This window comes from Primulina tabacum, chromosome 8 (genome assembly GCF_025594145.1).
Source record: "Primulina tabacum isolate GXHZ01 chromosome 8, ASM2559414v2, whole genome shotgun sequence".
Lineage (NCBI taxonomy): Eukaryota > Viridiplantae > Streptophyta > Magnoliopsida > Lamiales > Gesneriaceae > Primulina > Primulina tabacum.
This window is the reverse complement of record NC_134557.1, coordinates 33,502,894-33,574,982: the sequence shown is the minus strand read 5'-3', so window position 1 is coordinate 33,574,982 and position 72,089 is coordinate 33,502,894. Positions and strand designations below refer to the sequence as shown.

Below are 72,089 nucleotides of genomic sequence, written 5' to 3'. Positions count from 1 at the left end.
TCTCTACATAAGCTATGGGAACTAGGTTGTCATTTAGTACAACATTTCATTCTCAAGAGCAAGTCATTCAGATAATGGAGGATATGTCGAGGGCATGTACTATTGATTACCAGGGTAGCTGGGATATTAAGTTACCCTAGCTGAGTTCACCTACAACAGTTATCAAGAAACTATTGAAATGGCACCAGTATGAAGCATTATATGGTCGGAAATGTAGCTCTCCGGTACATTGGGACGAATTTGAGGAAAGAAAAAATTTTGGGCGCGGACTTGGTGCAACAAACAACAGAGATTGTTGATAACATAAGATCCCAAATGCAAAAGAGTAAATAGGAAAAAGAGTTTTGCCGATATATGACGTAGAAGATTAGAGTTTTCATTAGGTGATCATGTGTTTATACGAATATTACCTATTAAAGGCCTTCTATTTTTGGCGAGAAAGGAAAGTTAATTCCTAGATTTATCGGTCCATTTGAGATTCTGGAACGAATTGGGGAACAAGCTTATAGGGTTTGTTTACCACATGAATTGTCAAATATTTACAATGTATTCCATGTTTCTATGTTAAGAAAATATTTGGCAAATCCTTATCATGTACTTCATTATGAACCACTTGAGCTCGCTCCTAAGCTGCCGATACACATACTTGATCACAAGACCAAAACACTATGAAAAAAGGAAATTCAATCGGTGAAGGCTTTATGCAGAGTCACAACGTAGAGGAGGCAACATGGGACATGAAAAATAAATACGACATAAATATCCTACCTTGTGAAGTAATTTCAATTTCAAAGGCGAAATTTCTTAAAGGAGGTAGGAATTGTAATGCCTGGTTATCCACACAATTATTCATATGTATAGTCTTAATTATGATTTGCATGATTATTTTAGGCGAGTTAGGATATCATGTTAAACTATGCAATTATGTCATAATTCCTTGTGTATTGTTAATGAATGCCCTTATGACCTAGTTCAACTATGCATTGTGATATTGGTAAGTAATAATATAAAAAAATATGTTGAACTATGATTAATATTTCCTTGATGGGGAATTAGATATTAAGTAAATTGAGGAATTGAATTGTTGGTTTTATTGTCATTCATAAAGAAAATTGTTGGAGACGAGTATATTAGTGAATATATAGTGTTAAATCAATGGAGATTGATATAAGAGCATAATGATATGATTAAATGCGAAGAAAAATATTTTTTAGGCCCAAAATACATAGTCAGTGCGCTCAAGCCCTTGAAGAGTGGCACGTAAGAAATGTTAAAATGTGTAGCATCGGTGCTTAACTGCCTAACATTTCACATGGACGGTTCTTAAGAACCTACCCCCTAGCACTACAGCGCCCCTTAGGAAACAAAGAAGTGCTTGAGCGCCTCACTGCAGTGCCTATCACACAGAGTTTTATTTTTAAAAATGCGATTTTTACCATTTAAATTAAATGAACTCGATTTTGAGCTCATTTTTTACATCAAAATCACCACAACATAGGAATCATGAAAACAAGCTAGGTTTCTTCCCTCCCAATCATTTATCCTTCTCAATTCAACCAAGGAAGTACGAATTGAAGCTAGATTCAAGATCTACACATAAAATCCTTCTCTAGGGTTGTAAGTGTTCATATAATTCATGTTCTATTAATGTAGATGACAACCTAGGTCGAATATTAATATTTTGAGCTAAAGACAAGGATATTGATTGAAATTGTTTTCACAGCTTGAAATCAAGCAATTGTCTTTCCACATTGTGCTTAAGTAAGTTGATGATTATTATCGCTACTCATATGGGATTATGTATATGTTTTGAAAGAATTTTGACATAAAATTAAGGCTTATGATATAATATGTAAATATGTACAAGGTTGATGATGATGCCCCGGGATGTCCCGGATCATGGATAGGCCCTGGGACTTCCCGGGCCATGGAGCATATCCATGGTTGGTGCCGGGGCCAGGATGAGATGCTCTCAGGCCGGTAGCATGACAAAATGGATTAATGGCCCTGAGCCATTGGACCACCCGCGACAGGATTTTCCCGAGACGTGGAATACCCGAGCTCTTCTGTAATTACCCGAGAGGCATTCTGCTCGGCCTACCTCGATATGAGTGAAGCATTTAATGGCACCAACTTGGTAGAGCATGCACAGCCGACCTATCTCTGACAATGACATTAATTGTTGATAAAATCAAGTGGGCTGAACGTGATTAATGTAAGATTTGACATGTCAGAATAATAGGGTATAATCAGCCATCCTACTATCATTAATGCTCAAACACAAAAAACGAGGTCATCATTGCATCATCTACTATAAATATCAGGTTCCTTAGTTGTATTTACTCTCGATTCAGATATTAACTCGCATATTTAATACTCTCATTTACTCTCCACACCAATCACACAGCCATCCCTTGGCTACATTGGTTTTATTGCTTGAGTACCCTGCTGACTTAAGCATCGGAGTGGTCACGCCGGACACCCCTCCGGCGCCCATTTACGTGGTTACTTTCCTGTTCGCAGATCTCTCCAATCGGATCGAGGAGTCACGAGATTCAATTCAAGCGTCCAACTCATATTTCTAACATTTTGATAACAAACCCGGCAGAGTACCCGACCCGACTCGTTAGTTTCGCTAGGGTTGCATCATTGGCGCCGTCTGTGGGAAATCTGAGTTCTAAGGCGTTATATGGCTCCTACTAGAAGAGCAAACCAAGACACTTCTCGAGTCCAGGAGGAGAACAATACTCGTCTTTCTGGTGCAGGTGGCCCTCCCCCTAATGGTCCTCAGCCCACCATTCATTTAACTCCCGAGGAGTTAAACAAGATTATAACTGATGTTGTTAAGATGGCCACGACAAAGAAGGCCACCACTCATCATTCCAGTCATCCCGAGCAGCAACATGAGCAGTCGCAAGAGGAAGAGAGAAGGGAAGAGGAGAGGGAATCAAGCTCGGGTTCTAAGTCCCCCACTGTTGCGGAAGAATTGGAAGAGTTGAGGAAGAAAGTAAAAGTATTAGAAGGGCAGGTTGGTTCTAAGGGCAATGCTCCAGTTGTAAAGAGTTGCCCATTTTCTGATATCATTGTCCGGGAACCATTACCCGGGCATTTCAAGTCAGCCAAAATCAAGGACTATGATGGGAGTTCTGATCCCGATGAGCACCTCGCTCTTTTCGAAAACATGGCCATGTTGCATTGTTATGGAGACCAAATTAAATGTAAAGTGTTCCTCACCACCCTAGTCGACTCCGCACAAAGATGGTTTGAAGGGTTGGCGCCACAAAGCATCAATTGCTTTGAAGACTTCCAAAAGGTATTCTTGCATCAATTTAGCAGCAGCAAGAAGTACAAGAAGACTGCTTTCAGTTTATTTGAGGTAAATCAGAGGCAAGATGAAACCCTAAGGGCGTATCTCAAAAGATTCAACCGAGTGGCCCTGGATGTGTCGGCCTGTGCACCCGAGACGAAAACTACGGCGTTCATGCAAGGGCTGTGGGAAGGGGATTTTTTCCGATCCTTGACTAAGAAACTGCCCGGGAACTTTGAAGATCTCTTATCCCGAGCAAGAGAAATACATTAATATGGAAGAAGCACAAAATCAGAAAAGAGAGGCCTTGAAGAGATCAAGAGGAGACCGGGCTGTCAAACCCGAAGAAAGAGCTCCCAAGAAAAATGGCCCGGGACATTTCTCTCATGTACCTTTAAGAATTTCCCGGGACCGAGAGATTCAAGAATGCAGCTCGGATGTAGCCCCGCTTCCCAGTCCTGTGGCGAGGGCATCAAGGCCAGAGCAGAGAGGGTACTGCACCCTCCATAAAGAATGTTCTCACAACACTAATGAATGCCGGACCCTAAGGAAGGAATACAGTAAGCATCATGTGCCAGCATCCCATCCCCCTCGAGATAAGTCTAGACAGCCACCTTGATTGTCTCGACGTCCCGAACCAAATGTCTCTCCAAAGTCAACAAATATCCCGAGCAGAAGCAGAAGGGGAGAAGCAAGTTCTCGGGAAGAAAGGGGCAGACCAGTAGAGAGGAAGGAGCCTTCCCCAAGCCGAGGAGTAATCAAAATGATTTCAGGGGGGTCCACCGATGGCGATTCCAACCGGGCCCGGAAAGCCAGAAGCAGGAGGGAATGCTTAGAGGTCGATGGGAGGAGGAGAGACGAGCCAGTCATAAGCTTTGGACCAGAGGACCTCAGAGGAGTTAGTCTACCCACAATGACGCTCTTGTCATTCAGGCCCCTAACTACGATGTGTTGAGGGTATTTGTTGACAATGGCAGCTCTGTCAATGTCATATTTAAGGAAGCCTTGGTCCAAATGGATTTACACGAGTATCAGTTAGAGGCGGTTGAGACTGCCTTGTTTGGTTTTGCTGGACATGCTGTGTACCCTGAGGGAGAAATCACTCTACCCCTGACCCTAGGCACTGGAGACCTGAGGAAGACTGTGATGACCGTTTTTACAGTGGTGGATGCCCCATCCTCGTACAATATCATATTGGGAAGGTCGGCCATGAATGAGATGAGAGCCGTGGCCTCCACTTATCACCAGAAAATCAAATTCCCAGTGCGAGGACAGGTTGGGGAAGTTAAGGGAGATCAGCCCTCTTCTCGGAGGTGTTATGGGGAGACAGTCCAGGTAGATCAAAAGAAGGCAAGGAGGGAAGAGAAGGAGAAAGAGTGTCAAGAGGGGGCCAAGGAGAGAGAAGTGCACTTTGTCGCTGAGGAAGAACAAAAAGTGGTGGAATTTGAGCCAGGAAAGCACGTCCGGGTGGCCCGAGACATCAGCACGTCCACCCGGATAAATCTCTTACAATGATTAAAAACTAACATTAGTGTTTTTGCCTGGTCTCAACAGGAGTTGGCCGGGATCTTGCCCCAAGTGGCCGAACATAAATTGAATATCCTCCCGGGATACCGGCCCGTGTAGCAAAAGAAGAGGCGTTTTGGCCCTGAAAAAGATAAAGTAATTGAAGAGCAAGTGGGAGAGTTGCTAAGGGCCGGGCATATCAGGGAATTCCAATTCCCTACCTGGCTATCAAATGTGGTTCTCGTCCCGAAATCCACTGGGAAATGGAGAATGTGTGTTGATTTCAGGGACTTGAATAAAGCATGCCCAAAAGATTGTTATCCACTCCCCCGGATTGACCAGCTGGTAGATTCCACTTCTGGATGCGAGTTATTAAGCTTTCTGGATGCATATCAGGGGTATCACCAAATCCCCTTAGCTCTGGAAGATCAGGATAAAGCCAGTTTTATCACCTCCGGGGGCACCTTTTGCTATGTCGTTATGCCTTTTGGATTGAAAAATGCGGGAGCTATGTACCAACGCTTGATGAATCTTGTCTTCCAAAAGCAAATAGGTCGGAATATTGAGGTGTATGTGGACGACATTCTAATCAAAACCCGAGAAGTCTCCCACTTCATTGATGATTTAGCTGAAACTTTCACCACTTTAAAATAATATGGAATAAAGCTCAACCCGGGCAAGTGTGTGTTCGGGGTCAGGAGCGGTAAATTTTTGGGTTTCTTGGTAACTGACAGGGGAATCGAAGTTAACCCTGAGAAAATCAGAGCAATAATGGACATGCCTTCTCTTCAATCTGTCCGAGATGTGCAGAAATTAACCGGGAGGATTGCTGCCCTGTCGCGCTTTATTTCCTGATCTGCCCATCAGAGTTATCCATTCTTCCAAGTCCTAAGGAAAGCGCAGAAATTTGGCTGGGACGACAAATGTGAATAAGCTTTTCAGGACTTGAAGAAGCACCTGGCCGATTTGCCTATTTTGGCCAAGCCCGAGCCCGAGAAAAAATTATGGGTCTATCTCTCCGCCACTAAATTTGCTGTTAGTTCTGTGCTTATTAAGGAAGAAGGAGCCGATCATAAACCAATATATTATGTCAGTCATGCCCTTCGAGGGGCAGAATTAAAATACAATGAATTGGAGAAGGTAACTTTAGCCCTGGTAATGACCGCTCGAAAGTTGAGGCCATATTTTCTCTCACATCCCATTGTGGTCCTCCCCAATTCTCCCCTTGGAAGGATCATGACTCACGCCGAAGTCTCCGGGATAATGGTCAAATGGACTGTGGAGCTCGGGGAGTATGACATTGAATACAAACCCCGAGCTGCTATAAAAGTCCAGGCATTAACGGACTTCTTAACAGAAATGACCCAACCAGTCGAAGAAGAAGTATGGAGGGTGTTTGTTGATGGCGCGTCAAACTTATCAGGGTGTGGAGTGGGGGTGGTCCTAATCGCCCCATCAGAAGAGAAGATCAAGTTGGCTTTGAGGATTGATTCTAGGGTCACAAATAACGAAGCAGAGTACGAAGCTGTTTTGGCAGGGTTACAGGCTGCCCGGGAAGTTGGTGCTTCCCGAGTCATTATTTATTCTGACTCCCAGTTGGTTACACAGCAGATTAAAGGGACGTATGAGGCCAAGAAAGAAAAGATGCTAACAAATTCCCCGGGAGGAAAATGCAGAGGCCGATACCTTAGCCAAATTGGCTGCTTCCATGACAGATATAAATACCCGGGAGGTTCTCTGCTTTACCCGGCTGGTGCTCTCTATTGATGAAGAAGTACCCGCGGTCCAGAAAAGCTCATGGATGACTCCTATCGTTGCATACATAGTACATGAAAAGCTCCCAGAAGATTGAGCCCAGGCTGCAAAAATCAAAAATCAAGCGCCCAGGTTCGTCTTCTTGAATAATGTTTTGTACAGGCGATCTTATTAGGGCCCATTACTCAAATGTTTATCAGAAGACGAGATAGAGTACGTTCTCCAGGAAATACATGAGGGATGCTGTGGTGAACACCTCGGTGGAACAGCTCTGTCTCGGAAAACTATATTGACCGGGTTCTGGTGGCCTCGGATGAATCAAGATGCTGCCCTACTTGTTCAAAAATGTCAAGGTTGTCAACACCTTCTAATTTTCACCATCGCCCAGCTGCAAGTATGCAACCGATCTCCGCATCATGCCCTTTTGACCAATGGGGTTTGGATATTGTGGGCCCTTTCCCCATAGACCGAGCACAGAAAAAATTCCTTCTTGTGGCTGTGGATTATTTCTCCAAGTGGGTAGAGGCCGAGCCATTAGCCAAGATTACCGAGGATGAAGTCATGAAATTTCTTTGGAAGAACATTGTTTGCAGATATGGCATCCCGAGTAAATTAATTTCAGATAATGGAAGGCAATTCCAGGGAAAGAAGATCACCTCCTGGTGTCAAGAAATGAAGATTATTCAATCCTTCACCTCAGTAGCTTACCCTCAGGCTAATGGCCAGACTGAAGTGACTAACAGGATCATTGTGCAAGCATTGAAAGCCCGACTCCATGGGAAAGGAAAAGATTGGGTGGAAGAATTACCAAGTGTCTTATGGGCATACCGAACTGTGCCTCGCCTCGATCATCTACTCGGGAAACACCCTACAGCCTTGTCTATGGTTCAGAAGCAGTCCTGCCGGTGGAGATTGGGCAATCTTCTACTCGGATAGAATCTTATCCGAGCAACAATGATCAGTCCCGCGCTTTTGAACTTGATTTAGTGGAAGAAAGAAGAGATCGAGCAGTCATTCGAATGGAAGCTTATCGCAGCCGGGTGATGAAGTCCTACAACAAGCATGTTTGGCCACGAAATTTTCAGGTTGGGGACTTGGTTATGAAGAAGATCAAGCCCGTAGGTGATGTGGGAAAATTAGAAGCCCGTTGGGAAGGACCCTTCAAAATAATTCGAAGAGTCAGCTCAGGTGCAGCTTACTATCTCGAAGATTCTCAGGGACACACTCTCAAGAGGCCATGGAATGCTTTTCATTTAAATAAATATTATGTTTAAAAACACGTGTATCTATTGTTTCTTCATCAAATAAAGAAATGGTTCAGGGAAATGTCTACAAAGTCCAGGGACCCATACCCTGGCTTAGGGACCCGCACCCTGGTTATCTATTAAGCCCAGAGACCCGTACCTTGGCCCAGGGACCCGCATCCTGGTTATCTATTAAGCCCAGAGACCCGTACCCTCGCCCAGGGACCTGCATCTTGGTTATCTATTAAGCCCAGGGACCCGTACCCTGGCCTGGAGGACCCGTACCCCGGTTATATCCTAAGTCCAAGGACCCGTACCCTGGCCCGGAGGACCCGTACCCCGGTTATATCCTAAGTCTAGGGACCCGTACCCTGGCTCAGGGATCCGCACCCTGGTTATCTATTAAGCCCAGGGACCCGTACCCTGGCCCGGAGGACCCGTATCCCGGTTATATACCAAGTCCAGGGACCCGTACCCTGGCCCAGGGACTCGCACCCTGGTTATCTACAAAGCCCAAGGAACTGTACCTTGGCCCAAGGATCCGTACCCTGATCGTCTATCAATCCCAGGAAACCAGTCCAGTAACTTACACCCTGATTGCTTATCAAGATTAATTTCGTATTGGGCCCTCAGGTCTTTGCTTTGAGAAAATAAATTGGTTAATGATTGATAAAATTCAGAGTTAATACAGAATTCAAGTTAATTTACAATTCTGGAAATATTGGGAAGCAATTATCAAATGCGAGAAAAGGAGATTTCATTTGAAGGGAAGATATTTACAAGGTGCTTGGAAACCCGGGAATAATACAAAAAAAAGAGAGAGAGAAGTAGATAGAAATCCTAATCAGCTAAGGATTTTGCTCGCCCGGCTCCTTGATTATTTCTTCATCATCCTGGGAGGGATGCGGCTGCCTTCTCCAGGTCTGGAATGTCTTCCCAGTCGGCTAGAACTAAGCTTGCCTCCTCAGCCACCACCTTCTTAAAATCAGGAGACTTCAAAAAGTTGGCCATTTGCTCCTCCTAAGCAGTCTTAAGGAGGGTTACAGCAGCCTGGAGGTCCTCGGCTCGGACTCGGGAGGACTCTGCTTCTTCCTTTGCCGCCTGTGTCTCTGCTCGGGCCTCGGCAAGTTCCGCCCGGACCAGATTCATTTGCTGCTCCCAAACAGCCCTCTCCCGAGCCAACACATGCTCATGAAGCTCATTCAAACGACCCACCTCCTCTTGGAGTTTAGCATGCATCTCCCGGGCCGAGGTAGCCTGAGCATTGGCCCCCTTTGCTACTTGAGCCCACTCGCTAGTAGGAATGTATGAGCATCTGCAAGCCTTGAAAACATAAAAAGGTCAGAGAAGGTAATGTAGAAGAGTGCAATTTTATGGACTTACAGAGAAGGTCCGGGACACTCCTTCGCAGAGCAGCATATTGGGATGAACTCCCTGGAGGTGTGCCACCTCGTCAGGGCGCAGAAGGCCCCAGATCATTTTGACAAGATCCGAGCTGATATCATCCCCAAAGATGTTGGGGAGGATCCAGGGCCTTCCCCCGAAGGGACCGGCAGAAGAACCAGTCATAGGAGGAGATCGGGCGATCTCCTCAACCTCATCCTCTACCACCACCACCGCTTCCGCGATCGGCTCCTGGGTAGCCTTCCTCTTTCGCTGAAGTAGAGGAGTCGGGTCCTCCTCGGCAGCCGGGAAGGTGGATTCTTCCCGGGGAGGGGTGGTTTCCTCCTGGGCCTTAGCCTCCGCCTCGACTTGGCAGTTCTTCAATTTCCCGGGCCTCAGCCGCCGCCCGGGCTCGGCGTTCTTCCTCCTCTTGAATTTCCCGGGCCCTCTTATCAGCCCGGATCTTTTTCTGCTCGGCCTTTCTTTTGGCAGCAGCCTCTTGAAGACTTGCCCTGATCATACCTTCTTCAGCTGCATCGTAAATCGACATATTAGAATTAAAGCATACAAGAGATGAGTAGACCAAGGAAAGTAATTACCAGCATGCGACCCGGGTTGATCAAATTCATCAATAATCCGATCCACAGGGTCCTGGGGCCGGGACCCGATCCCATAATGAACCAGATTGCCCCCTCCCCGGATCAGCACCGAGGACAGGTAAGATTGTTTCCCCAAAGTATCCCAGGCGTGGATGAAGGGGGGAGAAGTTTGAAGTCCCAGGGAAGTTCAGGCTTTGTGGGCATAGAAGACGGGAAGCCCAAAGCACAGGTTGGCGGAATCGGGAACTGAAGAAAGAAAAATTTTGTTTTCCACCCCTTCAAAGAGGAAGGGATGTCAGTTAAAAACCGGTAATGCATTCGGGCCATGAAAGAAAAGACCCCGTCATTAAACCGGCAAGAATAAAAATAGTGAAAGATAGGAGAGTTGATAGGAATAAGTTTCATGCGAAACAGAACAAAAGTGGCAGCCATAATGTGAAAAGCATTAGGATGGAGATGGTTAAGGGGAAGGTTAAAGAATCGGGCCACCCTTTCAAAGAAGTGATGTACCGGGAAGCGAAGACCACTCTTAAGTTGTTCTAGAAAGAAAGCGTGGTAGCCGGGAGGTGGGGTGTCTGGGTGATCGTTCGGCCCGGGAATTTTGATTTTGTAGTTGGAAGGGATAGTGCCTAAAGATCTTAGCTCCTCTATACTACCCGGGCGAAAGGTAGAAGTCACATTAGAGAACCACAAGGGCCCTGCTACCTGGTCTTTTCCCTTACCCTGGGTGTCAGAGGGTCGAGAAGAAGAAGCTTTGGATTTTTGGAGGGGTCGGGAACGAGAAATAGGAATACCTATGGGGATATGAGCAGATTGCTCAGAAGGAGTCGAGGAATGATCTTCTGACCGACCCCTGGCATTTTGGCCAGAAGTAGAGGAGGTAGAGTTTGACATGGTTAAGGAAGCAAAGAAGGGAGAAGAGACTTACTAGGAAGAAACGAAGATGATGACCGGTAGCCGATGAACGGAAGGGTCGCCGGAATAAGATCTACGCAACGGAAAAGCTCGAGAGAGGAATTTGGCAGAGCTTTGCTACACGTTTGAATTTGCAAATGATTTTTAGAAAATCGGTCATCTATTATATATAGGGGAGAAAGGTGATCTACACCGTTGATCTAAAACAAATCGAACGGACCTAGATCAGCCTCGGAAATTGAGCGGCATGATTAGGCGGGATATTTGAAAAGACAGGAGCATAAATCAAGGCGTCATGATCATTTATCTGCTCGGAATACGAACAGATACTGACAACTTGTCAGAAGGGGACGCTTCATTCTGACATCGCATTAATTGCCCAAGAAAACCAAACGACGAAATACTACAAGCTCGGGTGGTGGGAGAGCACGATATTTTATCAACAAGCCCGGTTGGTGGGAGAGCTCGGTATTTTATCTACAATCCCAGGTGGCGTGAGAGCCCGGCATCTTATCTATAAGCCCGGGAGGTACGAGGCCCCGGCACTTTATTTTAAGCTCAGGAAGCATTAAGTCTTGGCATGTCAATTTTACTTACCGATTATATATTATCCAATTTGCATTGATTCATTTGCAGAAGATTAAAGAAACAAAGTACGATAATTGAAATTTTATTAGGAAAATATTCGATGCCATGTTATGACATCCATTATCGAAGATACAGAGTCTTGCCACCTAGTTATCCAATTGGTCAATTCATGAATCCGAAGATTAGTAAAGGACTCGGCAGTCAAGATCTTGTTCTGGTGATGCCATTCCTTCCACAGCATCGCATGCAGCAGAACTTGATCAGTAGCAAGATCTGCAACTCGATCTACTTCAAACTCTCGCTTATATTTCCTCGCCCTTGCTCTTTGGGCACGATTAAGAGCCAACCATTTTGGTGCGCATTGTTGAGATCTTGAATCTTGTACCAGGTAGACATGACTTTCACCCAGATGTACTCTTCAATATTCCTCTTCAGATCCTCCAGATGAGGACGCATTTCGCTTGTTACTAGAACATGCGTGCTACTGCAAGCACTGGAATCACTTGAACTCGACATACTGAATTGATGATCACCTTTCGTCTCTACCATCTTATTTATAGGCAAGTGGCATTTAATATTGAGGAAGGCGGAAGGTCTCGAACAAATCAGAACGCTTCTCATTTACTCAGGGGGGAGCTAATCACAGCCGTTGATCTATGAACACGTGAACGTTCAAGATTAATTTTGGAAGTTGAGTCGAACAGATGAAAGGACGCACACGAATATCAATGTGCCAGACTTATCGAGTTCTCGGAATATGAAACGACTTTCGATAATATAAATGCTAAAAGCATGCGCCATAATGACACCCCGTGGACTACCTGATACGAAGCCCCGGCATCCCATTCTGAGCCCGGGATATATAAAGCCCCGGCATCTTATTCTGTGCCCGGGAGATATAAAGCCCCCGCATCTTATTCTGAGCCCGTGAGATATAAGGTCCCGGCACCATATTCTTAGCCCGGGTTGTGAGAGAGCCCAGCATTCTATTTTAAGCCCGGGAATATGAGGCCCCGACACCTTATTCTAAGACCGGGATATGTGAGGTCCCGGCATTTCGGTTTGTCGATTATCCGTTATTTATCTTCGACTGAGGTCAGTCAGTTTTGTCGGTTATTCAATTCATGATATATGCATCAACTGATGAAATTAAATCCTTGCAGCAAAGTAAAGAACAGAGATAAACTAGATAAGCATTTTATTTATTTAAGAGCATTTCTGCGGATTACATCGCAATACTCTTCCTCTACAAAGAACATCCACATGGTCATCCAATTTTTTACTTCTCCAGTGGACGTCTTGAGGAAGTTAGCGGAGTCGGTGATGTTCGTCAGAATCTTCCTCTCCTTGTGAAGCATCAGCTGGTAGACGTAGTCATCTCCAAAGAGATCCACTGTCTCGGCAACGTGCAGACGTTCCCGATATTTCTCCAGCTTCGCCACCAGTCGGGGAGTGGTAGCTTCTCCGCACTCGTAAAGAAACTGCAGTCCTTGCAGCTCCTCCCAGAATCGAAGTACTTTGTGGAAGACTTCATCCTCCAGCTCCATCTTTCGTCTTTCCAGAGCTGTTTTCATGAATTCCTCCGCCATATCAGGAGTCTTCGAGCTACTTGAACCTGCCATTAGATTTCTCGGATGATAATTTGCTAATACGGTTAAAAATAGGTGGGTTGCTATATATAGAAGGAAGGGGTTGATCACGACTGTTGATCTTTGAATGCATGAACGATCAGGATGAGTATTGGAAGTTGTACCAAGTAGCTGAAAAGACGTGCACAGATATCAGAGTATCATAATGATCATCCTCGGGAATACAAAACGTTTTGGATAAGGTTGAAGTTTAGGGCTCACGTCAGCAATATCCACGTGTCAATACACTACAACCAGCCCAAAAAATACCAAGTAAGGAGGCGATTTTCCTGACCGGGCAAACGAGACCAATCGGGATAGCGAGTGGACTCTAGCCCGACTAATTAAGGAGTGAGTGATGATGCCCCGGGATGTCCCGGGTCATGGATAGGCCCTGGGACTTCCCGGGCCATGGAGCATATCCATGGTTGGTGCCCGGGCCAGGATGAGATGCTCTCAGGCCGGTAGCATGACAAAATGGATTAATGCCCTGAGCCATTGGACCACCCGGGACATGATTTCCCCGAGACGTGGAATACCCGAGCTCTTTTGTAATTACCCGAGAGGCATTCTGCTCGGCCACCTCGATATGAGTGAAGCATTTAATGGCGCCAACTTGGTAGAGCATGCACAGCCGACCTATCTCTTACAATGACATTAATTGTTGATAAAATCAAGTGGGCTGGACGTGACTAGTGTAAGATTTGACATGTCAGAATAATAGGATATAATCAGCCACCCTACTATCATTAATGCTCAAACACAAAAAACGAGGTCATCATTGCATCCTCTACTATAAATACCAGGTTTTTTATTTGCATTTACTCTCGATTCAGATATTAACTCACATATTTAATACTCTCATTTACTCTCCACACCAAACACACAGCCATCCCTTGGCTACACTGGTTTTATTGCTTGAGTACCCTGCTGACTTAAGCATCGGAGTGGTCACGCCAGACACCCCTCCGGCGCCCATTCACGTGGTTACTTTCCTGTTCGCAGATCTCTCCAATAGGATCGAGGAGTCACGAGATTCAATTCAAGCGTCCAACTCATATTTCTAACATTTTGATAGCAAACCCGGCAGAGTACCCGACCCGACTTGTTAGTTTCTCTAGGGTTGCATCAGTTGATATTATGATTTTTGATACTTAAAACACTAGTCTTTCATAGTATGAGATTGAACAAGCTTCATTTGGATATTACGTTTATAGATATCTTATATTAGAAGATAAAAAATATATGCATGTTTAGTTTTGAATGAATAGAAATATGATCCAAATGATGTTGTTTTATGAAAGTCTATTTTCAATATGCAATTTATATGTCATAAAAAGTAAAGTGATTACGGTGACGGTTGTGTAACAGATTATTGAGCACAAAGATGATCGTGTTTCAAAGACTACAATAGCGGAGGCGCTACAATGAATATGAATATGTATTGGTCAATATGAACACGGGTATGAAATATGATTGTGTTACTTATGAATTCCATATGAGAATATATTGTACACATATTGATTTACCATGTTTTAAACTGCGTATATCACTACATTGATAAGTACGATTTTTTCTATGCATCTTGTTATCATACGCCCAACTTACTGAGTTTTTAAACTCATATAGCCCATATGTTACAGGACTACGCACAAAGAAAGAATAGGACATTGAGCTTCTAGTGGATGCTTGCAACGTGTTTGGTCTTACAAGAACCTAGATATGACTAAAATATATCTTCTGTGTATCATGAATCTAATATGTCTATGCTATGTTGATTAAATAAGTATGGTTTGGGGTTTTACAAATAAGGAGTTGTAGTTTATGAGTATGTTTAAGTGATGGTTTGAAATGTCACTCTGAAGATAGTATTATATCGTTTTGAAATGTCACTCTGAAGATAGTATTATATCGTTTTGAAGGTCATGTGAGTTTATTTACTGATTATGTAATGATATGTGTATCCTATGTTTAACTTAGTTAAGTCTACTTCTTGAATTTTAAAACTGTGTTACGAGTTGAATAAATAAATAAAGTTATGCATTGGCTAACAGCTATAGCTTTTGTCTTATGATAAACACTTGATGTTAACAAAATCGAATCTCTTGAACCAACCCTATACAATCTACTAAATTATACGGACCTAAGATCAGACCTGTTAAATTTTTCTAAGGAATCATACATGCTCTGAAACATTAAAACTTAAATATATACCCGAACCAACCCAACCCATACCCGTTTTAACATATTGGATTTATTAGAGCCATCAAAAAATTATATTTATTATATATTTTTATATATCTAATTTTTAATTAACACAATCATAACCAAAAAAAAAAAAAAAACAAAGTAATTTTAATTAAAGCTCTTATCACAAAAATAATTGTATTTCTCATCACCAAATATTATAAAATACGCTGATATAACTTTTACGTACATAAAAAATGAGATAATTTTTTTAAGATGATATAGTTTGATATATTACTATAAAATTAAATAAATGAATGCAGCCGAAACCGAAGATGTTTCAATTGCATCGTTTTGAGCTTAAATATAAAAATGGTAAATTGCTCAAAAATCTCCCAAAAAAAAATTTGATTATTTCAATTCGCGTGTCAGAATAATGTGTTTGAATTCTCTTGGTTCATTGCCTTTTCTTGGATGAAAATCAATATAAAACATTAAAATATAGTACTAAAATATGATATTTGAGTATCAATTGTTTCAAATCTGATACTAATATATGATGTTTGAGTACCCAAACATTGTTAGAGTAGATGCCCTGTAAACCAACTGTTGGCTGGGGAGTTTATTGACTCAAGTGTAATAAACAATCTTTATTTTAATATAATTTATTTTTTAATGGTTTCGTTTTACTTTATTTGTATACTCATGCAATCAGCATAGATAAAGTCCTTGATTATGCTTTAATATAAATGAATCGTAATTCGATGTTGAAACTCATTTGTAAACACTGCATATTCTAAATTCGTTCCTAGTCGATGCAGCCGCCAAAAATAAGGATAAAGGCCGCTTGAGCTCGAGACTAGCATCTGTGATGTTGTGTACTGCGTTTCTTGGTAAGGGCATAGAGATGTCTAAACATGCAGATGAGTAATCATATGATGATTATACCGAAGAACCCTCCCTCGGATTTTCCAAGTGGTTATCATTCATCGAGAGGATAAGTCCGTGGTTATGATTGTACACCATTACTCCTTACGATCCGGGACAACACTGAGGCTCTATATGCTAGGGATGTGCTTTGACTCGTTTACCGGCTCCATGAGAGTCATCAGGTAGCGAGGTTGGGTACAGTTGCGACACATATAAGAGCCAGTGCATTGTAGTCGGGGATTCATCGCTCACCTATGGGTGTGGATATCCTATGTGATCTGATGAAATAATAGTGCGTGGAATCTCTAGCCAGAGTATCAGATGTACGTTAGAGAAAGAGTTCTCCAATAGTACATGCTATGCCACTATTTATATGTATCACATAGTTATCGAATTATTATGCAACCCTCGATGAACCAATGGTTGCAGATTCGATCGGGATATATGAGATGAAGGGATCGTACTTGTGGGGACCCGGACGCTAGTCATCTTATTAATCGTCATTGGGACTAATTTAATTAATTATAATAAACAGTGTCTAAATTTTTTTTTTAAAATGCGGAACGTAATGGCATACATCTTAACAGACACGTCAGTATTAAAAGTACAAATCTTGCACTATATACAATCAGTCTCAACTAAGGTTTAACAACTATATAACAAGTGTTTAAACCCTAACTCTACTCCAAGTCCGTAGTCTCCACTCTAACTCGATCTTTCTTCACCTCTGTGACCCTGAACATGTCTCACCTGTTGCCATGCACACATACAGACAAGAGAACAGCCGGATAACTCCGGTGAGATATAAATATCCCAGTATAAACAATGTATCAATGCAATCATATAAAACATATATAAAAGCATAAACAATCATTAAAACATGTATCAATCTGACTACATGAACCAATACGAATCTGTATTTAAGTCAATGACTTATTATCTTATCTCAACTTATTTCTAATCTAGGGATCCCGATCTAATTTAGACTTTGGTATGCTGTATCGAATGTCTACAATAGACGTCGATCTACATCTAATCTTATCGATACACCGTAAGTCTAGAGTCTTCGCGGTTCTGACAAAGACTCGGCGGTTCTGCCCTAGCTAGGCTGATCTGCCCTAGACTCAAACTCTGGCTCTGCTATAATTCAATAGACTAAACATATCAATCTGATAATCTGCAAATATCAATATAATAAAATAAAGTATGTGATTTTGGGAAACTCAAGTCAAACCTAACTCGAGTTGTGCAATCCCGAATCAACATTTATTTATACCTTTCTTGCTGTCGCTCTGATACAATCGAAATCTCGACTCAGAGTCTGTCAATGTTCAATCTGGCCATGACAATAACGAGGAATACAATATCAATACCTTCCTCAATCAATACTGGATATAATTAGAACTGAATCAAACTCCGTTTCAACAGCATAACTGTACAATCTCACTATACCTAGCAGTACCAACCGATACATATCAATTCTTGCAACTCATGGGCCATAATGATACACATCTGATATCATATCTCAACCCAATTAACTCTGAAATTCATAACAATTCCATATGATATCCGTTTCTTAATCTGACTTCGATTCTACGCTGTCTAACATGTCAAGAACAACATATATGACGTGTATTCAATTCCAACAACATCATAATTTCAAAACATGTCAAAACGTAATAAAACTTACGTCTTGTAGTAGCCTACGTTGATATGAACACAGTACCGAAGTCGGATTTAAAATCTAACGGACGGATCGCAATATAAAGGTGTAAGGATTTTCAACAATTCTCTCGTCCCTTTTCTTATTTTCTGAATTCTGAACGAATTCAATGACATATATATATATCCAATTCCCATGCCAAGGAAACGTGGCAATTTTTCAATTTGCATGTCTCGCGCATATGCGCGACATTACTGGCGCATTTACGCGAGACCTACTGGTCTCGGCCTTGGCAGCTCGCGCATATGCGCGACATTACTGGCGCATATGCGCGATGTCTTCTGGACCTCACTTGCATAGGCTCGCACATATGCGCGAGGTCTTCTGCCTGTTTGGCGCATGTGCGCGCATCCGGTCGCGCATGTGCGCCAATGCTACTGTCCTCGCACATCAATTTTCACACGCGATCTCATTTCGTGTCTCGGTTAGCCCTTTCATAATTATCTCGATTAAAAATCAAAAATCGTAATTTAACACGGTATAAAATCTCGGGCATTACAGTACTGTACGCTAATCATAATCGACTGGTTCTTGTAAGCACTATCAGTGATACCTAGGGAATCATGGGGCGATGCTACTAGACGCTCTTACCATGATTCGATGGGTTTAATCAGAAATATGATTTCTGAAATTCTAATGATCAATTGTTGATACATAGAATGAGGCAAATAAGGGTAAGCCCGAATAAAGGATTATGTCCTGAATCACAAGGAGTTGTGGACTCACGGCTAGCTGTATCCCTGAACCATTGAGGGTCACACAAGCACTGGATCGTTTGTTCCCGTTGAGAGAATAAATTCAAGAAGTTGAATTTATATTATGATATAGTATATTCAAAGAGTTGAATTTATGATAATTAAATTTTGAGAGAATAAATTCAAGAGTTGAATTTATAAAGTTTGAGAATTTAATTTATTAAACTCAAAAGTTGAGTTTATTAAATATTAAATTTTGGAGGTGATAAAATTCAAGGAGTTGCATTTATAATTTAAATAATAAATTCAAATGTTAAATTTATAATCGATTTAATTTATTAAGCTCAAAAGCTGAGTCTATTAAATATTAAATTAAATATAGTGGGAAGTATGTTTTACGGGCTTGTAGGAGTACAAGTTCAATATATTAAATAATTAAAATTCTTAATAGACTTTGATTAATTAATTAAACTAGTTGGACTAGCCCAATTAATTAATCAAACCCATTAATGTTAATTATGGTAATTATGTCATGTAATTTTTTATTTAAAATTTTTGACCTAAAATCATAGCCTGCACTAATTTGGATTGTGAGATTTTCGAGAATCAACCATAATTCCTCCAAATATTTAGTTTACTTAATTAATTAGATTAATTAAGTAAATGACCATTAAAAAAATATTAGGATTTTCTTTATTCTCATTTTTCAGTACACAAGATTCATTCCTGAATGAGATTTGAAAAAAAACAAGAAAATTTCAGAATTTTCGGCTCTTCACAAGGATTATTGTTATTGCTCTCAAAAGGTTTTTAAGCAATTTTGTGTTCTATCTCTACGCAAAAAATCTTCTAATTTTCTAGTGAAAGTTAGAAAAGGAACAAATAATCCGGTCATGGACCTGATTCGAAGATTAAATAAATATATCGAAAAACGTTCGTAGGGATTTTCAACAAGAGCTACGCCCACTAATACCGGAGTAGTTGGAGCCAAGTGAAAATTTACTAAAGGTAAAATTTTTAAACATTCTATGTATGTTTAATTATTAAAATCATAAGAGTGTCCAAAATATTTTGAACGTCAAGATAAAATTTTTAAACTTCCGTTGCTTTTTAAGCACGAGAAAACCGAGATCCAACAGTGGTATCAGAGCCAAGGTTTTCCTAAATCGTATGGTTTTTGATATTGAATAATTTATTTCTAACCACTCAAGAAAATTTTTCAGAAAAATTGTGGCACAATTAAAATTTTTAATTTTATAAATTTTTTTTTTTGAATCTGCCTGGAACTGTTCCGGGCAGTCCGTGCGCGCAGGGTCGCGCACGGTGGAGCGCAGCGCGCGGCGTCCGGCATGCCAGCGCGCGGAGCGTCCGCACGCTGCGCGCGGCGCCGCGCGCACATGGCTCCTGCCACTGCCCGAAATGTTCGGGCAGCGGGCGAGCGAATGTCCGGAAGTGTCTCGGGAACCGTGCTGGATGATGGGCTTGAATTGTTTGGGCCTAAGGAGCAATTTTCTGATTTTTCAAATTTTTGGGCAAAATTGATATTTTTGAAAATTCGCTCAATTTATCTTTTGAAAAATTAATTTTTAGAAAATTATTAATTTTTTTGTAAAATAAATAATTAGAATATGATTTTAATTATTTATGATAAAAATGAGTTTTACAATAAATCAATTATTATTGAATTAATTGGAAATTAAATAAAGGTGTTTATTTAATTTATTAAATTCTTTAATAATTTTGGTGGTTAGTGATAAAATTATTAGATATATGATTTATCAGTTAATTAAATTTGTTCAATAAATTGATGTTAATATTTGATATTAAATGCATGAAGGATGATCGAGAGCATTGACCAATGTGTTAGGTGTATGTTATGATATTTTACTGTTTTATTCTTTTTGTTAATATTTGATATTATTAAAGTGGGCCTGGTTTATGGCCTGTTCTCATCCCATGAGATGTATCCCTTATGTGCAATGGCTATTTAAATGTAATTATTAGAAATAGTGGGAGATCAAGACTGGAAAATGGTGGCCCTGATGCAGAAGATGAATACATGTAAAATATTGGAAGCTTTTGTAATAAGTTGCATTTGCATCCCTGTATTCACATAGGTTTTGGACATGGATCCATGTTTGGCTCACATGGATCTAACAGTGTCTGGCTCATATTATTGGGAAGGCCTGGACGCCGGAAAGCTGTGATTTCCACCGGACATATGATGTGAATTGAGTGGAACTCCCATGACTTCAGCTCATATTATTGGGGAAACTCATGACGACCGTCTATTACAATTCAATATTGATGGGTCGGTTTGACACGCGAAAATAAACGGCGTCATATTATTGGGTCCTTATTAAACGTGAGGCAAAACACGCGGAGGTTGCATATGGATGCAATTAGATTCTAAATTTTAGAAATTATAATTGGCTGATATTATTCGTGATTATAATTGACTAATTGGACTCTACGTGCCCACTAAGGAAGATACGATTTCCCTTTTACATCAGAGGGTGGTGAAAATGTCAAAATAGTAGGAGGGAATTTATAAAATAAAAATCCATATTTTATATCTTAAAATTATTTTAAAATAATCAGCAACTATTATTCTATTTCCATATCAGTATATTTTCGATTTCATCATGTAATCCATTTTTGTTATTAATAAGCTAACCGAATCTAATTTTCAAGACTGGTTGGAAATTGTTCTGAATTCGGAAAAAATAGCATATACATTAATCTCAGTCCTGGTGAACTGAGAAAGCATGCAAGATGATAGGACTATAGTATGCAAGCTAAAGTGTAACATGCTCGCTTCTATGTCAAATGAACTGTAGGGACAGTTTGAGGAAATGTTGAATGTTGCTGACATTCGAATAAACATGCAAGAGTTGCATGGTACATGAAACTCGTACAATGATGCACAGCATTTTTAAAAGCTCATGATGAAATCAATATGTGATTCCTAACGAGTTAATTGATGACATCAATTTGTTGTCTTTCTCTTCCTCATTTGACGGGGTTATGGTGAACTTCAATTTGAATAAGATAGATGATAGCTTTGAAGAGCTAGTCAATACGCTTATAATTTATGATATCACCATAAAACAGGGAATTGTTGTTTTTCTAATGAGTATCTCATCAGACGAAAAATGGTCCACAAGGTAAGGTAAAGAAATGTTCTGCCCCTCACAAGAAAAACAAACCCAATAAGAGGCAAACTCTGAAGGACACTTAAAAGGCCTACAAAGCCCGATAAGTTAGAACGTATTTATTTCACTGCAAGAAGTCCAGACATAAGAAATTATATGTGCCAGAAATGTTATGGAAATGATAAATAAATGTCCAAGTAAACATGATTTCAACAACAAACAAAAGAAAGTTAGATGATCCAAATCTCACACAAATATGGCACGCTGTACTATGTCACATTTCCCAAACAAATATGCACAAACTAGTGGGAGAAAGCATGTTTGACTTGTCGGACATAAACTCTCTACCTGAAAGGGATCGATTTTAGGTGCCCGAAAGCACAACGGAAGTTCAAAATATTGATTTTCAAGAGGAAAAATTTCGGCCACCTATGTACTAGTGTTGTAGCATATACCAAAACACAACTATGACATTCATAGGGTGTAAAGAAATCATACATATCAACCTCTTGAGGTTGATGATGGCTCCAACTAAGGTGTAAACACCTTAGCTCTTGAATGGCAAGACAATCTGCAAGCTTCCCTTTGAGCCCACCTTGCTCAAATATTAAGCCCACCACCAACTAGCTAGAACCACTCTAATTTTGCACTAGAAAAATTAGAGCATTTTTCTTTTAGAAGTGTATTGTTTCCTCAACCATTGAAGAACAAAATTGGAGAGAAAAATGAGGAGAAATCCTCTTGAGATTTCGGCCAACTTGAGTGAGAGTGGGAGAGTGAATTACTTGTCTTGGTTGTGGGAAAAGCTAATGGAAGCATGTGCATGCCATGCCAATATTGTAATCAAAAGTAATCCACAACCCTTCACCTCCCAAGCATGCAAAATAAGTGGGCTTGTAACAATTACAAGGCCCATGGACTTTAATTTTATTGTCTCAAACATATTTGAACCCAATTAAACTTTACTTGATTTTACTCAAGTCCACTAGTTAAATAATTATTTCCAATTGGGCTCTACAATGCCCAATGTTATTTAATTAATTCAACACTTGAACTAATTTAATTATTTGGACTCTACTAGGCCCACTAGTGTTTAATTAATTCAACACTTGAATTAATTTAATTTAGTCCATAATAATGTTTATAAAAATCACAATTTCCAAATACTTTATTCACTTGGCCTACTTTTAATCTAGGAACACTTCCACAAATTAAAAGTTATATTTCTCTCATAGAAATCATACTTCTAATTTTTTTTCTTTACGTTTATAAACTCATTTATAAGCCGTTCAACACATTGAACTATTTTACTTCTCAACGGGATCTAGAAAGCTAGTACTTGTCTGGCCCTCAATGGTTCATTGATACAACTAGCCGTGGGTTCACATCTCCATGTGATTCGGACTAAACATGTCCTTATATGAGCATACCCTAATTGCTCCATTCTTACTTATCAACTCCTTGATAACAAGAACGTCAGAACTCAAATCTGATAGTACCCAACCAATCATGTTAAACGCCTAGCAGCATCGCTTACATGATTCCCTACGTATCAAATGATAGTGCCTGCAAGAGCCATTCAATTATGGTTAGCGTACAGTACGGTCCCTTTAACTCATATATCCCGATCGATTCGACAACCATTGGTTTATCGAGAGTTGTCAATGAATCGATACTATGTGTCATGTCGTATTTGCATCGATGGTGTAATCTATGAAACCCTTTCATAATTATCACCATACTCTGTTCAGAGATTTCAACCTACATACACATTAGAACACATAGGATATCCATACCCGAAGGTAAGCGGTGAATCCCCGACTACAATGCATCGACTCCTATATGTTTCGACAGAACACCCAACCTTGCCACCTGATGACCCTATGAGAGTCGGTAAACAAGTCAAAGTGTAATTCTAGCACATAGAGTCTCAATGTTGTCCCGGGTCATAAGGACTAATGGTGTACAACCATAAACTAGGACGTTTCCACTCGATAAGTGAGAACTACTTGGAAAGTTCTTTATGGAGGGTTGTTCAGTGCACTCTACCAGAAGCACCTATCTGCATGCTCGGACATCACAATGTCCCCTACCAATGAAACATGGTACTCACATCGCAGATACTAGTCTCGAACTCGAGCGGCCTATATCCTTCTTAGCGGCGGCTGAATCGACTAGGAACTGTTTAGAATATACAGTATTCCAAATATGAGTTTCATGATACTCATCATATGAGCATCTCATATTCTTTCTACTATTTGTATATTCAAGGGCTTTATCTATGCAACTAGCATGGGTATTCAGATAAAGATGTGCCAAAATAATAATTTCAAATATTATTAAAATAAAGATTGTTTTTACATAGAGTTTCATTGTGAACACTCGGCCAACACTTGGCTCGACGGGCACCTACTATAACAATCTCCCACTTGCACTAGAGCCAACTACCCATATGCTTCAAACCCATTGATTCGCGATGCTTCTCGGATAATGGTCCAGGTAAAGGCTTATTTAGTGGATCAGCAACATTATCTGCGGAGCCGACTTTGTCAATCGTGACATCTCCTCTTTCCACAATCTCTCAGAGGATGTGGTACTTTCTCAATACGTGTTTGGATTTCTGATGAGACCTCGGCTCCTTTGCTTGAGCAATGGCTCCCGTGTTGTCACACAACACCGGGACAGGAGCAACTCCATTAGGAATGACGTCCAACTCTTGGACGAAATTCCTTATCCAAACAGCCTCCTTTGCTGCATCTGATGCAGCAATGCATTCGGCCTCAGTTGTGGAATCCGCAGTACTGTCTTGCTTGGAACACTTCCAAGAGACAGCAGCACCATTGGAAGCTAGAGTCGGTATAGCCTTCCAATTTCAGTTCTCCACCCCCATAGACCAAGAACAACTTATTGGTCCTTCTCAAATACTTGAGGATGTCTTTCACAGCTTTCCAGTGTGGAAGACCAGGGTTGGATTGATATCTACTCACTACACTTAGTGCAAAAGCCACGTCAGGACGTGTAGATATCATCCCATACATGATGCTACCAATCGCAGATGCATAAGGAATGCTTGTCATCGCCGCTATCTCTGCATCAGTCTTTGGATAGGGACACGCCATGACACATTGGTAGATGTCCTCTCTTGGACTCATCCATCGAGAACTGCTTCACGGTGGTATCAATGTATGTGGACTGGGTGAGACCAAGCAATCTTTTTTATCTATCTCTATAGATCTGTATTCCCAATACAAAAGATGCTTCACCCAAGTCCTGCATCGAGAACTTACTCGCTAACCATATCTTAGTTGATTGCAACATCCCTACATCATTCTCAATGAGTAGAATGTCATCAACATAAAGCACAAGGAATGTCACAGCACTCCCACTGACCTTCTTATACACACAGGGTTCCTCAGGATTCTTAGCAAAACCAAACTCAAAGATTGTACTATCGAATCTGAGGTTCCAACTCCTAGATACCTGCTTTAGACCATAAATAGATCTTTGAAGTTTGCATACCATATGCTCACTTCCGATAGATGTAAACCCTTCAGGTTGAGACATGTAAATCTCTTCCTTAATATCCCCATTAAGAAAGGCTGTCTTGACATCCATCTGCCATATCTCATAGTCATACCATGCAGCTATGGCTAGCAATATCCTTATGGACTTGAACATTGCAACTGGAGAAAAGGTTTCCTCAAAGTCAACACCTTGTCTTTGAGTATATCCTTTTGCCACCAATCGCACCTTGAAGGTCAATACCTTCCCATCCGCCCCAAGTTTCCTCTAGTAAATCCATTTACACCCTATGGGAACAATTCCCTCGGGTGGATCCACGAGATTCCACACTTGGTTCGAATGCATGGAATTCATCTTAGATTCCATTGCTTCAAGCCACTTGGATGAATCGACATCAGATAATGCTTCCTTGAAGGTCCTTGGATCACATCCATGGATAGGCTCATCATGGCCTTCTTCAAGAAGCAGACCATACCTCATAGGTGGTCTCGAGACTCTCTCGGATCTTCTAGGAGCTTGTATCTCCTCTCTTGGCTCTTCGGGTGTGGGTTCTATAATGGTGGGTATCTCTCGAACCTCTTCGAGTTCTATCATCTCGCCTTTTGTATCCAATAGAAATTTCTTTTCCAAAAAGGTTGCATTCCTAGAAACAAACACCTTTGTTTCTTGGGGATGATAGAAGTAATATCCAACAGAATTCTTTGGATATCCCACAAAGTAACATAAAATGGATCGACTATCCAATTTATCTCCCACTACCTGCTTCACATAAGCAGGGCACCCCCATATTCTAAGATAAGAATACTTGGGAGGCTTACCCATCCATATCTCATATGGTGTCTTATCAACTGCCTTTGAATGGACATTGTTCAACAACAGTGCCGCTGTCTCAAGCGCATATCCCCAAAAGGATGGCGGCAACTCCGTGAACCCCATCATAGACCGAACCATGTCCATCAAAGTCCGGTTACGACGCTCCGAAACACCATTCAACTGCGGTGTAGCAGGCGGAGTCCACTGCGAGAGAATCCCATTCTCCCTAAGATACTCTTGGAACTCGGCACTCAAGTACTCACCACCTCGATCCGATCGAAGTGTCTTGATGCTTCGTCCCAATTGCTTCTCTACTTCACTTCTGAATTCTTTGAACCTTTCAAAGGCTTCAGACTTGTATTTCACAAAATACATATACCCATACCTCGAAAAGTCATCGGTAAAGGTGATGAAGTAGGCACGTCCATGCTTAGTGGTGATGCTAAGCGGACCGCACACATCGGTATGGATCATATCCAATAACCCTTTGGCTCGCTCCACATGGCCCTTAAAGGGAATTTTGGTCATCTTTCCTTTTAGACAGGATTCACAAGTCGTGAGAGCATTAATATCAGACATATCAAACATGCCCACTCCCACTAGCTTGTTCATCCTTCTTAGGGAAATATGTCCTAATCGGGCATCCTATAATTGTGCCGAATTTAGAGTATCTTGTTTGCGCTTGTTTGTTGTTATAGCTTGGACATTCTTAAGTGGAATATCTTTCAATTTTAAGGTGTAGAGATCGTTTTCAAGTTCTCCAATACCAATTAAACATTCATTCTTGTAAATATTGCAAACACCTTTGCTAAATAAACAAGAATATCCATCTTTATCTAGCATAGAAATGGAAACAATGTTTTTCACCAAATCAGGTACAAACAAAACATCTCTTAAAATTAACTTAAAATCATTGTCTAAAAGCAAGTAAACATCTCCTATGGCCTTGGCAGCAACTCTTGCTCCATCGCCCACCCTCAAGAAGATCTCACCTTCCCTAAGCCTTCTACTTCTTCCCATCACTTTTAACTCATTACAGGGATGTGAGTCACAACCGGTATCCAATACCCAAGAAGTAGAGTTAATTGAAATGTTTGCTTCAATATAGAACATACCGTTTCCAGAACTCTTCTGGGCAAGATATTCCCTGCAATTACGCCTCCAATGTCCAGGCTTCTTGCAGTGATGACAAACATCAACAGTCTTGTCAGCCTTTACTGGTGTGGCTGCCACAACGGGATTCGGAGCTTGCCTCTTCAAGGGCACGTTCTTCTTGGGACGTTGGAAAGAACGTTTCTTTCCCTTCCCAGGTGGACCAGTCTTCGTACCAGATGAAGACCACATAAAGAACCGACTTCTCATCATTCATGGAAGCCTGCATATAACACTCGGCTTTCAAGTTATGGTCACACCATTCCTTGTAAGTCTGCAATTCCTCAGGAGTGCAGTCAGTCGGAGCCTCAACAGGGGGCGACTCAGTCAGTGTATATGCTATTATTTCCGAATTCAAGACAATTTTTAGGTTTCTTAGCCAAGTGAGGTAATTAGGTCCGGTTAATACGTGTTTGTCGAGTATTGTAGATAGCGGATTGCGAATCGAAGACATTGTCAAAAATTGTACTGAAAAGTATAACAGATAAATGTTAACGACTATTTTAAAATATTTAGTAAGATATAAAGTATGGACTTTTACTTTATAAATGTTTACTCCCACTGTTTTGACATCTTTCACTACCCTCTAGTGAAAACGGGAAACTCCTTTCCTCAGTAGGTACGTAAGGTCCAATTAGCGAATTATGATCCCAAATAATATCAGCCAATCATAATCACTAAAAGGTAGTTTCCAATTGCATCACAATGCAACCCTCTACGTAAACTTTTGTCTCACGTTTGATTAGGACCCAATAATATGACGTCGTTTATCTTCACGTGTCAAGCCTTACCCACCGATGTTGAACCTTAATAGACGATCGCCATGAGTTCCCTCAATAATATGAGCCGAAATCATGGGAGTTCCACGTAGTTCACATCACCATGTCAATGGATGTCACAGCTTTCCGGCACCCAGGGCCCCCCAATAATATAAGCCGAGCCCCGAGCATGGGTAGCGTTCATCATGCACCCATTGTCGATGGAAGACATGGAAATTATAAACAAATTTATAATTCCCCTTTTCGGGCTTTATATTAATTTTGAATCTTATTCAAAATGAGATTTTTAATTTTGAAAGGTCTCATCATTAATTTTATTTAAAAGCTCGCCATGTTTGATCGTATGTTTGCCGGATTCATGCAACTTTGTTATTATCATTATAATAACGCACACACTCATTATTAATAACATATCAAAAACAGTAAACAAAACAAGGATGATCAATCGCTCCAATACTAATGGCCCGTGTGAGCTAAACACGGGCCTAGGTCCAATCCTAGGAAAATGCATGGGATGCAAATTAATGCAACTATTACATTAGCTTCCAATATTTACATGTCTTCGATCTTCATAATCATCATGGCCACCATCTTCCAATCTTGATCATCCACTATACTAATATTTACAAATAATATCCATGGCAAATAAGGATACATCTCATGGGGTGGGAACGGGCCATAAACCAAGCACACTTTAAATTTGATAATTATTACAATCATTCAACAAAAAATATCCTAGCATACACCTAGCAAATTGGGTTGGGCTTTTGATCATCCTTCATGCATAATATCACATATCATACACCATCAATTAATTATCACAATAATTAATTGATCCAATATTATATATCTTGATCAAATCACTAACCGCCACGATTATAAACTAAATTAACAAAGTATAGAAACTCCTTTGTCTACTTTCTAATTAATTTATTTATAATCGAATTTTTTGTAAATCACCATTTACTATAAATAATTAAAGTCCAACTTCAATTATTTATTTCATGAGAAAATATTTGCAACTTTTGTAAATTTAAACTTAAGTGCCCAAAAAATCGTTTTTCACTAAAAACATTTTGGCCCATTTAAATTTCACAAATATGTTAGTCATCCAATGACCCAACAACTCAAGGCCCATGACACTTTGATATTTCAAAGCACCTTTTGAAAACCCTAGTCGTCATCGCCGTCGCCGGAGCTCCGTCGCCGGATTCCGGCCAACATGCCAAAATTTTTTTTTAAAATTTTAAATGGGGGGGGGGGGTTCGGGCTGCCCCTCGGGCTGCCCTTGCAGCCCGAGCTGCCCGAAATATGCCCCAAAAAAGCCTTGATTTTGTTGCAAAAATTTCATCTCATGCGGTTAGAAATCGACCTCAATAAAATATTATGTATATGCTACAAAAACTAGTACCCTTAGCTCATGATACCACTTGAAAGGGATCGATTTTAGGTGCCCGAAAGCACAACAGAAGTTCAAAATATTGATTTTCAAAGGGAAAAATTTCGGCCACCTATGTACTAGTGTTGTAGCATATACAAAAACACAACTATGACATTCATAGGGTGTAAAGAAATCATACCTATCAACCTCTTGAGGTTGATGATGGCTCCAACTAAGGTGTAAACACCTTAGCTCTTGAATGGCAAAACAATCTTCAAGTTTCCCTTTGAGCCCACCTTGCTCAAATATTAAGCCCACCACCAACTAGCTAGAACCACTTTAATTTTGCACTAGAAAAATTAGAGCATTTTTCTTTTAAAAGTGTATTGTTTCCTCAACCATTGAAGAACAAAATTGGAGAGAAAAATTAGGAGAAATCCTCTTGAGATTTCGGCCAACTTGAGTGAGAGTGGGAGAGTGAATGACTTGTCTTCGTTGTGGGATAAACTAATGGAAGCATGTGCATGCCATGCCAATATTTTAATCAAAAGTAATCCACAACCCTTCACCTCCCAAGCATGCAAAATGAGTGGGCTTGTAACAATTACAAGGCCCATGGACTTTAATTTAATATTCTCAAACATATTTGAGACCAATTAAACTTTACTTGATTTTACTCAAGTCCACTAGTTAAATAATTATTTCCAATTGGGCTCTACAATGCCCAATGTTATTTAATTAATTCAACACTTGAACTAATTTAATTATTTGGACTCTACTAGGCCCACTAATGTTTAATTAATTCAAAACTTGAATTAATTTAATTTAGTCCATAATAATGTTTATGAAAATCACAATTTCCAAATACATTATTCACTTGGCCTACTTTTAATCTAGGAACACTTCCACAAATTAAAAGTTATATTTCTCTCATAGAAGTCATACTTCTAATTTTTTTTCTTTACGCTTATAAACTCATTTATAAGCCGTTCAACACATTGAACTATTTTACTTCTCAACGGGATCTAGAAAGCTAGTACTTGTGTGGCCCTCAATGGTTCATTAATACAACTAGCCGTGGGTTCACATCTCCATGTGATTCGGACTAAACATGTCCTTATATGAGCATACCCTAATTGCTCCATTCTTACTTATCAACTCCTTGATAAACAAGAACGTCAGAACTCAAGTCTGATAGTACCCAACCAATCATGTTAAACGCCTAGCAGCATCGCTTACATGATTCCCTACGTATCAAATGATAGTGCCTGCAAGAACCATTCAATTATGGTTAGCGTACAGTACGGTCCCTTCAACTCATATATCCCGACCGATTCGACAACCGTTGGTTTATCGAGATTTGTCAATGAATCGATACTATGTGTCATGTCGTAGTTGCATCGATGGTGTAATCTATGAAACCCCTTTCATAATTACCACCATACTCTGATCAGATATTTCAACCTACATACACATGAGAACACATAGGATATCCATACCCGAAGGTAAGCGGTGAATCCTCGACTACAATGCATCGACTCCTATATGTTTCGACAGAACACCCAACCTTGCCACCTGATGACCCTATGAGAGTCGGTAAACAAGTCAAAGTGTAATTCTAGCACATAGAGTCTCAACGTTGTCCCGGGTCATAAGGACTAATGGTGTACAACCATAAACTAGGACGTTTCCACTCGATAAGTGAGAACTACTTGGAAAGTCCTTCATGGAGGGTTGTTCAGTGCACTCTACCAGGAGCACCTATCTGCATGCTCGGACATCACAATTTCCCCTACCAATGAAACATGGTACTCACATCGCAGATACTAGTCTCGAACTCGAGCGGCCTATATCCTTCTTAGCGGCGGCTGAATCGACTAGGAACTGTTTAGAATATACAGTATTCCAAATATGAGTTTCATGATACTCATCATATGAGCATCTCATATTCTTTCTACTATTTGTATATTCAAGGGCTTTATCTATGCAATTAGCATGGGTATTCAGATAAAGATGTGCCAAAATAATAATTTCAAATATTATTAAAATAAAGATTATTTATACATAGAGTTTCATTGTGAACACTCGGCCAACACTTGGCTCGACGGGCACCTACTCTAACACTACCTACTTGTAAATCCTGTCTAAAAGGAAAAATGACAAAGACTCCATTCCATGGAAACGTGGAACGTGCGCATGGTCTATTGGATTTGATCCACACAGACATTTGTGGCTCGCTAAGTGTTAGTACAAAATATGAGCAATCCTACTTCATTACCTTTATTGATGACCATTCGAGGTATGGGTATGTTTATGAAACACAAATTTGAAGCATTTGAAAGGTTCAAAGAATTCAGTTATGAAGTAGGAAAACAGCTAGAAAGGAGTATTAAGACACTTCGATCTGATTGAGATGGAGAATACTTGAGTGTTGAATTTTTGGGTTATCTAAAAGAGAATGTGATTCTATGACAATGGACTCCACCAGCAACACCACAATTGAATTGTATTTCTGAACGTCGTAATCGAACCTTGATGGACATGGTTCGATCCATGATGGGATTCACTGAATTGTCTGTATCGTTTTGGGGCTTTGCGCTTGAAAATGCGGTAATGTTGTTGAATAATGTACATACTAAAGCAGTGGATAAAACACCATATGAGATATGGATGGGAAAATCTCTCAAATATTCTCACATGAGAATATGAGTATGTCCTGCTTATGTGAAGCAGCCAGTGGGAGACAAATTGGATAGTAGATCCACTTTGTGCTACTTTGTAGGATATCCAAAGTATTCTGTTGGATATTATTTCTGTCATCCCAAAGAAGCAAAGTTGTTTGTTTCAAGAAATGCCACCTTTGTGAAAAATAATTTCTACTAGATAGAAAAGGCAAGATGATAGAACTTGAAAAAATTCAAGATACTCCCTCAACTATAGAAGTTGAATCTAATCCCCAACAACTAGTAGTTGAAGTACAAGCTCCTAGAAGGTCTGATAAGGTTATTAGACCACCTGCAAGATATACGCTTCTTCATGAACAAGGTCGTGATGAGCATTGTGTTGGATGTGATCCAATGAATTTCAAAGAAGAAATATCTGATACTGATTCAACCAAATGGCTTGAAGCCATGCAGTCTGAAATGGACTCTATGTATTCAAACTAAGTCTGGACATTAGTGGATCCACCTGAGAGAATCGTTCCCATAGGATACAAATGGATCTACAAAAGAAAGCTTGGAGCGGATGGGAAGGTAGTGACCTTCAAAGTAAGACTGGTTGCAAAAGGTTATACTCAAAGGCAAGGAGTTGACTATGAGAAAACTTTTTCACTAGTTGCTATGTTTAAGTCCATTAGAATACTACTAGCCATAGCAGCATGGTATGACTATGAGATATGGCAAATAGATGTAAAGAATGCATTCCTCAATGAGACATCAAAAAGAAATTTATATGTCTCAACCTGAGGGATACACATTAGTAGGAAGTGAGCATAAGGTATGCAAATTTCAGAGATAAATATATGGTCTCGAGCAGGCATCAAGGAGTTGGAACATCAGATTTGATATCACTATCAAAGAGTTTGGTTTTGCTAAGAATCCTGAGGAACCATGCGTTCATAAGAAAGTTAGTGGGAGTGCAGTGACATTCCTAGTACTTTATGTTGATGACATCCTACTTATTGGGAATGATGTAGGATTAGTGCAATCATCTAAAGTATGGTTATCAAGTAAATTCTTCATGATAGACATGGGTGAAACATCCTATGTATTGGGAATACAAATCTATAGAGATAGATTAAAGAGGATGCTGGGGTTCACCCAAGCCACTTATATCGATACCATTTTGAAGCGATTCTCTATGGAAGAGTCCAAGAGAGGATACTTACCAACGTGTCATGGTGTTGCTCTATCTAAAGCTATGTGTCCCAAAACTGATGAAGAGATAGAGATGATGACACGTATTCCATATGCGTCAGCTATTGATAGTATCATGTATGGTATGATATCGACACGTCCTGATGTTGCTTACGCTCTGAGAGTTACAAGAAGATATCAGGCGAACCCTGGTCCAATGCATTGGAAGGCTGTGAAAGATATTCTTAAGTACTTGAGAAGGACTAAGAACTTTTTCATGGTCTATGGGGGTGGAGAATTGAAATTGGAAGGCTACACTGATTCAGGCTTCCAATGTGACGTAGATGATTCGAAATCGACCTCTGGCTTTGTATTCGTGCTTAATGGTGCGGCTGTCTCTTGGAAAAATTCCAAGCAAGACACCGTTGCGGATTCCACCACTGAAGCTGAATATATTTGTGGGGCCCTTAGCTCCTAATCGTTCTTACGATACAATCTGATTAGGGCTAAGTAATTACAGCGAAAAACAAGTTTAAATTTTCTTTACAATGAGCCCAAAATATCTTATTTGAATACTGAAAATAGTATTTCATCTCATATCATAAAACATGCCCACACATAATCAAACCCAAATACAGACAAAAAATCATATCCTCGGGACATGCCCCAGTATATAGGTACATATACATATATACTAGGATAGACCACGAAACCTCAAATCAACCATGACTCCCTCTCAGAAGTACCATCTCCGGTCTCCTGATATCCTGGAGTACCTGTCATTGTCAACATACAAAGACAACAAAAGCCCCCTCTGGGGTGAGTAAAGCTCAGTCTGAAGCAACCACAATATATACCACAGATATCTAAACAATGATATATGATATGCAATGCATGTATGTCCTGGAGGTATCAGGTCAAATGCCCATCCACTGAGCACATGTCAGAATCAATCGAATCGCTATCAAATCAATGCTCGAGCTGGCACACCGGCCTCAATCAGGGATACTCATATGATAACGTCGACAAAGCGTCATCAAATCTCAAATCTCAATCAATCATCGGGGCCACAAATGACTATGCTTTAAGGGTCATGTAATACCAAACATAGCATCGTGTTCCCAAACCCCAAAATCAAATCCAATCATATCAAGATATCCAAGGATCATAGCTCAACGTGTATGTCATATATGTCACATCAAATCAATAAATAAGGCATATAGACATATATTCTCATTCCAATCAATCAAATCAATCCAACATATATCATATGATACAGATACCTGTCGTATGTTACCCGGTCGCAACATACCTCAATTATTCGTTTCCAATTGATGTAGCTTGAAGATATCAGTATAATAATCTATCTACATCAATAACATATTCATTTCAATCAATAACATCATTTAAAATCAACAATATAAGTTTCAAATATCTTTTGAAACTTTAAAAATTCATATCAAATTGAAATCATAACATAATTCAATTTCGACTTCGAATACGAGTTTCTTGTCGGTTATTCTATCGCATATATGAATCTCGACTTCAAATACATGCTATTCCAGCACTTCAATAATTAAAGGTGCTGAAACTAGAAGAAACTTACCTCAAAAGAAAGCTCTCGACGCGAGGATTCCGGATATATAATTTGTTTCAAGTTTAGACAACGTTTCGAGGTGGAATCGTACGTTTGAATTCAAATTCCCACTTTTCCTTTAACGCCCCAGATTCGACGAATGTCCTCACTGTACCAAGACGAGTCTTTCCAGCGTGCTTATGTTCTCACTCACACGCACCCTAGGATACTTCCCAGGAGGTTACCCATCCCAAAATTGCCATAAGTCAAGTACGCTTAACTTTGGAGTTCTTATGTGATGAGCTACCGAAAAAAAGATGCACCTTCTTGATATGAGTAGTACATATCAAATCTTTTTAAGCCCTCTTCAACTGTACAGTCCATTACATTGAACAGTCTCGGAATCCCTCTCATTCCGATGTGGGATCAGTTCATTCATGTTCCCTCCATCTAGAAGCCTGTCAGGAGCCACTCATTGTCCGTGCAACCTCATTGCACCGGCGATCACCACCCGCCCTCTTCGGCCTCGGGCCTCACATGCCCACTGATAAAGATAAAAAATTGTATATTAATTAAATGTTTTATTATATAAATATATAGTTTTGTTTTATTAAATGTTTAAATATTATATGTTTTATAATAAATTGTATAAAATATAAGTTGTTGTGTAATTATAAGTTTTTACTATTTTTTATAGGTTCGATAAAACAAGAATAACCTTGGCGTTGCAAATGAGATTAAGATGATTCTTGGACCTGTAGAAAGTTGATGTTAATATCTACAATATTGGTGGCAAGTATGAGATAAAAATCTTCTCACAAGTGGGATCAAATTAAGCAACAAATAAAGTTACCAAAGAAGTGGCAGTTTTACCATGCTCTAACATTTTGACCATATCTCTCGAATTACTTGGTCAAATGGTTAAAAAAATACCACAATTCAAACAACTCAGATATCTACATGTTTTGTTTTATGTGAAGAAGCAAATTCGGATGGGAAGATTTTCAAAAGTGATGTGTATTAAAATATTAATTTCTTGGAATACCAATGAAGACTTATGTGTAAAAAACAATATTTTATTTGTGGTTGTCTCCCCAAATTTGTCAATAAATAGGGGTGCATTGTAATGTATTGAGATATCCCTCATCTTATGAACAAACCTTTGAATTCATAATATTTCTCTCTTTGTTTTTCCTTTATTTCTTCATTTAAATATAATTAGCATGTTAAATTCATATTCAAAGTTTTACACTTTGAATAATGAGTAGCTAACTTCCCAAAGTTGAGATGAAAAGGTGAAACTCTTGGCATGATAATAAGGTTATTAAAAGGTAAGAATCTATATTTTATATTATTTAATCATTATTTATTGTTTATGTTATTTTCATTTCTTTAAGTATTATTATACTCTACTTATAAGTGGGAGTTTTGATTTATTGTTGCTATATATTACACTAAAATCTTGGAACCATTTAAATGTTAGTTTGGTATTACCAACCATTTAAAGTGGATGCCTTGATTTATTATATATGATTATATCATAATATTAATTTCTTGGAACCATTTAAATGTTAGTTTGGTATTACCAACCATTTACAGTGGATGCCTTGATTTATTATATATGAATATATCATAATATTAATTTCTTGGTACCATTTAAATGTTTGTTTGGTTTTACCAACCATTTAAAGTGGATGCCTTGACTTATTATATATTAATATCATAATATTAATTTCTTGGTACCATTTAAATATTTGTTTGGTTTTAACAATCATTTAAAATGGGAACCTTGATTTAGTGTTTACAAATATATATAGCACAATAAATACTTGACAATATTTACAAGTTTTGGTATATATCATATACTTATAAGATAATAATATATAACATAATATAAATATGATTATTTAATACATATTGGAACCATTTTATTAAGTGGATTTCAATAATGTTCATTAATAATAACTTTATTAAAATACCAAGAGTTGATCCTTTAATCTCAACTACTTAAATTAAAATTTGAACAATTAAAAATTACCAATTAAAGATTCAAACCATTAAAAGAAAAAAAACAAAAGATATTGTAGTAGACTTGTAATTACCTTAGCTTCCCTGTTGATACGATATTCGGACTCACCGAATTATACTACTTGTGGACAACCTGCTCTTGGGAGTGCAACAATCAAAGTCGCAACACCCACCAGCTTCTGCTTGGTTCGTCCCCGAACCACATCGTACTAAGAGAGGTCGGCTCTGATACCAACTTTAACACCCCAGATTCGACGACTGTCCTCACTGTACCAAGACGAGTCTTTCCAGCGTGCTTATGTCCTCACTCACACGCACCCTAGGATACTTCCCAGGAGGTTACCCATCCCAAAATTGCCATAAGTCAAGTACGCTTAACTTTGGAGTTCTTATGTGATGAGCTACCGAAAACAAGATGCACCTTCTTGATATGAGTAGTACATATCAAATCTTTTTAAGCCCTCTTCAACTGTACAGTCCATTACATTGAACACTCTCAGAATCCCTCTCATTCCGATGTGGGATCAGTTCATTCATGTTCCCTCACCTAGAAGCCTGTCAGGAGCCGCTCATTGTCCGTGCAACCTCATTGCACCGGCGATCACCCCCCGCCCTCTTCGGCCCCGGGCCTCACATTTCCTCTCAAACCTTCGAAGGAAGAAGAAGATATATACTGAAAATATGATCTTTATCACCTCTTATATCGTACACAATAGAACGCCGCGCGCGGTGGCGCCAAAAAACCTGCGGCCGCGCCCAGTACTGCCAGCGCGCGCAGTTCTGCGCGGGTGCGCGCTTTGCTCTGTCCGAAACGCTATTTTAGGTTTCGAATTAGCAAAAGTAGTAAACATGAAAGTTGTAGATCTATGTCTTGGCTTTCATTAGCCACCAACCTCACTCAATTTGGATATTGTATGTGAGAGTTATGCACATTCTCCCAAAATGTGTCAGTATAGGAACTACAACGCACACGATACACTTCAGGATGATTTTGCCCATATTTTCAAATGGATTTGGACAAAACTCAAAATATGAAAGTTTTAGTACTATGTATTAGCTTTCCAATGAAATTGGCCTCATGTCATTTGGACCAATACTCAGTTAATTATATTAAAAACCGTAACATGTGTCACTTTTCCGTTGCGGTTCATCACATGTTTCAAATACAAATCAATTTCTAATACAATCTTTCATCCTCACCACCTATTTTCTCACTTTTATTGTCATGATATACATCATATACATAATCACATGACAATTTCATGAATTATCGATAATCAACATAGGATTTACGATAATACAATACACGGTCCTTACAACATTGTTGCATCTGCTGCAGCCAAAGAGGCAGTTTGGATGAGAAATTTTGTCCAAGAGTTGGGCGTTATTCCTAATGGAGTTGATCCAGTCCCGGTGTACTGCGACAACACTGGTGCCGGTGCGCAACCAAAGGAACCAAGGTCTCATCAAAGATCCAAACATATATTGAGGAAGTTCCACATCATCCGGGAGATTGTGGGAAGAGGAGATATATCAGTCGAAAGAGTCCCCTCTGCAGATAATGTTGCTATTCCACTTACAAAGTCCTTGCCAGGACCATTGTTTGAATAGCATCGCGAAGCAATGGGATTAAAGTTTATGGGTAGTTGGCTCTAGGGCAAGTGGAAGATTGTTAGAGTAGATGCCCTGTAAGCCAACTGTTAGCTGGGGAATTTATTGACTCAAGTGTAATAAACAATCTTTATTTTAATATAATTTATTTTTTAATGGTTTCGTTTTACTTTATCTGTGCTGATACTTTATCTGTATACCCATGCAATCAGCACAGATAAAGTTCTTGATTATGCTTTAATACAAATGAATTTTAATTCGATGTTGAAACTCATTTGTAAACATTGCATATTCCAAATTCGTTCCTAGTCGATTCAGCCGCCTAAAATAAGGATAAAGGCCGCTTGAGCTCGAGACTAGCATCTGTGATGTTGTGTACTGCGTTTCTTGGGAAGGGCATAGAGATGTCCAAACATGCAGATGGGTAGTCATATGATGATTATACCGAACAACCCTCCATCGGATTTTTCCAAGTGGTTATCATTCATCGAGAGGATAAGTCTGTGGTTATGATTGTACACCATTAGTCCTTACGACCCGGGACAACACTGAGGCTCTATATGCTAGAGCTGTGCTTTGACTCATTTATCGGCTCCAGGAGAGTCATCAGGTGGCGAGGTTGGGTACAGTTGCGACACATATAGGAGCCAGTGCATTGTAGTCGGGTATTCACCGCTCACCTATGGGTGTGGATATCCTATATGATCTGATGAAATAATAGTGTTTGGAATCTCTGGCTAGAGTATGAGATGTATGTTAGAGAAGGAATTCTCCAATAGTACATGCTATACCGCTATTTATATGTATCACATAGTTATCGAATTATTATGCAACCCTCGATGATCCAATGATTGCAGATTCGATCGGGATATATGAGATGGAGGGACCGTACTGTACGCTAATCATAATCGACTAGTTCTTGCAGGCACTATCAGTGATACCTTGGAAATCATGGGGCGATGCAACTAGACGCTCTTACCATGATTCGATGGGTTTAATCAGAAATACGATTTTCGAAATTGTCATGATGAATTGTTGATACATAGAATGGGGCAAGTAAGGGTAAGCCCGAATAAAGGATTATGTCCTGAATCACAAGGAGTTGTGAACCCACGGCTAGCTGTATCCCTGAACCATTGAGGGTCACACAAGCACTGGATCATTTGTTCCCGTTGAGAGAATAAATTCAAGAAGTTGAATTTATATTATGATATAGTAAATTCAAAGAGTTGAATTTATGATAATTAAATTTTGGGAGAATAAATTCAAGGAGTTGAATTTATAAAGTTTGAGAATTTAATTTATTAAACTCAAAAGTTGAGTTTATTAAATATTAAATTTTGGAGGTGATAAAATTCAAGGAGTTGAATTTATAATTTAAATAATAAATTCAAATGTTGAATTTATAATCGATTTAATTTATTAAGCTCAAAAGTTGAGTTTATTAAATATTAAATTAAATATAGTGTGAAGTATGTTTTATGGGCTTGTAGGAGTACAAGTCCAACAGTATTCCGGGCACTGCCATGACGTTTACTATTTTTCAGGTGTAAAATTACCGTTTTACCCCAAGATGTAAAATTTCTCGATTTTGTCTTTTTCTTGCTTTCTTTGACTCTAGACCATCTCAAATAATTATTTAAGTTTAAATTAAATTTTTCATATTTTTATTTAGCTTAAATTCGAGGCTTTCTAATTATTTTTAAATTATTAATTCGTAGAGCGTTTAATTCCCGAATTAATTCAAACTTTAATATAAAATTCTCAAATTTTAAACATAGACTTTTTAATGCCTAATCTACCCTTGTGAGCCATGAACCACCCTCGTGGACCCATGGTTCGAGCCTTAGCCCATCAAACCAAATTTTCGAACCCTAGACAAGAACCCTCGAGCCAACTCTCGGTTTCATCGAGCCAAGCCCGAGCCACTCTGAGCCAACTCCTGACCAAAACCTCTATGGACCCTACTGGTTCCACTCGACCCCTAGGACTCAATCGTAGCTCGCGCCAAAGCTACTACACTAGATGAGTGATGCAGCCGAGAAGCCCTTACAAGACTAGGACTCTTCGAAACCTAGCTAGGACCCTTACCCTCGAGCCCACACCGAGCCCAGCCCCTTGTGAACCCTCTCAGGATCCTAAAGACCTAGCCTGGCCCCTGGCCCCAGCCGCGAGTCTCCCTACACTGCTGCTACTCTCGGGTGGCTTTGGGAAGAGTCCCATCGTGCATGGGCTCTTCCCTAACCGTCCAGATTGAGTCCTAGCGTGGCTAGGAATCCTCCACGTTCCAGCCCAGCCCTGGTCAAGACATGGCCGAGCCATGCTTGGTTAACCCTTATGACCGAGGCCTCGTCAACAAAACATGCAATAATGGTGCCAGCTTGTTCTTGTTCATGTGGCTTCAAACCGTTCATCCTAGTACCCTTAAACTTGTGCAAAAACGTCCCTCTATGATCCTTAATCATAGCAGCCCCTTAACGCAAGTATTGAACATGTTTTGGGGCATAAAATCATGCGTTTTTGATATATTAATGCATGAAAACGAAATATAAATACATGGTAAACATATCTTCATGCAAAAGATAATCAAACACATATTAGGATGTGATAGATGGGAAAAGAAATAATTATGGTGTGCCTTTGCGTATTTTACGCACGACAAATACGTTGAGATGCGAAGAACGACGACGAACGACCTTGGCTGGATTGTTTTTTTCCCTCAAAACCGATGCTTTCCCCTTGCAAAGTATCGTGTGTGCCGTGTGTTTGAGGGGAGAAAGAGTCCTTGGGTGTGTTGTGGTGATGGGGCGTGTATCATCAAAATAATGGGGATGGTTTGTGTTTTAAATAATTGATAAGTATTAAGTATACAAGCATAGGCCCATTAGTATGGTACACTAGGTCCATTAAGCTCATTAGTGCATATTTAAAATATTTCGTTTAGGAAAGTTCATGAAATTATTAGCCAAGTTGTCAAGAAATTCGTATTTTTGATGAAAATCGAATACCGATAAAAATTACATCTCGGCGTATAAAATCACCTCAAACCTCCTTATTTTAAAAAATAATAAAAAGCATCAACTTTATTTTAAATAATTAAAAACAATTATTTAATAAAAATATTTTTCATTTTCAGCCCTCGGTCTCCGTTCCTAAATCGCATCTCGAACAACTTTTTAAAAATACAGTTTTATCCATTCAAGTAGAAAACTACTTTAAAACCATATAAACATATCAAGCATAATCAATTTAAGAGATTAAAATAATATAATTATCTATTTTTCATTTTTCCTAGATTTGCATGCAGTTAGATTACGTTGTCTTATTTTTTGGATCTTACAATAAAATTGTAAATTTTTTATTAATATCAACATTTGCTACACATGCTTGAGTACTCAAAAATAATATATTTAGTATAATGACTGAAACAGTTGGTACTTAAATATCATATAGTAGTATCATATTTTTAGTGTTTTATATCGATTTTCATCCGAAAAGACAAATGTATCATTAGTACCAATATTTTTTATATATGTTAGGATACTTAAAAATAATATATTAGCACTAGATCTAAAACAATTGATATTAAAACATCATATCACTATCATATTTTTAATGTTTTGTATCGATTTTTATATGATAGAAGACATGTGAGATCAGAGAGTGTAAACACATTTTTTTGTGTAACAGAACGTGCAAACACATAATTTTTCCGATATAGACTGAATGCAAATTTAAATTTGAGTTGGAAGATTTAAAACAAATTTCCTCGTACAAAAATATGACTAATATTATATATATATGTCAAGACTCATTATCCGACCCGTGTCTTTTAACAACAGTTATACCGAATAGATACTCAATTTTTTTCTTAATCGTATCCGATACCTTTCTCTTTTTTTTTGAGAATTATTATTAGCCAATATTTTTTTTAAAAAAAAACATTAAAAATAAATCTCCAACTGAGGTTTGTCGTGTGAATCTTTAATTTCTCCCCTTCTTCAACCCCAGCCTTTGTCGCCAATCACCTACCTGTGCTTCCACTTGTATATTCTATATTTTCTAGTTTTTTATTTGATTTTTAGACGAAGAAGTTTGTTTGATTTTAACTGCAATAAGGAATTGATCCGATGATTAGCATATTGTGCGTGAATGATGAAGGAGAAGAATAATGCTACGACATCGTTACTCAGGCGTATTTTGGTGAATTGCTCAGCTCAGGTTCGTTGGTTAATAATTTCTAGGATAGATGTGTGTAAACATTGAAGGGAGATGTTTTCGATTAGAAAGATCGATTCTTTCCGGAACTGTTTTTAGGCTGAGAATGGATGGTGTTAGTGAGATCTGCATCGCGTGCTTTTACTTGCTATCCTGTCAGATACCGATTACCCATTGTTGGATATTGTTATGTTCACTCAATTATATTTTGTAATTCTCCGAATTTGCCATGGTTGGAATTTTGAATCTCAACTTGGTTAGAGGTATGAGATCTACAGCTTGGCATATTTCTCCACCAGTGTCAAGGGTTATATTTTTTATTGAACTTCAAAATGCAATGTATGAGGGAGGGGGATGGCCCCGTGTTTACTCTGGGAACGCATTCTATGAAAGAAAGTGGTTAGTAGGGTTGAGACTGTTGTAATTTGGCCAGTTTATTTTCCTTAATTTTCTCCGTCCAGCCTGAACTTCCTTTCCTCGCACTTATCAGGAATATCATTTTAGGGTCCAATCTGCTCTTCTAAAATTGCTCACTTCGTTTCACGGCTGTTAGAATTATTTATCAGCAGATATTGATCCGTTCCATTTTTGTTATTTCTTCAGGCTAAACTGTATGGTAGTTGTGTTGCATCCAGGGTTCCAGAAGTAGAACGGGATATGTGCTCAAAAGAGTTCATTACTTTAAAGTGTTGCATGCAGAGAGTGGTATGGTTATTATAGATATCCAGATATATGAAATAGAAATGTTGTCAATATTTCTTATTGTTCTTTTTACTTTTGTTCACTCTTAAGCCTTGATGTGTCTGATTTTTTTCTATTCAGCTTCGAGGAAACATTGACTTCAAGAAATCACATTGATTGAACCGTGAACTTTTCAATTGCATTGATTGTTCAACTCGGTCTTGAAATGGTGTCATTTCATAAAAGTACTTAGGTATGTGAAAAGATGTTCCTCCTTTGAGTTGTTGTAAATGTTCTCTATCATACTTTGGGCTTCTCACTGATACTCTCACCCGAACCTTAACTTCAACAGTATTACAGGTTAGACCAGTCACAAGGTCGCCTGATTAAATTTTAACAGCTTAGTTCAAGAAAAGAAATTAAAATGACTGGACCGACGTCTTCTTCTAATCGTATTTGTCATGGTGGATCTAATGCACTGTCACACGTTTACATCCAATGTCCACCTCTAAGATGCCAACTTCCTGGATCAAGAAGTTTCTTTTATGATGATGGGAATAAGCTACTTCTTGCCTTGACTTCTGACCAGGTATTACGGTTGTCACAATGTAAATATGAATATATGATGATCTGTGTTAAAATCCAAGAATTCATGTTTTCACCTTTTCTTTTATGTATATCTGGCTTTTGTAGGTTTTTTCGTGGAAAACCACTCCATACAATCCATCTGTGGCTCCATCTTCTGATCCAATCAGTGAAGGTTCTGTGCTCTCCATTCGATATTCTTTAGATCTCAAGCTTTTGGCTATCCAAAGATCTAGTCATGAGATTGAGATCTGGAATCAAGAAACGGGAAAAGCATTTAGTCAAAGGTGTAGGTCTGACTCGGAGAAGATTCTCGGTTTTTTCTGGACAGATTGTGCAGGTGTGCGATATTGTGTTTGTCAAAACAAGGTATTAATTTCTTTACATTAAAATTAAGCCACAAAACAAGTTTTGAAATTGTGATAGACGAAAACATGAGGCCCAAAGTCCATTCCTCAAAGTGCGACCGAGACTTCTCTACTGAATCCGGCTTGGAATCCACGGTTAGTAGATAAATTTGAAGGTCAACCCAAACATTTTCACCCAGCATGGTTCTAATTTTGTAGCCTTGAAGCTCCACAACTAGGACCAAAAAGGAACCCAAGTATGTTTGGGAGAACCACTTTGGAATATGTGTTTGTTGCCTCACTAATTTCTCCCCCTCTCGAGTCTTGATATATCTTGTATCTCTGTGATGTTTCTATTATATATCATAATTCATCATTGTTTGTCAACATTTTTTATCTTTGTGGCTCTGGTTGTGAAGTATTAGTTGCTTGTGCATCAAATATTGTTCTTGTTTCTTTTTATGACCATCTTGGAAAACATTTCTAGTTCTTTTACTGGAATGAATTGTTCATGGTTGTAGTGGTGTGTTTTCTGTACTCCTTTATGTCACTTGATTCTAGGTCCACTGTGAAATGCAATCCTACAATCATCAATATTTACCTGTAAAATTGACTTGTGTTTCGTTTTACATTTTGTGATGTGTATATCAGAATGTATACTGCAATTTTTTTCACACATGTTGTTTCCAAAATATAATGGTGTTACAGTGCTGATTCTTGGCCACAAAGTTATAGTAATATAGCTAGGTATTGAAAGGCAAATCAACAAAGAAAGTAAAAATAATATCGATTGAAATAAACTGAAAGTGTTCCTAGAGATAATTCTCTGTACAAGCAATAAAATTTCTCCCCTAACCACTGCTAGTATTCTCACCAAACAGATGAAGAAAATGACTGCATACATAACCGTCCCTTTCCCCTCACATTTAAAGCCCGCTCCTCACCATCTAGATTCTTCAAAGGGAATATACTTTTGGGCCAATTTTGGTATAAGCCCAATATAGTAGGACTTTGTAACAATATTGGAGTTCATAACTAATGGTTTTGTGTGCCTTGCTTCAATAATTACCGTGCGTCCTTGCCTCGCGCCTAGGTTCTAGGAATCAGAGGCCTTGCACCCTTGAAAAGTACGGACAAAGAATTGATGCTTGTTTACTTTTTTAAATCTATAGATATCCGACAATTTTGAATAAATTTAGCCTCATTCTTCTCTTTGCTTTTATACTTTAAAAAACACTAGTATCTTTTATCATCACTTCAAACTACTTTCCCGTGTTCCATTTCCCTTTTTGTTTGATGGAAAAAAATATGCACATTTTTGTCGCCTCTCTAGTATTTTAAGCGGAATCTTTAAATTTCAAAAGTTCAATACTTTTTCCCACCTTTCTTTCTAAGCATTCGTGATGAAATTTTTAAATCCCATTCTGTTAGATTCTTTTGGTTTTATGTCTTGCTTTGGTTTTTCTAAAATCTTATATGATTGCAGCGGACTGGAGTTGTACTCTTACAATTCTGAGTCTCAATCTCTGCACTTGGTTGAGACCAAAAAACAGAATATTAGTTGGTACATCTACACCCATGAAAGCAGATTGGTACTTCTTGCCTCAGGAATGCAGTGCAAGAGTTTTACAGGTTATCAGGTAGGAGCAGCTGTAATCACTTTCTTTCTTCTTTATCCAAAACTTGCCTCTCTTTCCATAAAAAGATTTTTTATGCAATTTCTAAACAATATCTTATTTTAATTTTAGTTTGTGAATGATGATTATGAGTAATATATTGGAAGATTAAGGTGAGCTTGTCCCAATTTTTTGAATAAATTACTCCGCCGGTGCTTGTTGACCTTTAATGGCTGATGACCTTTTGTTTGATAATGTGTGCAAAGAGTACTATTCTTCGTGGTGGTTATATTAAGGAACATGTGACTTAAACTTAGTTTCTTCATTAAATTTTTCCCTGAGTATGACAATTCTCATTTTTTTTCCATTCTAGCTGTCATCTGCTGGAACCATCCGTCTACCCAGGTTTGAGATGACCATGACCAAATCGGAGATGAATAATAAGCCCATTCTTGTAGCTGATGACGTTCATATCATTACTGTGTATGTTTCTTTTCTTTACCTTTTCCTAACTGTGAGTTAAGTTATAGGTTTTTTACCTACTTGGAGTTCAAGTTTTTTCTCCTCTTTGGTTTAATATCTTTTTGTTGATCTACAGGTATGGCAGGATTTATTGCCTGCAGTTCGATGGAGTTGCTATGTTACTTCACTCATATAGGTTTTATCGAGATGCTGTTGTACAACAGGCAAATTTTTAATTCTCGTGTGTATTACATTTATGATTATGAATATTATCTTTGTAACAATGTGAATATTATCTCTGAATAAAATCAGTTATAAATGCTAAAGCTGTAAATCATCATCAAAGTTTATTTCCCCCCTTGTTGGAATTTGTGATAGAAAAGAAGTGTAGGAGAAATTCGAACACGAAACTTTCTCTTAACTAACAAACTAGAAACAAAATCTTGACCTAATACTCTTTTCTTACCGACCAAAAATATAACCCTGTTTTGGCATTTCCATATTTTTCTGTCGTTAAATCAAATGAGAGTCTTCTATGATTGATTCCGTGGAATTCTGTGCAATGTAAAAGATCACAGAAAGGGGAACCTGCAAAGGTTGGTTGACACAGATATGATCTCTGCTGTCTTTGGCTTATGCATGTTGTTATTAATGCACTTTCACGTATCATAAGATTATAAACTTAACATATCAGGATATTTGATATTTTCATGTTTCATTTTTTTATATTTTCTTTTTTCTGAAACTATATTATTTTCTATTTCAGGGTTCCCTGCCTGTTTACTCTGATAGGATCAGAGTGAGCGTGGTTGACAACATTTTGATTATTCATCAAGTGGATGCAAAGGTTGCTATTTTATACGATATGTATGCAGATACGCAAGCACCTGTTTCTGCTCCCCTTCCCCTATTGCTGAGAGGTTTTTCTAGAGCTAACATGACATCCTCTCAATCAACTGGTGAAACTTCTTGCTCATCAGAATCAAATGACCCTAACCGAAGTCTCTATTTATGGAGAGAACTGGAATTTTCTCGTTCCTGATCTTGTGTGTGATGCTTCAACTGGGTGTTTGTGGAAAGTTCATGTGGATTTGGAGGAAGGTTTTTCAGATAAGTTCATTCTTAATTTTGTAATATCTTCTACTTTTCTCATTACATGCTTCCATTTCAGGCCATATCCGCCAGTTGTTCGGAAGTACCATTCATGCTAGAATTCCTGCAAAGAAGAAGGTTAGAGGCGAGCAAGGTAAACTGTTGCCATTTGAATTTTTATGATCTCCGTGATATGTTGTGTCCTCTGTTGACAATAGAACATATTTGGTTTAGCTCGCGTGAAATTTTGATTGACTCAATGATTGAAATTGACACCAGAATGAAGTAGAACTTAACAGGGGATAAGTCTGTTAAATCATGCCCACAGTGTTGATTGCTTATTTCTCCACTCTTAAGGCAATGTTTGTTTACCATTCGGGGAAACATTTTTGTTTACTAAATACAAACATATTAACACTATTCTATAATTCTCTCATCGCTCAATTCATTTCCAAGAAATTCATTTCACGGAAACACTTCATGACAGTTCTCGAAAATTACCCAAGCTTACCCCAGAAATTTCCTATTGAGTATTTTCTAGTGTCTTTTGGGTGTGTTGGGAGGAAAATTTAGCTTGCAGATAATAGAACTATGTTCTATATAATGACTATTGAATATAATTAACAAAAAAATTACTTTTGAGATATCCCCGCTAGCCACTCATTTTTGTTATTAATCTGCAATTTTGATGGTTTCAGGCTAAGCAATTGTGCTTAGCTATTGCCAGAACTATTATTTTGGAACGAAGGCCTGTCCTCATGGTTGCCAAGGCATTAGACATTTTCCTCATGGCATACAATCATGCAATAAAAATAGGCACCTATAACAAGAGGACCGAAGAAGAGGAAACATCAGCCTCTGGTGTTTACAATATAGATATCCCTCCTGTGGTTGTTGATGAGTCCAGTGGATTAGATGCATCTGGAAGTCCATCAGAAACGAACCTGAATCTGGTGTTGGGAATGACTCTTATAACAAATCTAGCTTTTCAGCTTCAGACTCTGATGGTACAGCGAGTTCCGCATCTAACCAAATGAAATCACATATTATGATTTCATCAACTGGTAAATCAGAGATGGGGTACGTAATGGAGTACAAAGCATCTGGACTGAATGCTTCTGCTGCTGGGCAAGTACAAGTTCTTAAGCCTGGTAGCGTCCACTTCAATAATAATGCTTCTGATGTGCCGGAGTCCCATTCAACTTCGGCTGTAATTTCATCAGCGGATGTGCATCAATTTGTGTTTGCCCCTATCGAGGAAGAGATGGCAGGGGATGGATCTTACTTGGTGGCTGTGATGGTTGAGTTTGTACGGAGGTAAGCTTGACCAAACTATCTTCTCAGATTGCAGTATCTTGTAAATAACCGTGTATGGATTTGTGCTACTTCTTTCAGTCTGAAAATAAAAGCAAGTTATAAAGTAGCAGATAGACCTCTGTAGGAAATTCCATGGAGAAATAAATACTCTTTAGAAGTAAAATAGGAAACCTTTCATCTTTCCTGTTCGGCCTTCTCTCTGTGATGTTGGCTTGAGCAGTCACCTGATCATTGTTAAGTAAAAGCTGTGCTCTTTTTTCTTGATTTGGTTTTTTGCCTTCCATTTATTGGTTGAGACTTGAGAATGTTGTAGTTCCCGCTCGAGTTATTGATAGATTTATCCTTTGTCTCCATAATGGCAGGGTTAGCTTGGAAAAACTGAAAGTGCAACCTAATACCTATGTTTTGATGGTACAAATACTAATTCGGGATGATAATTATGCTGAACTTGGAATGCTTATCACGAACAAGGTAACACTTACTTGGATTTGTATGTTTGCGTCATTAATTTCAAGAGAAGGTTGATTGGGCTGGTCAGCTGAGATGTAAGATGATGTGCGCCGCGCCCCCACCACTATGTGCCCTAAGTCCACCAAAATCCCTTTTAATCGGATCTTGTCCTAGTACTTCTACTTTCACTCCCTAAAATGCCTCAAATAACTTCAGCCAACTCACTCCTGGGACTGCTCTAATAGTTCATGTCTTATTTGAGTCAAATACATAACTTAGATGCCCCATAATGCAGATTATTGAGCCTTCAAGAGAAGTGGCATTGCAGCTTCTCGAGTCTGGACGTCAGAACTTTCAAATAAGGAAGTTGGGCATGGCTATGCTTAGACAACTCTCGTTTCATCATGACTATGTGATGTTGCTTGTACAAGATGGGTATTATCTTGAAGCTCTTCGTTTTGCACGAAAGAATAAGGTAAAAGATTATATTTTTACATGGATTGTTTTACATGAAAACTGTTATCGATGCTTGTGGGCATCTGCACAAAAAAAAAAATTGCAATTTCCTTTCCGCTATGGTTCCGCTTAAATACTGTCTACGTGCTGAGGACATGTAAATACCCTTTCATCAAATTTGACTTGACTATAAACTTGGGGAATTTCAGGTTAACACTGTTCAGCCATCGCTATTTCTTGAAGCAGCTTGTGCTGCTGATGATCCACAACACCTAGCCGCAGTCCTAAGATTCTTGTCCGATTTCATACCTGGATTTAAGAGCACTTCGGATCACCACATGTACCGTCGCATTGTTGCTGATATGAGTCCCTCAGTGGCTGCCTGAGGTGCATGACATGCAAGAACAATTCATTTTGCCCGACTGTTGGACCTTTATACTATAATAAGATACTAAGGCATTGAGACGGCGTAATATACGTTCCATATTTAATATAATCAGTGAATAAATCTCACTTTTTCCAATATACATTGGTAATAAATTACTAAAAAATTTAAGTCATAAAGGTTTAACTGATACGTTATAAATACATTTTCTTAATTAGTGAATATGCTCTATAAAATTTTAAAACAAGTTAGCAATTTTAGTTGATATTTTTCTTAATTAGTGAATACGCTCGATAAAATTTGAAAACAAGTCAGCAATTTTAATTGATATTCAATGGTTTTCATGGTAAATTCGACTTCAGTTGGATGATTTGGATCATCAACAAAAAGAGATAAAATTGATAAGCTTATAAATTTAAAATATTTTTAAAAAATTTAGGGGCAAAAATTGAGTAGCTTATATTTTTACCTTTATTATTTTTTAGATGCAATAATTTCTCTTCCTAAGATAATTAAGTGTGGTGCTTGAGTTGTAGTTGATTTAAAATATTTGAGTTATATTTTTATCATTGCTCACAATTTTTGGAAAAGTGACACACTTTATCTAGAATTGATATCAAAATCAAACTTACGTGTTTGATTCATTTGTACCATCACGATAGTTTTATTCTTGATTATTGTTTAATACTTGATAGAGTAGAGATGAATGGATTGAATCTCTTTCTCTTTACTTGAGTTTTTCTTTGGTTAATAAAACTTCTTATTGATTTCTATATTTTATCTCCATTTTTGTTCATTCAAATCAAGTCAAGTTCTATCATATTGGTTTCATGACAATAAAACTACAAAGTTGAATAACCCTCTTATATATGTTAGTATTAAAAAAAAGGTCCATTTGAATAGAAAAGACATTGTTAACGTGATTTTGAGATATCTATCCTAATCTCCTCATGCTAGCTAGTGGCCAAGCACATTACATGAAAGGGTGAAAGCATCAACTTTCTGGGTATGGAATCTATATATATATATATATATATATATATGGTGGTGTGCGTGGAGTAGAGAATCTAAACTCTCGAAAGAGATTTTAAGTTTATCCATAATTTTTTTTTAAAAAAAAGTAGCTTTGATTGTCAACAAGAATGAGTCATTTTAGCACCACAATTACTAATTTCATTGAGCTCACATGCATGGATCGGACATGATCGTGTGGAGATGATAAGCTTCTTTTTCCATCTGTCATGTGAATATGTCATCACTTTTTTTCTAGTTTAAATTTCTTATATAATTTTCTTTCAACAAATTGTTCTTTTCTAACCATTTATACTTCGTTTTAGTTTCATTTTCATAGTGGATTTCATACGTATATGTTGTTGGAAAGCAAACTGATTATCCTTACTACATAAAGAGTGTTTCCATCGTTATTCTAATATGGGTATCTCACATTTTTATGGAAGTTGACGTATATGTTGTTATTTCAAGGACTAATTTTTGATCATACTCTACCATAAAATAATTCCAAATTTAATCCCACTATATTAGGCTCGATTTTTTGGAACTTCGCAACAATTATACATATCTTGATTCTTTCCACTATTGATAAGCAAATACATATTCAAATTTCATTCTTCGTGACAAAGGAAGCACTTTTCTTTTGCTGTAGAGATATAATCCTTCCTTTACTTTATCCTACTTTCCTCAACTTTTATGCGTTTGTCTTCAAACTTTTTCTATCTATTTCTAAATGGCCAACTTGTTGCTTTTTCTTGTGCCATACATACATATATTGTATGCCAACCCCTTCACATTCGGATATCCCATTCAACTCCGAAAGACAGAGACACCTTCATTCAAATTTCAAATGGATACTGCAGCTTCAATAACTACCTTCTGTTTCCTTCTGGCGATTCGCATTTCGTGCTCCTCAGGTAAGAGTTATAGTGCATGTCTTGTTTGATTCTTAAAATGGGGAATGAAAATTCACTCCATTTGCTTCGTCTGTAGGATCATTGCACATTCTGGTTAAGGATTTTAAGCATAATGAACTCGGAATGAAAGATGAACATACACTCCATATATCACGAAAGGGATTAGTCGGAAACATTAGGCACGATTTCACCAATCCCTCTGTTACTCCCTATCCTACCACTCCCATAACCAATCCAGTCACTGCTCCTCCTATAACAAATCCTGTCACCACCCCTGCTACCGTTACCGTCCCACCCGGTACCTCTTCTCCGGTGACGGTCACCATTCCCTCGGTCAATCCCGTTCCAATTACAAATCCAGCCAATCCCACAATGCCTATAACCAATCCTGTCACCACTCCTAGCACAACTTACAACAACCCAGGAGGCCAACCAGTGACCAATATTAATCCTGGGACAACATATCCAAATCCATCAGTCCCAGCCACGACCCCGGTGGTGGCTCAGCCCGTGACCACCACCAATGCACCAGCCGTTCCAGGGCAGAGTTGGTGTGTTGCCCGGAGTGGAGTGGCGGAGACCAATGTTCAGGCGGCACTCGACTACGCATGCGGGATCGGGGGAGCAGATTGTGCAGCAATCCAGCAGGGTGGAAGCTGCTACAATCCAAACACTATGCAGAATCATGCATCGTATGCATTCAATAGCTATTATCAGAGAAATCCGGTGCAAACTAGCTGTGACTTTGGGGCCACTGCTTTCATCACAAATATGAATCCAAGTAAGTAAACATCAACATTATCAAGAAAAAAATGTAATTTTTAGTAGTTTAGGCACATAATTTTCCATTTTAGGCGATGTACATATTTTGTGACAATCAAATATTTTGACGAGTCTAAATTAATGTTCTAATTTTCTTGTCAATACATCTCAATTTATAATAATTTTTTGGCTAATTCGAACATGGGGAATACTGTCAAATTATTTTAGTCAAACTTGAATCAAGAATCAGTCGCCTTTTGTTAGAATAAACATGGCCACAAGCTTGCAATTTATAAATGAATTATTTTTTTATGTTAATTCTGATTGAAATATCATACCTTTGCAAAATTTAGCCTAGAGTCGGGGAAACCCAAAATTCGATTACTAAAATAGTTAATAAAGTTTATTACGCAATATTCTCACGAATCTATATCTGTGAGACGCATCGACTCGATTCATATATGCATTGAGAAATAATATTTTTCTCTCAAATCTATATGTATTAGACAATATACTTTTGAGATAAAAAAACAATAATTTAAAGTTAAATCAACATATTATAACATAAATAATAAAATATGATACACTTACTGAGGAAAATAATATTTTCCACGGGTCGAGTCGAATCAGAGATCCGTGTGTTATGTGAGAAGTAGTTTTTTCTGAAGATATATATACTAATGACATGATCATTGTGTAGCTTTAAAGAAATTAGAATTTTTCATTTTTTTTGCAAATTTAAGCCCCTATTTTCTTGAATATTTGATAACCAGTTCTACATCTTATATAGGTTCAGGTTCTTGCATTTATCACACATGGTCATCTTCCTCTGCATTACCCAACTCAGTAGCTCCGATCACGACGAATCCAACTACGAGTCCTACGACACCATCTTCATCCGGAGCAACCCCGGTTAGGTAAAAACCCAAGGATTCAATAATTTTTCATCGCCATGAATTCAGTTACATTTTGTTAAAGATTAATGGTTCCATCTAAGTTCTAGTTGCATTTTAAACTTTTGCAGCTCAGGGCACTCCTCCAGTAATCTTCCCCACAGGCACCCCTGCTTTGGGTGGTGCCGCCACCGGGTACAGTGAAATGCCACCCATGGCAAACACTTCTTCTTCAACTTCCATGTCGAACGGGTTGCAACCCTTCATCGGCTGCGTTACTTTGATGACATCTCTTATCACATGGAAACTCATTTTGGATGCATAGAGACAAGCTCTCGATCCGAAGCTTATTGTCGGGCAAGCAAGTGAGTCAGTTTTGGTTGTACAGTTTTTGCAGGAAACACAGTCAAGATTTGATCTTATTAGTATTTCAGTATTAGATGTCCGAAACCCAAATCCGATGGCTAATTTAGGAAGGAGGTATTTGGTCTTGATCCATAATAGATCACTTTGTGACCGGGTAATAACTTTTTTACATGAATATAACTAAATTGAAGTAATTTTTTTTTAAAGTTAATGCCTGAATTCCAAATTTTTTATTTTTTATCAACAATTTATTGTTCTTTGTTTCTTAAAAAATAATTATATTTACGGTGAGAGGTATTTTAGGGGAAAAAAATGGTGGCATAAGAAACCAAAAATATTGGCTATTCATGCTTCAATATATATATATATATATATATTATATATGGATATTATATATGCATGAAAAGATCAACATCACTAGTTCAACGCAGCATTTGCAGTAAAAAGTGTCATTTTCTTAATAAAATATATTACAAAAAAAATATCTTGAGAAATAAAATGAACAATTCTCAAAGCAACTAAGCACACAGACATCAATCAATCAATAGGATACTCATAACTTAGACGAGCAAAATGTGAGCTTACACATATTTTGACTTTAAAAGGAAAGGTGGCCGACACCATTCTAATAATTGAAGGTGCTTAGCTGTTTAATAACCCATTTGACAAACACCTCTACAGATACAAAACAAAACATGATTTCCCCACTTCCTTACCTTCCTCCTCCACTTCTATCCACCTAATTCTAATGTACAAGATAACCTCAGGAATTTAACAAGCTTACATTACCGCTTCGAAAACATTACCAGGATCAACATCGACATCGAACTACAATCTTGAAACCTGAAGTCTCCCACAAATTCGGCTTTTCACTGCTCGGGGGTGTACCCTGTTGCATGGCTGCCAATTGATCTCTAAGTTCCTTCAATGCTCTATCCCTTCGCTCTCCCATCTGCTTATCATACACAAATAAGACTGTCAATTGTTCATGTATGAGTATGCGGACGAATGCGTGTAAGTATACAAGAAATGGAAGTAGTATTACTCTTTGGAGCTTGCGAGTTTGAGCTCGTGCTTCTTGGAGACAAAATTCTAACTTGAGAACTTTCTTTTTCAACTCTTGATCTGCTCTATGGTGCTTCTCCAGCTGACAGATAAACAAGATGGGGGGGGGGGGGGTCATTTCATATGCAAAGATGAGTCAAGCTGAGTGTTTTGCTACACCGATAAGGTAGAACAAGGACGGACCTGAGATTCAAGCTCTTTAGTCTTAAGCTTCCAATGGGCAGACATGATCCTGATTTCATCTCTTAGCTTAGATATTTCATCGTCCTTTACGCTCAAAAGCTTATTAATCTTTTCAAAATTTTTCGGGGAAAACTCATCCAAGATTTTCCGAACCTCGCGATCTTTACTTGCTCCAGTCATGGCTAGTGCTTGCATGATCTCGCGCTCGACTCTTGAAACTTCGTCTTTTAGTTGCATTTGGGAGAATTCTCTTGCTCGAAGATCATTCTGCAAAAGATCTAATTGTTCTCCCAGCTTACTTACAAGACTCTCGTGACCCTTCAACGTGCAATTCTTTTCTTCGAGTTCTTTCACCAATGCCAAACATTGTAAATGTGCTGACTGAGCAGATACTGCACTCGCATCTGCTGTTGCTTTAGTGGCTGAAAGCTGCAATCTAAGATCATCCAACTCCTTGACATACTGCAGCAAATATATAACAAAATAATGAAATTATTGCATTACGAGAAAGCACAAATAATCGTACGGAGAGACAGTAACAGAGATCATATTTCAAATAAAGCACTCGAAGAAAAATTAAATGTGAATTAAGTAAATTTGTTTTATTCAAACATAGAAAAATCGAAAATTAGAGATGAAAACTTGATCATGTGATGTCGGTGGCAGCAAAACTTTAACTTGAGCGACAAATGAGATAACTACTAATGTGTACATGCACACAAGTGAACTAGAAAATGAGAAAAAAATAAATCAAGAAATAAATCAATCATTTCTAAAGCAAGCACATTGAAGGACATTAATATATGTTCAAGATTCCTCTTTCTGCCAACTAGACGATATTAAAAAGGAGACAAGATCCTTAAATCATTCAAACCACCAAACTTCTATTCAGGTGAGACAATCTTCAAGAAAACACACATTTGAATACAATTTCCATTTTTCAATTGGAACAAACAAGAAAAGCCAAAAAGAAACTCCAAAAGATGAGCATCGTAATTTTTTGCCTACAGATCTACAAACTATAACCCTCAAAATCCTATTCAATACCAATATTAAGAGGAAAAAGAAACAGGACAACATAAAAATTTGCTAATCATGCCGAGAATTAGCATTTTAGCAGTACCATCTCAGCAGCAGATGTGGAGGCCTGCAGCTGCAAATTTCTCTCCTCTAAGCTCTTCTGCAATTTCACTCTCTCAATTTCCAAGTTCATAGCTTTAGTTTCTGCTTCCTGCTAATTACAAGTTAAAATTTCAATAAAATCAGAGAACCCACGGATTGCAGAACAATCCCAATCCCTTCAGAGAACCAAACACAAAAACATAAAAATCACTTCATATATCTCATTTACTGCTTGCAATAAAGTGAACAAGAATCCTTTCCCATACATGTCTATTAAGGGTTTCCTTGGCAAAAGACTGCTCCTGAGAAGCCAGGCGGCCGCGCACCTCCTTGAGCTCGGCCGCAAGCGACACCACGTTCCGCCGGAAACTCTGCTTTTTCTCACTCAGATCCTTCAGCAGCGGATCCACCTCTCTCACCACCGCCGCCGCCGCCTCCTTGGATGAAGGCTGCGTCGGAATCTCCGATGCTGACATCACTCCTACGCTTCTTGAAACCCAAAGGAGTAGAGTTTTATTAGTTCACTACTCTAGGGAAAGGGACTTAACCCATACATACAAATATTGCCGACTGCATGTGAAGCACGTTGCGTGAAGTGTTAATTAACGCAAGCGACAGATTTTCAAAAAATCTTCTAATCGAATAGAAGCCTAGAAATTTATTACAACTATTTCTTCCCAGTTGACTATTTATTTTTTATTTCTCGTATTTACTCTTCTAACAGTTGGCAAATTCAAAATAAAATTTGAACTTGGTAAAACAAATCTCAAGAAATAAATAAATAAAAGAAAAGGCAGCTGACAATTGCCTGTTCGCATGCAAAAAGCTTCGATTAAACCAAAATTTCACCAGAAAATGACTGAAAAAGAGGGGAAAAATTAAATGGGCAAGCGTGATTAGGGAGGGAGACTGATGGGTAGACGAAAAATCAATGTGACAGCATTTAAAGCACCGATTCGATTCTTAGCCACTAAAAAAATAAAAATCAAATCAAGTAAATTACAATCAATTGAATTTATTAGCGATTTAGCAGTAGTTGATTCGTGGCGGAGATGGGTTTGCTTTACCTGTTTGTGACGGCTAGAGACATGAAATGGAGGAGGAATCGCGTGATTTAACGTACGTAAGACAAGGTGGCGGAAGCTAAGGTTCGGATGTCTAGAGCCTCGATGTCGCTAAGCAGACAAGATTCGAACCTGCTTCGGATTGACCTTAGCGCGGCAAATATGAAATTTTTGGTTGCCCCAATCGAAGGCAGTAAAAGTTTATGGACTGGGCTGAGCCTTATTGGGCTCGTACTCGGCGGCCCACATTATATTCACATCCAATTGCTTTACCAACAAATCATTTTTTATTTTTAGGTTTTTAGATGATCTGATGTGATCCAATTTAAATTTGTATCCAATTTATGGAAAAGCTCTCAAAACAGCCCCAAATCTTTACCCAAAACTCGTAGGGAGTGTTGGTAACCTTTAAAAAACCAAAAAAAGTGATTACGAGTATTTTACGGGGGGGTCTAAGTTGGTATAATTGGTGTATTTATGATCACTTGGTCACAGGATTTTATTTTTTACCGGCAATTTTTGGATGAGTCCGTGCTTACCTAGTGTATTTTATGTTGGCGTGGTTTACATGTTACTATGTTTAGCCCGAGCGTTTATCCAATGTACGTCTACGAATAGCGGTTGCAACTTCTCCCGTTATAAAAAAAAATTATGAATTTTTTAACAAATTTATCAATATTATTTTATTGTTGTCTATATTTGGTTATTTGCCCGAATCCGTCATCTTAATGCTTATCTCTTATCGTAAGAAACTGTAATAATTAATAACACATTAGTAACAGTAATTATTTCGTCATTATTATTATTAAATTATTATTAATATTATTACAAGTTGTTGAGTTATTGGTGATAATAATTTTAATGGTAGTAGTTTTATAATTTAAAAAGATAATAACAACAGTCCAAATACTGTATAGTTAAAATAATTAAAAGTTATTCACATAATGTATTAAATTAATACATAATTATTTTCGTAGGTAAATTCAGCAATAAAAAATCCAAGTGCGGCCCTCACAACACACTGGTGAGCAAATCAATAAATGGATTAGGTTGAATTAATGAAGTGTTGATTTTGTCCGAAATACTTGGTCAATTATATTTGGACATTTTGAGTTAAGAATTTTAAATCTCTGTCTTTTGAGCTTGTTTGTTTTAAATATTTTAGAATGGATTTTAAGTTTTTTAACTATCGATTTAAGTTCAAATTCATTCATATATATAAGTCAGAATTAAAAAATTCCTTTTATATTTCAAAGAATCGAAATTTTGATATATTTTTTAGAGGATAAAAAAAAAAATTGGAGTTGGCATAGGTGTGATAGGAGACGACAATTGACTGTTTCCTACAACTCGCTGTCATCCGTTCATGTCTTATGAGTAATATTAAAGCTATGTTATGTTAGGTACTTTTTTTTGGATAAAATGTTATGTACATGTTAGAATTATCAATATTGAACAATGAATTGTTTTTTAGGTTTGATTTCGTTTAAAATTTGAAATATTTGTGTCAAATATGATATAAAGTATTGAGGGATAATTCTTAAATAAATTGATTAAAACTAAAAATAACTATGTCTTAAAATAATTTTAAATAATATATATTATTATATATTAAATAAAATAATTTAATTTTAGGGTAAATTGGTGAAAAATACCCAAACCCAACAAAAAACCCTTATTTGTCCTCACATGTGATAATTTCAAATGGTTGATTTTCTGGGCCGAAAATAGTATCAGAGCCGAGGTAAAATTATTTCAAACATACAAATTTATTATTATGTAGTAATTAAATGTTTGAGGAGGAGAATTTTCTCAATTAACATGAATCCGAACCCAGGTTCGAGATTAATTATTTAAGGGATTTATTCCAGAACTCTGGAATATTTGAAACAGGAAGGTCTAACCAAGGTTAGATATCAAGAAGGAACCTATCAGAATCTTAAGGCTAAAATTATGACTCAATATAACAGGTTCTTAGAAATAGTATTGGATTTCTCTAAACTCTCTAGAGATCTTAGAGAAATTAAAAAGACGGTACAAAACTATGGCAATATGTTGTATTATGTATCACAGAATGTGGAGAAAATCATTGAAAACCAGTAAGAAATTCTTGGAATATTAAAGAATATTCAAACAAGAATTCAAATCCTAGAACAACAACCAAGTTCTAGTAAGAGAACTTTAGAAGGAAGGTTACCATCATCCTTTGGTACTGAACCCTTGTTACATCAACAAAGAAAGGCCAAAGTAGTGTTAAAACCTTTGACTGAAGAAGAAAAAATCATCAATCTAATTAAATCTGTCTAAGAAAAGAAATTAATCCGATGACAACTTTAGAAAGGATTGGTCTCGAGAATCTATAAGAACTTGCAGAATCTTCTGCAAATATCAAAGTCGTAGATCTGAAGATGAACACAACGGGAGGTGAACCACCTTGTATAACCTGGTCATATTCTCAGGAACCACCAAAGGAAAGTGTGGGATCTCAGAATATAAATATGAGAGAATCTCAAACCGATTTCCATACTGGTGGAGAATCACACCCAGCGGGAACAAGGACAAGGATAAATCAAATTCCCTTGCACCAAACACCCTATGAGAAATATGTTTAGAACCTATACATCTTTATGGGGTTATGCTTAACCTTGATGTACTATATTTTAAAAACAGAGAAGATCTCATAGATGACTGGACATCTGCTATGAGAATCGCTGCAGGAACACTTGATCTCAACAGAGAAGGATTCATTAAACTCCTAGAAATGAATCTTATGGGATCGGTTAAAATTGCTTGGGACATGACTTCATTAGAAACTAAAGAGTCAGTACTAGCTTGAGAATCTCTTAGTGAGATAGCTGTAAAAATGGCTACTCTATTTAAAGCACAATTTATGGGGGTATACTATTTTAACAGCCAAGATACAGAGAAGAGGAAGAAATATACTCAAGCTCTGTACAGCCTTGCAATACATGACATATGTTTATTGGATGAATATATTATGTTATTCACTAAATATAGATGAAATTCAGGGGTTGAAGAAAATATAGCTATGCAGCTTTTCTTCGCCAAAATGCCAAGTCCCTGGAGAGAAATGCTTATAAGAGAATATGTCACTGGCAATCCAGATACGTTAGCACGAAGAGCCTCTTTTCTTAAAGAAAATTGGCTGAATGATGTCATATGGCAGCATTACAAAAGAATTACAAACGATTAAGGGGTATTAACAAAAGTACTCCTTTGTGTTGTAAGGAAAATGATCTCTCAACAATCATTGGAAGTAAACCACAGAAGCATAAGAGGAAAAATTTTAAGACTCATCCTTATGCTCGAGGTGGAAGAAGTTCTTTGAAACCAAGAACATTTTGGTCTAGACAAAAGGCCCGATCTTATAAATCTGGACAAAGAAGTGGACCGTCAAGAAGTAGGATTTCATCCCAAGCTTCGATTACATCTCGAAGCACAGGAAGAACACCTACGAAGAAAACTTTCAGAAGAGCTCACACTCGAGCTAATGAAAGTTTTTAGGATTGTAATTGCTGGACATGTGGAGCAAGATGTCATATTTCGACCAACTATCCAAAAAATGAAAAAAGAGATATTAAACACTTCGATCCAACCCCAAATATTGAAGAAGCTGTTTATTACCAAGATCTTATTCAGGTATACCGATTTGAGGATATTGCCTCAGACGAAAGTATATATGAAGAAGAAGTCTTGAGTGAGGAAGAATCTGATGGAACTGAATCGGAATCTGACTGAAGACGAGGTGTTTCCACATGAAACACATGAAGATTTGTCTAGTTTCTTTAGCCAGACAACAATATCTCATAACGTGGTTCAAAGGATCATGAGAGAAAATCCTAGTCTACAGAGATACCAAGGATTCTCTGCACGACGTACACAAAAGTTCTTAGGAAGTCTTGGCCTAAGAAACAGAAAGCATAATCTAATTTATAAAGTTTCCAGAAGGAAAATGACAATTCCAATGGAACTTACAGGAAATAGAATGGAGATGCAACTAATTCCTTCTGATTAAATTAAGGAGGAATTACAAAAGATCAAGATAGAAGTAGCACAGACCATGTTCTGGATTCATATCGGAGAAACTCAAGAAGTCACGCCTCAAATATGTGAGTTTTTACTGCTTTATTTTTATACGCAAAAATTACTTTAAATTCTAAGATGATATAAATGTTAGTTGCATGTAAAATGTTATGTAACGCCCCAGATTTTACGACTGTTCTCACTGTACCAAGTCGAGTTTTTCCAGCGTGCTTATGTCCTCAGTCACACGCACCCTAGGAAACTTTCCAGGAGGTCACCCATTCCAAAATTGCTCCAAGTCAAGCACGCTTAACTTTGGAGTTCTTATGTGATGAGCTACCGAAAAGAAGATGCGCCTTCGTGATATGAGTAGTACAAATCAAATCTTTTAAGCCCTTTTCAACTGTACAGTCCATTACATTGAACAGTCTCGGAATCCCTCTTATTCCCGTGTGGGTCGGTTCATTCATGTTCATGTACTGGTACGGATATCCAGTCCAAGGGCTGTGATGATCTCTACCACCCAGTATACTGTGGTTTAGTCTGATCAGACGAATCATTTCACGTTATGGGCCACTTGCGTAGAACATATTCTCAACAGAAAAATTATTATATACTATTTCATGACAGGGCTCTATCGAGCAAACATTTCACTTACGACTTTCAGTTCTGTTATGCACGTATTTATAATTACTCATGACAAGATATTTTCACGTTATGCTTTACGACATGATATCTTTACACGACATGAAATTTTTATGATATATTTACTTGTTATCTACGTTATATGCATGCTGAGTCTTTAGACTCACTAGACTTGATTGTTGTACGTACTGATGAGGTCGGGACCGAGGGCGGGGATGTAATGCCCGAATTTTGAAAAATGTGGCAGTAGAATGGAATAGATAATGGAGGGGTATAATCAAAGGTGGAATTTGAGCTAAATAGGTAATGGAAGTGCAGAAACGGTATGAAAAATATGACAGTAGTTGTGATTTTTATCATAATGTTTTGTATATTGATCCATTTGATGTGAGGCCACTTTCATTAGAAAGATAAGACATAATGCTATAACTTTCCTGTTTTGAGTTTTGTTCAAATCATTAGGGAAGACGAGCCAAAAGCGCCCCGAAGTGTGTCGTGCGTATCGTCGTTCCTACAATGACACATGTTGGGAGATTGAGCATAACTTTTTACTCAGACCTCCAAATGAGATGAGGACAATTGGAGATGCAAGCCAAGACATAGGGCTACAACTTTCCTGTTTTCCACTTTTCCTAATTCTGAAGGGAAGAAGCGTTTCGAAAGCAATCTTTGACGTAGCTGTGCGTAGAGCGCGCCCGAGCGGAAAAAGATGTCCTCCCGGGCAAGACTTGTTCGAAAATTTATATTTATGGCCGAGAGTTCCGCGCCCGAGCGGAAAAAGATGTCCGCCCGAGCGTCCAGCAAGTTAAGAAAACGTGTTTTGGTGTTTGGGAAGGCATAAAATCGAATGGGATCATCTTTTTACTCATTTCCCTTCTCTTTCTTTTCTCTCCATTGGTCTAGAGCTAGGGTTCTTCATTCTCCTTCAATCCAATTTCTTCCAAGACATTAATCTTTGATCGAAGCCTTAATATTTGCTTGGAGATTAGAAGTTCTTCTCCTCAAGAGTTTATAAGCAAGGTAAGAAAGCTTATTTCCTTGATTTAGTGATTGAAGGGAAAACAATGTGTTGTTTGGTTTGAGTGTTGAGGTAAAGTTGTTAATATAATGATTGATGGTATTATTATTGTATGTATTAATATTTTGAAAAGAAATGGAATTGTAGAGGAGCTAACTCTTTAGCACGCACGTCACATGTTTGACAAAATGATTCAATGAATGTTTTTATGTCATATTACGGTTAAGAAATGATATGGATTCCTTCTTTACACTATTGTTGGGATTTGAGTTTTCTTGAATATCCAAATTGCGGATCTTGATTCGAAGCATTATTGAATTAATTATGAAATTTGTATAGAAATTGCTATGTTTTGATAAATGATCCTAGTTCTTGAGTTATAGTAGAATTCAGAGGTTCAAGACTTCTCACCTATACATTTCGATCTTCTTTTGGTAATATTTGAAAGGTATGTTACGGTCGGTAACATACGAGGTAAAAATATCATTTTATTTTAAATTGAAAACTCTATGGCTCGATGAACTATTGGTGATTTGATGATGATTGTTGTATTGAGATTAGTTGATTATGATATCGAAATGATGATATTGATTTGCATCATTACATTGCATATTGAGCCACTTTTTGATTCAGATTTGATATGGCGGGGGTCGTCTTGATTTATTGATTTGTTGGATGTATGGGGCTATAGTTGAGTTGGCATAGTGTATGCAGAGGTCGCTGCTATGGCCTAAACACTCTCTATAGGCGCACCATAGTCCTGGGATTGTAGAACACAGCACCCCACCCCGAGCAGATGAGTCGGTGGATGTTGCTGGGTGATTCTATTCCCTTGGGTACCCTATGACCAGATGATTCACTTGATCTTGAGATTTATTGATAGCCCACAGCTTCTGATCATGCATTGCATTATATTTCATCTTTATGAATTTTATATGAGATATTTGAAATGTTAATTCTCATATGTTATTGATTGTATCATACTGGGTTTCTACTCACCGGCACGTCGGCTACCTCTTGTTTTCATGTGCTTGACGGTAGGTGAGGCGAGGCTTGGGATGCCAGAGTCCAGCTCCAGGCGAGGGGATACGAGTTAGAGTGGGATTCTCGGGTCTTAGGAGCTATGTGATGATGTTTGGATTTCTTTGGTTCACTACTTTTTGTTGGCATGTTGAAAATTATATTTCAAACATTTGAGACCATTAAATTATTTTGACGATGTTTATGTGAATTTGTGAACCACAAATTATGTATTTACTAAATCATTTGGTTTGTTACAATTATAATTATTAGTATTAGATATCGGACCCGGGGCCCCACATTAGGTGGTATCAGAGCGTAAGATATTTGGGAACAGGGTAGATCGAGTCAGTTTGAATTGCTTGATCATGTGATATATTTGTTAGCATTTTCATTGTGCTATGATGTGGAATACATGATTTAAATTGAGATATTATATTGTTGAGTTTTATTCGAGATTTTTGAGATTGTTGAGTCTCAAGAGCCAGAGATGATTGATACAAGATTGAGATGATTATGATATTGTGATTTTATATGTGTTTGATCTATTTTATATCAGACATGGCTACTCGAGGTAGAGGTCGTGGTAAACCTGGACAGGACATACCAGTGGCACAACATCAGGGCAGTGCTACTCATACTCAGATGGATATAACTCCGGCTCCGATGGAGATACTGTTAGCCAGATTTCAGTCTTTGCACCCACCGATGTTGAAGGGTACCGAGAATGCAATAGAGTGTGAGAACTGGTTGGAGAATATGGATCAATTATTTGAATCTCTTGAGTATCCATATGATCGTAGAATCAAATTAGTTGTTCATCAGTTATTGGATGTTGCTAAGAGTTGGTGGATGATGACCAAGAAAGCTTTAGAGGGTCGAGGTACAATTGTTACCTGAGATATTTTTAAATCTGAATTTTATCAGCGTTTCTTTCCTACCTCTTACAGGAAAGATAGGGGAGCCGAGTTTGCAAATTTAAAGCAGGGAAATCTGAATATTGAGGACTATGTTGCCAAGTTCTCGAATTTACTGAGATTTGCTCCTCATGTAGCATCCGATGAAGAAGCTAAGGCCGATCATTTCATAAATGGTCTTAATCCTGATATATTTACCCTGGTTAATACTGGAAGGCCTAACACTTTTGCTGAGGCTCTTGATCGAGCCAAGGGAGCTGAAAACTGGAATCATTAGGCAGAGAGGTTCTCAGTATTCGCAACGACCCCAACAGCCACAGTTCCGATAGCTGTTCAGACAGGGTAATAGTGGCAACATAAGAGAGCAGTTTAGGGCTAGAGGGAAGCAATTTAAGAGGCATGGCAGTAATTTTTTGAATTCTAGTGGATCAAGATAGTCTGGTTCAGTTCAGAGCACTGGTTATTCAGGCACAACTTGTGGTCAGTGTGGTGGTAGACATTATACCGATCAATGTAGAGGAATCTCGAGAGCTTGCCACTTGTGTAACCAGGTGGGACACTATGCTCGAGTGTGTCCTAATCGTGGAAGTGAAATATCTCAGAGTGGGAGATCATCGAGACAGACACCTCACCAGAATCGTCTGACCCCTACAGTTCATTCTTATCAGCAATCAAACCGGTCAGATCATAACCAACATAGTGGTGGCCACAGGGTAGGACAGCCACCTAGACAGCAGGCTCGAGTTTTTGCACTCACTGAGGATGAGGCACATAATGCTCCAGATAATGTTATTGCAGGTAATTTTTTTCTTTCAAGTTATCCTGCTTATGTTTTGATGGATACTGGTGCATCACATACTTTCATAGCTGAGCACTTTGTCTCGTTTCATTCATTGCATTCTATGCCATTATCATCTACATTATCTATTTCTACTCCACTGGGCAAAGTGATGAGGTCAGTAGAAATGATAAGTGGTTGTGGATTTCGTTATGAGGATAATGTCATTGAGATTGATTGCATTGTGTTGGAGATGTCTGATTTTGACTGCATAGTTGGTATTGACATGTTGACAAGATACAGGGCTACTGTAGATTGTTTTCAGAAGATTGTTAAGTTTAGGCCTGATATGACAGATCACTGGACATTCTATGGTAAAGGTTCTCGAGCTAAGATTCCTTTGATATCTGTTTTGTCCATGACTCGTTTGTTGCAGAAAAGAGCCGAATGTTTCTTGGTTTATGCGATTGATATTTCAAGGTCAGTACCTAAATTGGCAGATATTCCAATTGTTAGTGAATTTTCAGATGTATTTCCAGATGAAATTCCATGATTTCCTCCAGTTCGAGAGGTTGAGTTCAACATTGAGTTGATGCCAGGTACACAGCCTATTTCTAGAGCTCCTTATAGGATGGCGCCAATTGAACTGAAGGAACTAAAGGAACAACTTGATGATCTATTGGCTAAAGGATATATAAGACCAAGTGTTTCACCTTGGGGTGCTCCGGTTTTATTTGTGAAGAAAAAAGACGGGTCTATGAGGCTTTGTATCGATTATAGACAGTTGAATAAAGCCACAGTAAAGAATAAGTATCCTTTGCCAAGGATTGATGATCTCTTTGACCAGTTGCAGGGTTCTTCAGTATATTCTAAGATTGATTTAAGATCCGGATATCATCAGTTAAGAGTTAAAGAGGCAGATGTGCCTAAGACTGCTTTTCGTACCAGGTATGGACATTTTGAATTTTTGGTTATGCTTTTTGGGTTGACCAATGCACCTGTGGTATTTATGGATTTGATAAACCGTGTGTTTCAACGGTATATAGATCAATTTGTTGTGATCTTCATTGATGATATTCTTATTTATTCAAAATCTGAAATTGAGCATGCCGAGCACTTGAGAGCTGTTTTGCAAATTTTGAGAACTAAAAAGTTGTATGCTAAATTATCGAAATGCGAGTTTTGGTTGGATAGAGTGGTTTTTCTTGGACATGTGATTTCAAGTGCAGGTATATCAGTTGATCCGAGTAAAGTTGAGGCAGTCATTAATTGGTCTAGACCGACATCAGGTCCTGAGGTACATAGTTTTATGGGTTTTGCAGGCTATTATCGCAGATTTATTGAAGGATTCTCACAGATTGCGAGGCCAATTACCCGTCGCAAGCATGTGAGGCTAGTTTTGTTGAACTTAAGCAGAGATTGACTAGTGCTCCAGTTCTGACTATTCCATCAGGTGTAGGAGGATTTACAGTGCACACTGATGCTTCACATCAAGGACTGGGTTGTGTATTAATGCAGCATGGCCGTGTTGTTGCCTATGCTTCACGACAGTTGAAGCCACATGAGTTTAAATACCCAGTGCATGACTTGGAACTAGCAGCAGTGGTTTTTGCCTTAAAGATTTGGCGTCACTACTTGTATGGTGAGAAATTTGAGATATTCACTGATCATAAGAGTTTGAAATACCTCTTTTCACAAGCGGAGCTGAACATGAGACAGAGGCGTTGGTTAGATTTGTTGAAAGACTATGATTGCGAAATAAAATATTATCCAGGAAAGTCTAATGCAGTAGCCGATGCTTTGAGAAGAAAAGTATGAAATATGTCCTTGATCACTAGCAGTGTATCTGACTTAATAGAAGAATGTTGTCTTTCTGGTTTGGATTTTGTGGTAGATACTCAACCTGTAAGAGTATTTATGATTCAGGCAGAGCTAGAGTTGTTTGTAAAGATTAAAGAGGCTCAAAGGTTAGATCAAAGCATTCAGAAATCAGTTGAACTCGTCAGATCAGGACATCGATCAGAATTTCAGGTCATTAATGAGGGTATTTTGTTTGTGAATGATCGTATTGTAGTTCCTAATAATTCAGATTTGAGGATACAGATTTTGCGTGATGCTCATTGCAGTAAATTCAGTGTACACCCTGGAAGTAAAAAGATGTACAATGATTTGAAGAAACAATTTTGGTGGAAAAGAATGAAATCTGACATAGCAGAATTTGTATCTCGTTGTTTGAATTGTCAACAAGTGAAAGCAGAAAGAAAGCGACCTGGAGGTCTTTTGCATAGCCTTAATGTTCCAGAATGGAAGTGGGACCATATCACCATGGACTTTGTCACGAAATTGCCGAGGTCGTCGAGGGGTTGCGATTCAATTTGGGTTATCGTTGATAGATTAACCAAGTCTTCATGTTTTATTCCTTATCAGATGACATATAGGCATGATCAGATGGCCAGATTGTACATCAGAGAAGTTTTGAGATTGCATGGTGTGCCTATGTCAATTGTATCAGATCGTGATCCTAGATTTTTTTCTCATTTTTGGCAGAGTTTACAAGAGGCCCTTGGTACTCGTTTGCATTTGAGTACACCATATCTCCTCAGACAGACAGACAGTCAGAACGTACTATTCAGACATTAGAGGATATGTTGAGAGCTGTAGTGATGGATTTTGGTATTGGTTGGCAGGATTCGTTACCACTTGTCGAGTTTTCTTATAACAACAGTTATCAAGTGAGCATTGGAATGTCACCATTTGAAGCATTATATGGCAGGAAGTGTCGATCTCCGTTGTATTGGGACGATTTATCTGAAGCACCAATTGTAGGACCTGATATGATAAGAGATATGACAGAGAAGGTGAAATTGATTCAGAGTCGTATGAGAGCTGCTCAGGATAGACAGGCTAAGTATGCGAACATAAGGAGACGACCGTTGATTTTTGAGAAAGGTGACAGAGTTTTTCTGAAAATATCTCCTTTTCGTGGTACAGTTAGATTTGGAAAGAAGGGTAAATTATCACTGAGATTCATAGGTCCGTATGAGATTTTGGAACGTGTTGTGATTTGGCTTATAGATTAGCTCTTCCTCCTGCGTTATCAAGTGTTCATGATGTTTTTCATGTGTCCATGTTGAGGAAATATCATCCAGATCCTTCTCATGTACTTCCACCCGATGAGGTTGAGTTAGATCAGAATTCGAGCTACATTGAGAGACCGATTCAGATTCTAGACAGAAAAGATAAACAACTCAGAAATAAATTGATACCATTAGTTAAAGTACAGTGGAGCAAACATCGTGTCAAGGAGGCAACTTGGGAATTAGAAGATAAAATGAGACAAGAATATCCAGAGTTATTCAAATGAAGTATGCTTCTATTCTCGGTTTTATTTTCATTATTGATTATTACATGTTAGACTTGAAAGAGATGATTGATTTCGAGGACGAAATCTATTTTAGAGGGGAGGAATTGCAATGCCCGAATTTTGAAAAATGTGGCAGTAGAATGGAATAGATAATGGAGGGGTAGAATCAAATGTGGAATTTGAGCTAAATAGGTAATGGAAGTGCAGAAACGGTATGAAAAATATGGCAGTGGTTGTGATTTTTATCATAATGTTTTGTATATTGATCCATTTGATGTGAGGCCACATTTCATTAGAAAGATAAGACATAATGCTATAACTTTCCTGTTTTGAGTTTTGTTCAAATCATTAGGGAAGACGAGCCAAAAGCGCCCCGAAGTGTGTCGTGCGTATCGTCGTTCCTACAATGACACATGTTAGGAGATTGAGCATAACTTTTTACTCAGACCTCCAAATGGCATGAGGCCAATTGGAGATGCAAGCCAAGACATAGGGCTACAACTTTCCTGTTTACCACTTTTCCTAATTCTGAAGGGAAGAGGCGTTTCATAAGCAATCTTTGACGTAGCTGTGCGCAGAGCACGCCCGAGCGGAAAAAGATGTCCGCTCGGGCGGGACTTGTTCGAAAATTTTATATTTATGGCCGAGAGTTCCGCGCCCGAGCGGAAAAAGATGTCCGCCCGAGCGCCCAGCAAGTTAAGAAAACGTGTTTTGGTGTTTGGGAAGGCATAAAATCGAATGGGATCATCTTTTTACTCATTTCCCTTCTCTTTCTTTTCTCTCCATTGGTCTAGAGCTAGGGTTCTTCATTCTCCTTCAATCCATTTTCTTCCAAGACATTAATCTTTGATCGAAGCCTTAATATTTGCTTGGAGATTAGAAGTTCTTCTCCTCAAGAGTTTATAAGCAAGGTAAAAAAGCTTATTTCCTTGAATTAGTGATTGAAGGGAAAACAATGTGTTGTTTGGTTTGAGTGTTGAGGTAAAGTTGTTAATATAATGATTGATGGTATTATTATTGTATGTATTGATATTTTGAAAAGAAATGAAATTGTAGATGAGCTAACTCTTTAGCACGCACATCACATGTTTGACAAAATGATTCAATGAATGTTTTTATGTCATATTACGGTTAAGAAATGATATGGACTCCTTCTTTACACTATTGTTGGGATTTGAGTTTTCTTGAATATCCAAATTGCGGATCTTGATTCGAAGCATTATTGAATTAATTATGAAATTTGTATAGAAATTGCTATGTTTTGATAAATGATCCGAGTTCTTGAGTTATAGTAGAATTCAGAGGTTCAAGACTTCTCACCTACACATTTCGATCTTCTTTTGGTAATATTTGAAAGGTATGTTACGGTCGGTAACATACGAGGTAAAAGTATCATTTTATTTTAAATTGAAAACTCTATGGCTCGATGAACTATTGGTGATTTGATGATGATTGTTGTATTGAGATTAGTTGATTATGATATCGAAATGATGATATTGATTTGCATCATTACATTGCATATTGAGCCACTTTTTGATTCAGATTTGATATGGCGGAGGTCGTCTTGATTTATTGATTTGTTGGACGTATGGGGCTATAGTTGAGTTGGCATAGTGTATGCAGAGGTCGCTGCTATGGCCTAAACACTCTCTATAGGCGCACCATAGTCCTGGGATTGTAGAACACAGCACCCCACCCCGAGCGGATGAGTCGGTGGATGTTGCTGGGTGATTCTATTCCCTTGGGTACCCTATGACCAGATGATTCACTTGATCTTGAGATTTATTGATAGCCCATAGCTTCTGATCATGCATTGCATTATATTTCATCTTTATGAATTTTATATGAGATATTTGAAATATTAATTCTCATATGTTATTGATTGTATCACTACTGGGTTTATACTCACCGGCACGTCGGCTACCTCTTGTTTTCATGTGCTTGACGGTAGGTGAGGCGAGGCTTGGGATGCCAGAGTCCAGCTCCAGGCGAGGAGATACGAGTTAGAGTGGGATTCTCGGGTCTTAGGAGCTATGTGATGATGTTTGGATTTCTTTGGTTCACTACTTTTTGTTGGCATGTTGAAAATTATATTTCAAACATTTGAGACCATTAAATTATTTTGACGATGTTTATGTGAATTTGTGAACCACAAATTATGTATTTACTAAATCATTTGGTTTGTTACAATTATAATTATTAGTATTAGATCTCGGACCCGGGCCCCCACAGGGGACTAGTGAGCCATCATGGGTCGGCAGTAGTAGGAACCCGAGGACCTTATTTACCAGTTTATTTATTATTTTATGTAAACTCAATTTTATCATGATGAATTATTTTAAGTTGTTGTTTTGAAACAGATATTTACTTCCGCTGCTATTTCGACATTTAAAACTTTTATTCCGCTGTTACATTAAACATCAAAACTTTTATTTAGTTATTTTATGAATGAGGCATTTTATTTATTTAAAGAAAAATTTTAAATTATTCCGCAAATTTTCAAATACGAATTTAGAGGCCTTTACAGTTGGTATCAGAGCCTATGTTCTTGTAAAGGGTTGTACTATTACTGACCTCGAGAAGCTCACAAAGTCACGTCTTCGGTCTGTAAGTTTTACGTTTACGCATTTTTTTTAAAGCATGAAATATTTTCACAGCATATTTTCATGAAATGTTTTGTGTCAAGACTTTAATTATGCAGTACTTACTTAAATTTAAAGAAATAATGGATTGTTTATATTGATTTTTTGGCTAGTAGTACCGATGTTCTACTTTTTGGATCATAAGTTAATTTTGAAGATTATAAATGCCCTTGGGACTTGTAGATTTTCTAAGAAACTACTGATGGTTCACGGTTGCTAGTTTAGTTAGTTTTTGAGAATTCCATGTAAGGATTAATGATTCGGGACTACGACTAAATTTGGAAGTATAAAAACATAGAATTTATTTAGGATGCATGCTCTACCCAGTTGGATTT

General features: G+C 38.3%; 3 protein-coding genes across 3 annotated transcripts; 2 read left to right on the top strand and 1 right to left on the bottom strand.

Moving 5' to 3' along the window:
* The first annotated feature begins 42,292 nt into the window (after window positions 1-42,292).
* On the top strand, window positions 42,293-50,083 carry LOC142553922 (uncharacterized). The gene is given in 17 exon segments (XM_075664470.1): window positions 42,293-42,555; window positions 43,156-43,257; window positions 43,375-43,486; window positions 43,594-43,822; window positions 43,927-44,163; window positions 44,165-44,187; window positions 45,652-45,805; window positions 46,155-46,264; window positions 46,380-46,467; window positions 47,010-47,236; window positions 47,238-47,338; window positions 47,413-47,489; window positions 48,034-48,222; window positions 48,411-48,652; window positions 49,015-49,123; window positions 49,398-49,577; window positions 49,768-50,083. Coding segments are annotated over 14 exon segments (2,079 nt in total). The 5' UTR covers window positions 42,293-42,555; window positions 43,156-43,257; window positions 43,375-43,486; window positions 43,594-43,657; the 3' UTR covers window positions 49,945-50,083.
* A 1,602-nt stretch (window positions 50,084-51,685) lies between these two features.
* Window positions 51,686-54,103, top strand: LOC142553921 (uncharacterized). The gene is made up of 3 exons (XM_075664469.1): window positions 51,686-51,871; window positions 51,948-52,652; window positions 53,424-54,103. Exons 1-3 carry the CDS (start codon window positions 51,688-51,690, stop codon window positions 53,552-53,554), a joined length of 1,020 nt encoding a protein of 339 aa, XP_075520584.1. The 5' UTR covers window positions 51,686-51,687; the 3' UTR covers window positions 53,555-54,103.
* A 322-nt stretch (window positions 54,104-54,425) lies between these two features.
* LOC142553920 (nuclear envelope-associated protein 2-like) lies at window positions 54,426-57,152 on the bottom strand. Its single transcript, XM_075664468.1, is given in 6 exon segments — window positions 54,426-54,724; window positions 54,727-54,844; window positions 54,938-55,039; window positions 55,141-55,602; window positions 56,264-56,371; window positions 56,529-57,152. Coding segments are annotated over 6 exon segments (1,047 nt in total). The 5' UTR covers window positions 56,739-57,152; the 3' UTR covers window positions 54,426-54,677.
* Window positions 57,153-72,089: the final 14,937 nt, after the last annotated feature.

What these genes read in the sequence shown, in the direction of transcription:
- LOC142553921 (XM_075664469.1), top strand. Translation starts at nt 51,688, where the DNA reads ATGGCCAACTTGTTGCTTTTTCTTGTGCCATACATACATATATTGTAT. An exon ending in TCGCATTTCGTGCTCCTCAG is followed by an intron (nt 51,872 to 51,947) that starts GTAAGAGTTATA and finishes CTTCGTCTGTAG; the next exon opens with GATCATTGCACATTCTGGTT. An exon ending in CATCACAAATATGAATCCAA is followed by an intron (nt 52,653 to 53,423) that starts GTAAGTAAACAT and finishes CATCTTATATAG; the next exon opens with GTTCAGGTTCTTGCATTTAT.